This window comes from Danio aesculapii, chromosome 1 (assembly GCF_903798145.1).
Source record: "Danio aesculapii chromosome 1, fDanAes4.1, whole genome shotgun sequence".
Taxonomy (NCBI): domain Eukaryota; kingdom Metazoa; phylum Chordata; class Actinopteri; order Cypriniformes; family Danionidae; genus Danio; species Danio aesculapii.
The window spans coordinates 16,042,437-16,097,100 of NC_079435.1; the positions used below are offsets into that span (position 1 = coordinate 16,042,437).

Below are 54,664 nucleotides of genomic sequence, written 5' to 3' on the forward strand. Positions count from 1 at the left end.
CTATTCCTTCCGATCAAGCGGTATTACAAATAAAAGGAAGGGTGTGAAGGAAAAAAAAAGAGAGAGCAAACAGGAGCGATTGCTACACAAAGCATCCTGTGACATTTTAAATCTGCACACACGGAAGTCATCTAAATGTATGATCAAAGATAATCTTGGCTTTATTTGAGGAGTTTTTAATCTGTTATAGAATGGAGAATAGTGCTGTGCTTTCTGGATTGACTCAGTCAACAAGGGTCCATACAGACAAGAGTTCCGCCTAACGCTAATGTAACGCTTCCGTGTAGTGTGGCGTGTTTTTTCTCAGTAGATTAAACTAAATCATTGAGGAAACGAGGAAACAGCCTTATACGGCTGAGCTGTAACACAAAAAAAGCATCTTGTCATTTGAATATAATCAGAGATTTTGAAAACATGCTTCAGAATGGACAGGAATCAAGCCTTTTTAGCTCATATAGAGTCTCTGGCTGAGGTTGGGTCATGGAAACAAGCACACGCTCAATCTCAAGTGTCTTTATAAGCCTCAGACAGGAACAGGATGTGACATGTGTACGCAAACCACAAATCTGAGAGGGCAGAGCAGGAGGGGAAGGGTGGGAGAGACAAGAGGGAGGATTATGAGAAAAGACAGACAGACAGAGGGGCTCAGGAGTATGGCTGTGGTACCCCAAAACCTGCCCTATAGAGCGGTCTACCTGGGGGTGACTGGGTTGATGACGCTTGGGGGCCTGTGGGGTAGTTGTACACTCCGTATTGCGGGTATGGAGCGGGATACTGGGCGGGCGTGGGACCAAACTGCCCAAACGGTGGGGCAGGAAACTGGGCCTGGGTGGGATATGGGCATGCTGGGGGACCAAACGCAGGCCTTGGAGCTGAGAAGCCTGTCGCCTGAGGGAATGGGGCACCCTGGCTGGGGTAGGGCTGAAACGCTGTGCTGGGGTTAGTGCTGCCTGCTGTGGAGGCTGATGGAGGAGCGACGGGATAGGGGGAATAAGGGAGAGCAGAACTGGAGGAGTTGGAGGGTGCATTGATTTTGGAGCTCTGCTGCTGCTGGGGCTGCTGTTGTTGCCACGGCGATGATGATGCAGCATCCTGATTGGCACAGGGCTGTGATGCCATTGTAGCATCCCCGATCCCTTTGCTTTTTTGGCTGAGAATTTCTTGCAGCTTTTCGATGCGCACTCGTCTCGTGTGAGCGAGGGAGCGGAGGGACAGGAAGCGTTCGAGGAAAGAGTCCAGCGATATTGAACCTTCCAGAAACTCATCCGCTAAAACCTGAGAGAAAGACATTGAGTTGTTTTTAAATCTTCACACTTTGGGGACAATACAAGATCAAACCTTTATAAAATTATGCAATGAAAAATGTTAGCTCGAAACTACAATTCAAAACAAATGTAGCATTCAATGCTTTTGATTTTACACTTTTAGTTTTTTCAAATGTATTTTAAGTTTTACAAATGTTGCAAAACATTCTTAATGTTATCAAAGAAGTTTTTCAAGATCTCTGTTCAAAGAGTCATTAGAAGGATTACGATTTTCTTAGTAGACTGGAGTAATGACTGATGGTTGATGGATTTGCCAGTAAAGTTAAAACATCACTCGAATTATTCGCCTTAATCTGAATAAGAGAATAATAAGATTAAAGTGTTTACATGAGTTTTGAATGTTCCTTTCATAATCCCATTTTAAGTGTTATAGCACATAATTCGATTAATGTCATTGCGTCCCCACGCTATCCACATTTCCTGTGGCATTTCATGTAATTTTGGGTGTTTCATTTTTAATTTGTCAACATTAACTACAGTTTGGCACTTTCACTTTCATTCAGGAACATTTCATGCATGCCCCCCGTGACAAACATTATTGGTTGCGAGTATGAACTGCTGGAGAAGTGTAGTTTTTAATGGAATTTAATACCGCACGCCTTATGGGGAGAAAAACCTCCACATTTCATGATACAGGTGTCTATGGTCCTTCACTGACACTGATTCTCCGATAGATGCAGAGAATAGTGTCAAACAGCCGTGTGCGTATAGACTATCCTGTCGCAAAATGCGGCGAAAATCCTATACAAAGATAATAGTTTGATTAAGGTGTTTACTGGTTTGTACTGCACTTCAATAATGCGACTAAATCGGCATACTCCACGTCTTAATTCGATTTCTGTTTAGTTTGATCATGACTGTATTCGGAAAATGACTATAGTTTTTTTTTTTTTAAATCGCTGTTTACATGGTAAACTCTTAATCAGAGTATTGTCTTAATCATATTAAATCAGATTATCGGTGTCCATGTAGATGGACTCAATCTAATATTAGCATTATTATTATTAGCAGAGCACTAAAAAGTTTGACAAGATAAACCCCCCTCGGTTTACTGTTCTTGTGTCCACAGAATGTAATTTTTCCTGTAATTTAGTAGACTCTTTATTCCACATGATAAATACTAGTCAGTCAGCAATTGGAACAGTTAAAAAAAGATTAAGTGCAGTTGAATTGAGTAGCCTAACATACTTTAACATTCATCCCTGAAAAAAATAGCATACATCGCTAAAAAGAGTTTATCACTTTCTTTTCCTTCGGCTTGGTCCCTGCTTTTTAATAGTTTTAATTAATTATAAATTATATTTTTATACATTTGTAATATCATCTAAACTTACGAAAATTTCAGGCATTACATTTCAGGTGCTAGGCTATAGCACCGAATAAATGAAGACATAAGGACAGATGACTTGCAGAGGATAATAACAAATGTGCTTCCTGGCTTTTTTATAAGGTACATAGAGCACATGTGGTCGTGAGGCAAATGTGAGAGCGGAACAAGTGCACAGCCAGTCACACATTCAAAGCCATTTTATAATCTGGCATATCGTCAGTGGCTTTGTCATACGCGCACAATATAGGACTACAAAATATCATTACAGGTCTAGGTCTACAATTACATCCCTGAATGACGTCCGGAATGAAGCAGTTACTGCTCCTTCTTCTGTACAATGAAGGCGCAAAGAATCAGGTCGTCTGCTTGATGACGATGAACCTCACTGAGACCCCCCAACCCCCTCACAAAAAAAAATTCAGATTTACTGAAATTACAGGGGCCGCTCCATTAAGCTCGGAAAAAAATGGAAATCTGTATTTATATGGAAGAATCACATCCCTAAAAATAATCTGTTTTTTATTTCTTTGATTACATTTTAGTTTTAGCGCATTACAAATGTATACCCTTTTTAAAATGGAATTAAATACTAAGCTGCTGATAAAATGATGCATTTTATTAGTAAAACTCTTGTAATGTTTCCAAACTTTATAATTGTACTTCATAAAAAATATAGGCTTTGAGTACATTAAAATGTGTGTTAACCATCTGAATGTACAAGAATTACTCATTACTCAAGTAATGACAATTATAAAGATCGAATAAATGAAAACCCAAAGATCACCAAAAGAGAGAGAATGTTCAAGTAAATTATAAAAGGGATGGTGACCCACCTCTGACTCTGCCTCTGTGCTGGCGCCCTCTGCCTGCAGACGTGACAACAGCCCCTCCGGAGACACCTGTCCCATGATGTTGTCTGCGCAGAGGGAAAGAGAGAGACAGAAGTGAGACAGAGTCGATGCATGAATAGGTCTGTAAGAAACTGAGGAATGAGAACAGTTCTGCAAACAAACAAGTTGGCCAGAAATGTGTCGTAATTTTAAACAAAAGGAAAAAGCTTTAACTAAAGGACTAAGGAAGTAGAATGGGGCTACAGTGAAGAAACAAGCCAGACACATAGCAATCCTGTGATGTCATGTCACAAGGGGAGGAGAAACAGTGGCAGAACAAAACAAGCTCTTAGAACAGCTCTAGACCACAGACTTGAGCACAGATAGAAGATTTTCTGGCCGAACAACATGCTCCGTTCAGAAATCCAGTTAAAATTCTTTTCAAAGCTTCATTCTTTCAGAGTATGTGAAACTACAGTGACATTTGCCAATGCACATTAACTATAGAGTGAACAGAAGCTGAAAGAGCTGTCATTTTAATTTCATGTAATCGCCATTGAAATGAAATATTTCGAAGATTTAGTTTTACTTTACTATTGTAAACATCATTTAACGCCGACACCAAAATTTTGCATTTCGTCTTCGACAGAAAAACAAAACCGAAGATAATAAAATAAAATAAAATGATTACAATTACATTCATATTATAAGAAAACACTGAAAATGCTGGTGGGTATACACCACGTTACACACTTTGTTAGCCTTTTCAATCTAATAAATTACTAAATCAAGTATTTTTGAAGCTTTAGTGTTGAATATAGCCTTATTGAATATATTCCTGTTTTAATTAGGAAAACTGAAAGTAGATCATTACTATCAGAAATCATTTCAGCTCAGAACAAAACTACTCGCTTCTTGTTTTCCAGAAAAGCTGCGCTGACAATAATGAATCTCTTTTCACATCTGTTTCCCCATAATGCATTCCTACATTTTTTTTTCACAATAAGCATGTCCCTTACCTCTCAGGACACAGTGCTGTTTGTATTTCTCCCTCACTGCCTCCAGTTCAGTGTATTTCTCCACCAGCCGCGCTCTGTCATTTTCAATACGGGGCTTCATGTCTAGGTTTTGCTCAGCAAGACTGCGGTTTGCAGCCAGAGCCATCTCTCTCTCCAGTTGAATGTTCTGGATCTAAAAGAAAAATATTGACAAAGTCTTATGACCAAAGATACAACTCTACAGCCATTTCTACTGCATTTAATGCAACAGCAAATGAGGTTGTGAGAGATAACCACACTGCATTAACAATGACAAGCAACTTTTAAAACTGTTTAATGGAATTTTTGTATAAAGTGGTCCCTCACTATAACGCGGGTCACTTTTCACACCTTTGCTTATTTTTTATGTGCAATTTGACATCCTTTTTTTCTACAGCGCATTGTGTCTGCATCCTGATTAGCTGTAAAGCATTGTCAATAAATCTCCTCCATGCCATGTCTCCTGTACAATACAGAATGAGTTCAGCTTGCCAAATGTACATAAATCTTCAATCGCTAGCAGTGTGACTCTGAAGTGCAAGTTTTCTCCCCACATTGTTGACGAAACGTTCTGCACCATCAAAGGCACCTGCAGTAGCACCCAAAAGGCAGAAGAAGATGCTAACCATCGCACAAAAAGTTGAACTTCTGGACATGTTAAATGTAGGTAGAAGTTATGCGGCTTTAGGGCGCCATCACGAAATAAATGAAGATCAAATGGTTTTGATACTGGACTTATTTTTCTTCGAGGGTTTAAACTTTGAGATTGTTTAAACAAGAGAGAAAAGTGTGAAATGTTAAAGCCTATCTAAGGAAAAAGTATATAAAGTGGTTGGCGCAATAGCCTAGTGGTTAGCGCGCTGATATATGGTGCAGTAGCATTTCAGGGCGTCCCAAGTTCGAATCCCGGCTCAAGGACATTTCCCGCACCTACCCTCTTTCTCTCTCTCCCACTTTGATTCCTGACTCATTACTGTCCTATCCACTTACAGCCTTAAAACATTTAGAATTAAAAAATAAAGCTGACTACTTCGCAGATTCCGCTCATTGTGGGGTTTTTTTTAGAACTTAACTCCCGCAAATAACGAGGGACCAATATTTTTTACTTTTTTTCATCTGAACACTAGTATGTTGTTAAACAACAGAACAATAAACACTGAGCTTCTCATTCATGCTAAATATTAAACTCATGGTTGCACTGTAAGCCATAAACAGGAAGACTACAATCAGCATCATCAAACTCTATATACACTAATCTGGATTCATTTGAAATAGCATTTTTTGCCTAAAATGCTTCCTGTCCACGCTATTGTTTTCTTTTGTTTTCCAAAATCCACACTGAAATGACTGAAATAGTCCCTGTATTGTGCATGCTTTAAGATGTTAGATGCTTTGAGCTTTTGGCTCTTTAAATCATCACGTCAATAATTCCGGAAAAGGCACCAAGTTTTTTCAATGGACCAACAGTGTTGTCTTGGAGTTGTTGCTGCAAGTAAAGCAGGAGTAAGATTCAGCAGCCTTTGACTACATTTGATATACATTTGTACATTTATATAAGACAAATAACATTTTTATTTATTCTTATTTTTATTTATTCATTGTTCTGTAATTTTTTCAGTATAAAATTATTATTATTATTCACTTATTTTGAAGTCCAAAGGGAATATGGACTATAGTTAGGTTTTTTTATTATTTTGTGCTATATTATTTGGTTGAACAGCAATAAAAAACACTTTAAATAAAAGGAGTTTTTATGTGATAAACTAGTAGTCTTTTGAAATTAATGAATGCATAATAATCGTAATAACCATGAAACCATGATTATTCCTCAGACTATAAACATACAACCTAAATCTATAATCGTTGCATCCCTATACTGAAAATGAGTCATTGTTTTCGAAAGCCTTCAATTTCACAGTCCACACTACAACGGCAAAAATGCCATCTTAAGTGCAGACAAAAGGCCAAAACAGAGAGAAAATGTGAGTTTTTAAAGAAAACCATATTAATGGGGAAATCGCCTTAGGTTTACACTGTTTTTTGTGAGCAGAGCTTAGCAATCTTAACAAGTCAGTTCTTTTTTCATCAGAACACTAGTATGTTGTTAAACAACAGAACAATAAACACTGAGCTTCTCATTCATGTTAAATATTAAACTCATGGTTGCACTGTAAGCCATAAACAGGAAGACTACAATCAGCATCAACAAACTCTATATACACTAATCTATACTCTATATACACTATATACTCATACTAGTGTTCTTAACAAGTCAGAATTCTCCTGAAAAACACCTAACCATGGACACTTGAGTGCAGTGTTTTTTTAGCATCTCTAAATCTGCCAAAATGACATATTATGATGATTGTTATGTAATAGTGTGGCTAAACCACATCTCCACAGAAAATCAACATCTACTTTTACATCACTGCAGAATCCAAACGATAAAGAGTAAATGTTTTAAAACAAAGTCACAATTGCTGTGTGAGATTATTTCATAAGGACTTGTTATCAAAGACCTTTTCAATCTAAATCACAGCAGCGTTCATTTATGAACAAAGTTTCCTGTTTCACAGAAGGAGGACCGTGATTTGGGTAAGGAATTAGATGACTGTGCCTATATATGTCAAAGCTATTCCCTTTAAAGGATCAGTTCACCCAAAAATGTTTTTAGCTGAAATCCGAGAGCTCCCTCATCCTCCAAAATGAACCAAAAACACTGTCAAAACATTCCATGTGATTTCAGTGGTTCTACAAATATCTCAGGGGAGTTGTAAGTAATTAATAACATTTTATTTTCAGGTGAACTAATCCCTTAAGCAGTTACACATCACTGTGATGATGATCCTACCTCATCAGACTCCAGTGCCATAGACTCCACCCGCTCCAAGTTGTCCAGCAAATCCTGCAACTCGGACTGGCTGAGGTCTTGAAGCTTCTCCATTGATTTGCTAGGACAGCTAATAAGCCACAACAATGTTTACATATTTGTACTAACATTTACAGCTCATCATAAAGCTAGCCTGCGATTGGCATCTCTTACTGAGTTCCACCACAAGTTAATACAGGTTTGAATAAGAGTAGGTCATTACAGATTAAAATTTTTAGGTTAATACATGATTTCAGGTTGAAACTAGGCTAACAGTGTGTACTTAAGCATAATGTTTGATATCAAACCACAACTAGAAGACTGGTAAACATTTAAGCAATCTGCATCACTTACGCCAGTTTTGTCATTCAGACAGTGAATATGGCGAAAATATGCTAATGAAGTTAAGGTTAACCCTAACTGCCTGGACATCTCATGAAATGTCCAAATACTTACAAAGCACAAGCAAATCAAAGTCCTCTCCACACGGTGCTCATGGAAAAACATCAAACTTGACTGGAAGCGAGTGACGTGAAGATGTAGACGGAAGCGCGAGCGTCTTCAGCATTAAAACCCTCTTCCTGTTTGAAACATCTACGAGATAGAATCTCTACCAGGTCTCGGGTGTTACTTAACCCGGCGGAAAGTGGAAATAAATGTGAGAAATGATTCCCGGAGACAGGAATCTCCCCGCGGTTAGCTGGACGGCTAGCTTACTTAAAAGACAGCAGTTGGACAAGGCGGTTTGCCATTCAAAATAAAACGTCGCCAGGCGAAATGATAACTCAGAAAGGCATACTTATATGTGTCTGTAAAAGCAGCATCGATGTCAATTCGAGCAAAACAATCCAAATGAAGGTTAATTGACGGAGTATATTCCTATTCTTAAGGGAAAGTTTCACTTCTGGTTGACAGATAACACGGCCATCTTTGATGAAACCATTGTAGGTTTGATTGGGGGAGTTAGATGTATTTCAAGTGACTTTCAAATACAATTTACATTTATTGTTTAGTATATGACATTAGCTTTAGATTATGGAATACATTTATTTGTAAAAAACTTAATGATACAGAAAATTTAAAGCTGTTGTACGTTTTTATTGAATAGAACAACATCCTCCCCTATTTTTGCTAATACATGGTATGCTCTTACGTTCAGCTGACTGAAAGGGAAACCCCGATGTGACGGGAATATTCCATATGTGACATGGCAATAGGGTTGGTCCTAATATTTCACCACACGGACAAGGATGTAGTTTTATTCAAAAGTTTAATACTGTAGAAAAATGTTTGAACATTGGTTTTATACATCAATGACACGAACGAAACGAACATAATACAAAACAAAGGTTGCATATTTACAGGCCGTTTTCATCACCATTATAATAGTTTTTTAATATCACATACATTTCTCTTTTTTGTTTCATTACTAATTGTATCCAAAATGGTATAAATGTTCATCAATGCAGGTTTTATATATGACAACACAGTTTTTACTAAAGGTGAGACACTGCAAAGCACCTGTCAAAAATTTTTCTGCAGCGTTTTTTTTTTTCAGTCCTTCGGAAAGTAAATTTTATTTCTTTTATCACATTTTAGAAAATTGTGTCATAGTGTTAAATTACAAATCATAGTTTTAAAAGCTCAAAATTTGTTTAATTAGCTTCACAAGACATAAATACAATAAACATTACAGCTTTAGTTTTATTACTGAGGTATACGTTCATACATAATTTACCTGATTGTATTATATTATGAAATTATGTTATAAAAAAGATTTCCAAAATCCTTAACAATTTTTTTTTAATGGGCTTCATCCAATATTAAAGGTTTTATGCTAAAATAAATGCAAATTTCCTGATTTGCCTGCTCAAACAACATTTAAAGGTGCAGTATGTAAGTGTGACACCTAGTAGTATTGCACGCCTGGTTCAAAACACACGCAAGCGCAAGTTGCCAGATTGCAGACACCAACAGGAGCTGATTTCAGTCGTGTTCTAAATAAAAGCAACGGCACAGCATAGATGGAATATTTTCCATATTAAAATTAGTTTTTGTCCTAACTAACACCTGAAATTTACATTTTAGAAATGGTTTGTATTTCTCACAGGCAGGGCTGGAGCAAGCTGAACTGCCGCTCTAGGCAAAGGACGATCATGCCGCCCTCAACTCGAAAGTGAAAATGAAAGTGACCCGTTAGCAAATTGAGGCGGTCCGGGGGGTTGTATCGCGGATGAAATTGAAGACAGGGGGTGGGGTTGTGGTGGAGGGGGTCGCGGATGTAACTGAGGACGCGGGTGGTGAGGGAGGTGTCCGCCCTCTCTATTCTGCCGCCCTAGGCGGTCGCCTAGGTCGCCTCTATGGACGCGCCAGCCCTGCTAACAGGTGAACAACAGAAAACTGACGATGCTTGTCATGTGCTTTTTTCAGTGTTAAACACTAATAATGTGAGTTTGAATGCCATTTTACATGATATTTAGTGCCATACTACTGAAAGCAGCAGCAGATAGTTCACCTCTAATCTGGAAAATAAAATGAACCGTTTAAAAATAAATTTAGAGCTGTGACTCATGTCAGTGATTCAGCATCTACATTTAATAATGTTAAAGAGGTTTAATATGTATTAATTAGATTGTAAACGTTACCATTCTCTATAGAGTGCAGTAAGTGCACTATTCTGTGCTTCTAAATGGCTGTATTTAAATTTCTGTCGTGTTTCGTCTGGTGCAAACTGCCAAATTGCTGATCACTGCAAATCTCCTTACGCAGTGTGTAGCTATGACAACAACGTGTTGTTTTACGTTCGTCATATTTCTATTATTTGCTAATTAATAACCACCTCATGTGAAACTCTGAATCTGCGTCTCATTTCAGAGGCTGTTACTGTCCACTAGAGGTCGAATTTCGATCGCGGACATACACTTTGAGAGCCTCGCTGACTAAATGAATGAAATACGCTGTTTTCCACAAAGACAGCCCGGGGTGCTGAAATATAATTGGCTAAACTGGTATAGGGCGAGTTAAATGACCAAAACAAAGACAGACATTCTCATTTTTACATTTTCAAAGCAGAATATCTGATTTAGCATTGTTTTGCAGATAAACAAAAATGTTCACTAAGCATGTTTCTTAAATATCTGCAAACATATTAAGGGGTTCTTATGCTTTAGAAGAGTTCAAATTTTACATACAGCACCTTTAAGAAAACATGTGATACAAAAATCTTAATGTAATCAATCAGTTGGAAAAGTATGGTGATGAACATTACTTTTTTACTCTATTCAACTGTAGTGTCTTGCCTTTAAAAGCAATTAAACTTTGATTTATAGTGAGTAAAGTATTTACAGTGTATAACAGGTTACTCTCTATAGTTTCACAAACACTTTAAAATCTATATTTTGTTCAAGAAAATATTGTGAATTCACATTTTAAGACAATCAAACAGAAGCACAATACTATTTTTATAGACCATTTTGAGGGATGTATACAATAACAATGGTCTCAACGTATTTCTTGTTGCACATTTTTAATTTCTATAGCTCCCGAGAATCCAAAAAGAGCCACATATTGATAATGATAGCTTTTTTAACATTAAATTTTGATTGAATTGCCTCATGTTACAGTTATGAAATAGTTTGGCAAAAAGCTGGAAATGTTCAGGGTCCAATGATATTACCACAATGAAATGGTCTGTAGTAAATCCTCATAGAAGTTTCTAAAAAATATTGTCGCTAAAATGACCAAAGATAATGTTATAGTGTATTAAAAGTTATGTCAGTAACCTCTCAATCCTTTAAATGCGGAGAATGATAGAAAACTAAGAGCAACCACAGCTGCAATATCGTAAAGCAATAGCTGTCTGGCAACTGCTTTGTAAAAGCCCTGTCAAAAAAAGAGGAGATTGAATGAGTTCATCAGAATATGATGTTTGAAAAAAAAAGTGCTTTGTAAAGAGTTTTATAGTTAAAATTTGAATAGAAAATGATTATTAGTGATGGAAAAGCAAAAAAATCTTTTACATAAATGTACATAGAGAAAACAATTTAAAAAAGTAACATTCTTAACATTTAAAATACATTGTATTAGATAATTTTAGAGGACCAGAGGTCTTCAATTTTCATACAGACAGAAAATAGAGACTAGTTAATAGAAGTTTTGACAAAATATCTCAGAATTAATCAAAATCAACAAGAATCAATAGTTTTAAAGGGCACCTGTCATGAAAATTAACTTTTGTAAGCTGTTTGTACAGTCATATTGAAGTGATATAAACCCAACAAATCTCTTCAACTTTAAATTTCCTGACATTAAAATAGGATCCAAATCCCGGTGATTTTGAGGCACACCGCAACGGGATGTAGGAGTGCAGTTTCCCCGCCCATTGAATTGATTGACAGGCACCATGTTTCTGTATTATTGTGTCCAATAATGTCCACAGAACATTTTTTTGCAAATAAATTGGGATTAAAATATTTGTTCCAACTCTCTTGTTCAAAACGTTTTTAAAATAGAGCATGTTTGTAAGAAAGACAATAAAATTGATGTGTAATTCTTAACCCCTATAATCAACCTGGCCGCAAGGTGTCAGTAAACACTAATGTGTACTGCAAACGGCATTTGTGTGAGACTCATCATTTCAGAAAGACTTGAATAGACTCTATCACAAATACATGAAATAATTTACTTGGTATTTCAGCTTCATCTGAGTCTGTCTCTGTCACTGACTGCTGTTTATCTGACGTAATGCATGACTTTTGATAGTTTTAAAACTGGGCTTAAAATTTGCCTTAAACAAAATCAAATATGCCACCACTGATTTGATTTCATTTTATTGACAATGATGTATTGTAAGTGTAAAATGTATAATTTTTACAATTTAATTTATTACAACATTTATGCCCAGGGACTACAGATGTAAATTAGTTTTATAGCTAACTCTGGCACAACATGTCATGTTTGTCCCTGTATAAATAAATTAAATAAATAAAAATAAAATAAATAAAATGAGAAGCAGATTTAGGAATGGTGAGCGGGGAGAAGCAGCTCATTTGCATTTAAAGCTACAGCCTACAAAAACAGCTACGCTGCACTCAGACACCAAAACTTGGCATATTCTGGAGGCTTTAATAAATTATCTGATGGGTATTTTGAGTTGAAACTTTACAGACACATTCTGGAGACACCAAAGGACTATCTTAAATCTTGTAAAAAGGGTAAAATAGGTGCCCTTTAAAAACAATATAATCATTTAAAAACAATTTGCACTTACTTGAAAGAGTCTTTCTGCACACGGTTGATTGGGTGAACAAGGAGGGAGGTTCAGAGAGGTACTGGTAGCATAAATGTACAGAAAAAGACCAATCAGTGTCGCCACCAGTCCAGCAAGACCAGAGATCAGAGTGTTCTTCAGCTTGAAGGGAGCAAAAACACACCAATGTCAGGACAATGTTTAACAATACACATCCAATAAGAAGCTCTGAAGCAGCTGCCTTTACCAGGTCTCTCCTAGGAGTTCTTTCAGATGCCAAACCAAATGATCCGGCAATTATAGTCTATATAGAGGAGAAAAATCAGAAGGGTAAAGTCTGTCAGAAGAAAATGTGCAATTGTGCAACATTTTATCACTAGTGCAATACACTTAAAGGTCACCAGGATGCCTCTGTCACTATTTCCTACAATTATTAGGGCACAATCTATCATTTCAGGACCATCATGTCAATGTGTGCATCCGCAATAGTCCCATCACAGGATGTGCAGTGTCCACAGTTCTGAACACATGTGAATTGTTGATTAAATGATAATATAATAACAATTTAAGCATATTAAAAGTACTTAGACATATGATGTGATAACGTTGGTATCTTTAATGTAGATTGACTGCACTGTATTTACACAGTGAAGACTATACCATGCAGAGGCTTGGCGGACATTTTAAAAGTGGAGGGGACAGCTGTATGAGATGGTCTGTCTCTAAAAGTGAGGGGGATTGCTTCATCACTCTGTCTCCTCTCCACCAATCAGCTGGTGTGTGGTGCATAATATAACTGCTGTCGTGTCGTGGGTGCTGCACACAATGTGTAAAGCACTTTGAGTGTCCTGAAAAGCACTATATAAATGTAAGGAATTATTATTATTTTAGATTTTATTCTTCAGTTTCTTTACCTGAATACTGTTAGACTTTAGAAAGAAAGTATTGCTTATTTTGATTTGCATATTTGTTCTCTTTTATTTTAGTTCTGTTAATTATATTTTATGCAGATGGCTACAAAACCACCCAATTATTATTTTTCAAATTGCAATATAGGGTCAAGAGTTGAAAACAAACAGAAATTTTTACATGTTTCTATCTTTTTTGTTTACTAAGGCTATAATCACGGTGGCCAAGAGAGCTTAACGTGTTGCAATTTAAGAAAACACATTCAATACAAATTGAGAAGAGATCTTCATCCGTTTTGACAGCATACATGATGCAAATCCTCACAACGCAAACACGTAAAAACAAAAACACTGCATTTTCTCACAACGCAAACAATTTACAAAAACGTGCTGCATTTTCTCACAACACTTGCAAAAAGAATGGAACTGTGCAATGGAAATGTTTCAAAGGAAGCCTAAAACGTGACAGACGCCACTGTGCCGTGACTATTGCTCAGTGAAGTTGTAGGTGATCTTTGAAAGGTGAGTTTTTTGTTTGTTTATTTTAACATTCTGATTCCTTTGTCTTTTGTATTTTATTAGCCTAAATAAGCAAAACTTAAATAGCCAGGTTTGTCACATTTTTGGGTCTCATTGAAACATTTCTGTTGTGTTCCATGCTATTTGCAAGTGTTGTGAGAAAATGCAGTGCGTTTTCATAATTTGTTTGCTTTATGAGAAAATTCAGCGCAGTTTTAAATGCGTTTACGTTGTGAGGGTTTTCAACATGTGTGCTGTCAAACGGATGAAGATCTTTTCTTAATTTGCTGGTGTTTTTATAATTGCATGTGTTTTCTTTAACTGCAACATGTTAAGCTCTCTTGATCACCGTATGTAATATGTATATATGTAAAATGTAAACTGTTTAATTGTTTAACAGTTAAAATGTTTAACTGTTTTTAATTGTATTATACTTAAACAATTAAATGTTAACTGTAAAAAAAATTATTTATGGTGGTAAAGCACTCTTACTCCAATCTTCTGTCACGTGACCCTTCAAAATTCATTCTTATGTTGATTTAATTTTTCATTTTTGATTAAAAGGTAAATACATTTTTTTATGACTATTAAAAGAAAATCATATTTTGGTGCAGTGGGTAGTGCTGTCTCCTCACAGCAAGAAGGTCGCTGGTTCGAGCCCCAGCTGGGTCAGTTGGCATTTCTGTGTGGAGTTTGCATGTTCTCCCCGTGTTGGCGTGAGTTTTCTCTGGGTGCTTGGGTTTCCCCCACAGTCCAAAGACATGGGCTATAGGTGAATTGGGTAAGCTAAATTTTCTATTCACCTTATTCTTCACGTACGAGCGGGCGCAGCCATTTGAATCATTTTGGCTCGAGACTTCCGGTTTCATTCGGTTCCATTTATTTTTAGACGTTAAAAACACCTCGTTTTGCTGCTTGGTGTTGCAAACTGATATTTTCTTACAATATTATTCTACTTTGTCTGTATTGTTATGCAAACACTTGTTTGTTGAGCAAGTAGTTTGACCATTTTCTGCCGTTTATTATTCCTAGTCATTTCTCCCATAGGCGGCTGAATCGGAAGTTCTAAAACAATCGCAAAAACGCACACACTTCCGCATTGAAGAATAAGATCAATATTGTATGTGTGTAAGTCCTGGTCCTCCAGGTTAGGGGTTGGGCTAACGACCTACATCTTAAAAAATTACGAAACACCAATATGGTGCAGCTAAATATCAACTTCGATATAAACGGCCCAGGGAGTAAATAAGTAAGTTATTTTAAAAAGCAACAGCCAAAACAACTACAGTGTGTAAGTAGTAATGAAATAAACCTACCACAGAACCAACACAAATGGGGCACACGAACATATATTTCATGTCAAGGCTGACGGTGTGAGTTAATAAAGTCAGGAGCAGCTGGAACAGACCTAGTAGTATTGCCATAACCTAGAAAAATGCACACATTAAACAACAGCAACATTAAGCAAAACATCTCTACACTATTAACAATTTCCTGTAGACTCCAGTTCACCAGTAACTTACTGTAAATCAATTACAGCAAAAATACTACATTTACATATACAATACCATTTATCTTGCTCTATATCATAGGTCTCAAACTCAATTCCTGGAGTTTGAGACCTATGCTCTAAATGTATTTACAGTATTGTATATCTTTACTGTAAAATATACATTTTCTCAGTGCAACTTTAAAATACAGTAAGGCACTGCATAACTGTCCTACAGTAAAATACAGTTCATATTACAGTTAAATACTGTATAATTTATTTATCTATTATCGTCTTCACTTACTGCCACCACTTCAGGGTCATGGAACCTAAACAAACGATGGCATTTGGGAGGATCCGTGTCAGCAGAATGAGCTTGTGTGCTGGACATTTTTAAGTCAGCAGAAAGGCAAGTGATGTCCTGAAAAACAGGAACATTTGAAAGTTCAGATCAGCAGTTATAATGGCTTCTTACAATCAGACATAATGGTGAGAGAGTCCGACTGAAACATGATCTGATCCCCCCGGATTGATGGAACGTTTTGCGGGAATACAGATGCTGGAGGAGAAAAACATCTTTGTGAGGAGAGGAAGTGGGCGGATATGTAACAGAGAAAATGTGGCTGGAGAGAAGAGTAGCGCAGCTTGAGACAATTCCGATTGCTCAACAGCACTGCGGAGGAAAAGGGTGAGGGTTATGAGAGAGAGAAAAAACCTTTGGTACGCATTCATCTCCTTAAGTAGGCTGGACTGGCCAGATGTCCAAAACAGACCTTATTTGTTAGAAACACAAAGACACATAACAACCACTGGAAACAACAACTGCCCGCTTCAAACGCGCGATTTTAAAGATAGTTCCCATCATAAAACTCACACTCGTCTATATAAACATAAATAATAACATAGATAGGGATTTATTAAACGTAACTTCCATTTAAAACAACACGCGACCGACTTACCTCGAAATGTTGTTCAGGAGAATCCTAGAAAGAAAGAGGCTTTACGAAGTGGTCGAAAAAACACTTTGAGGGAGAAAAGGGAGAAAAGGGGGCCGGACAGACCCCCATTTCTTCCCAATGTATGGGTGGGTCTAAAGTATTTTTCTAAGAAGGAAAGTCTGATAATTTTTTGTGAAATTATTGCTCGTTATTATCGAGTTTTCTAATCAGGAGAAGGCGCTAGCGCTGGTAGAACATTACGGACAGCTTGAATCTTCGTACGGAATCCTGGTAGACTGTTTTTTTTAGGTCAGACTGGTCCCATCCATGCAGAATTTCACTCTGGGTGTTACGTATTACAAACTCGACTTACTTGAAAACGAAAAATGGCATTGACGTTGTCGACTGACCTGTCCGTGAATACTGGTCCAACATACGTAGATGAAAAACTTGAGGACAAACAAAAAGCGTTACGGGAGAGCATCGAGAAGGGGGAGCCCAAAATATTTGGGGTGAGTGAACTTCGTGTTGTGACTTCAAGCAGATTCCCACAGAAAGTAACATGTTATTAAAGGGAAAAAAGAAAGTTGTTTTCTGGTGTCTTCAACAATAAAGTAGCCATGTTGTGTTAAAGAGTAGGTTATGTTAGATTGTGCAAATCAGAATATGTTTATCAAAGTCCAAAATCTCTTCAGGGAAAATATCGAAAACAAAAACAGAGGAAAGCTTTGAAAGTAGAAATTTCTTTAAATTTAATTCTCTATATCTTGATTTCTTGGTTTTGTCTGATGTACAATTTTAAATAACATGTTTGCCTTAATGTAAGTTATTTGTCATTATTTTACTATAGGCTACAATTCCATTAGAAAACAGATAATGATTGGATAATAGTGATCCAGTTCTTCTTTTCTTTTTTCTTTTCTTTTTTCTGTGTGTGTAATAAGGCTCTGTTGTAGTGGTTGTGATTTTCCCAGGATGCGATCCTGGATAAACATATATGTTGATCCTTGAACATCATTCCTGTTCAAAAAATATAATCCATACTCCTACCCTAAACCTAACCCTTACTAAATTATTTCCAAAACCAGAGAGGATTGATAGTTGGAGCACATAAATCTGTATGTTTAACATAAACTGTTAACTTATCCCTTAAATCTGATTGGCTGATTATAATGTTGGTCCAGCGTGTCCTATAGGGGAATCTTTAGGGGTAGGGATTAGGTATGGATTACATTTTTGAACAGGAATGTTTTAGGATAAACATATAGATGTTGGTGAAATCACACTATAACCTTGTTGTAAACCTTGTAAGTCTGGACTATATTAACATTAGACAAGTGACTCATTTTTTGGCATGTTAATTGCTGAATCTTTGGTCACGGTTTGACATTGCCCACTCAGTAGACCATTAATCTAGTTAAACATGATTCTCTATAGCAAGTTAGCTACGTGCTGTCACATACTCGTGTCATACATTTCCTTAGTAAGGTGTGCTACAAAAATTCACAAAAACTGTAATTCACAGTAATTTGAAGCACCCACAATAACAATAATTAGCATATGCGTTACCATATTATATTGTATTATTGAATACTGATATTTGTAGCACAGTTACATATTTCTCTTTTGTTTAAATGTGAAATTATAGAGGATTTTAGTTTCAAATGTAAAAAAATTATGATGTCATACAAACACAAGTACTTTGAAATTATAATTTTAAAACAGATTTAAACGTTTATGTCAACTCAACTTGTATTTACACAGCCTTTCTCTCTCTCTGTTTGCTTTTTTAGGTCTCTCAGATAGTAATAGGACTGCTGATCATCTCCTATGCTATACCTCTGCTCTTTGGCGAGGCCACGGTGATCCTTAACATTGGCGTACCATGGTGGAGTGGTATTATGGTAATGTTTCATTAGGACATAATGGTTATATAACAAATTAAGTTGACGGCAAAGCATTTAGGGTAATGTCCAGTATTCTCAATGTGCGAATTATACATTGACGAGCGGGAGGGTCAAATTTTCAGTAATGTTAGTTTGTGTTATACATGCTTCAGCGAATCAAATGTATGTATTTATTTAAATTACATTTAATTTATAAATAAAATATATTTAAGTTTTCAGTGTTTTGTGGGATAGGCTAATTAGTGTATTCTGACCTGATTAGCTATTTCGACTTACTTTAGGTCAAACTATACAGACTACGCATCTAATCTGACTTTACTTTTAGGCTTTATGTAGTAACAACCACCTATTTTATGAGAAATCAGTCTTGTGAAATACTACGGTGTCTATTGGTGCTCTAAATCTGCCATTTTTATGAACCTTTATAGGGGTGGTCAAATGGATCTCCATAATTTTATTTATTAACATTATTATTTAAAATACAGATCAGAGTGAACATTCAAAGGGACCCCTCATACATCTTGTTTGGACATCCTCCAGGGGAGATCAAGCCTTAATTAGGGGGGTCAATCCCCCCAAACCCCCATGCAATTCGCACCCTGAGTATTATATTTATATATATATATATATATATATATATATATATATATATATATATATATATATATATATATATATATATATATATACAAACAAATATCCCAGCAAGCATTTTCGTTTGTAAAAGATGTCTAATAGATGTCTCATTGACGTCTAAACAGTCGTCTTGGATAAAACAAGGCTAAATTTGGGCTGTCAGTGAAAATCTAATAGACATCTAAGAATAGCCCAAAAATAGACAAATCATCAAACAAACAGAAATGAATGACTACACATATAAAGTCTGTCTAATCCGTCTATTTGATGACTACTCTAGTTTTGGACTATTCTTAGAAGTCTATTAGATTTTCACTGACAGCCCAAGTTTAGCCTTTGTTTGCTGGGATACATCTGTCACTTAACTTCTATTTTCTTTTTCCCCAAACAGTCTGTCATTTCAGGAGCAGCCGCAATAACATTGGAGAAAAAGCCCACCTTGAAGACAGTGAGTTTGAACTTTGAAACATCGTTAGAGTGTTTTCCAGACACTAGCTGTCATGGATTGGTCAGGCTCTCACGACCCCCACTCACGAAGATCACCATCACCTGACTTCTAATGAGCACACAGCTGCATCACATTCACGAGCACCAGATAAAAGCACAGCACTCCAGTCGCTCATTGTCCGGGCTCGTCTCGACGAAAGCGGACAACTGAGCGACCACTCAGCGTAGTCATCCTCAGCTAAAACAAACGATTTACTTACCTGTTCTCTTTGTATTCCTCCTAGTCTTCCTGGTCCTCCCGAATCGTCCTGTCTTCCAGTCCTTCCAAGTCTGTGTCATCCTCTGTCAGCTGTATCTGGTGTGTGCTGTCCATCCTCGTGTATTCCTGTTACCCAGCCACGGAGGAAAAGACCCCAACATCATTCCTGATCCTCCTGGCTATCCTTCATGTGCTCCTTGTTGTCATTTAATAAACACCCTAACGTTTCCTTACCTCTGTCTCCTGTCCGCTTCATAACAGAAGCCCGGACCAATAACGACGACAGCACCGAGCACTTCCGCCTCCACAGTTTCTTCTTCGGCCCTTCCTTCCAGTCCCATGGCCCGACCAGCGCCCTACTCAGGCGGAGCGGGGGAGTGCAATGGTTTTCTGTTACAATGTTCCCTCATATTCGAAATGCAACCTTCTCTATATCCCACAGATAAGTCGAAGATCGCCTACATCGTATCTCTACTCTCTGGACCTGCACTTAAATGGGCTGAGACGATCTGGAACCAAGCCGGGCCGGTCATGAATTCCATCACTACCTTCACGGAGTATTTCAAAGAGGTGTTTGGACGTTCTGATGGGGAAGTAGCCGCTGGAGAGCAGCTGTATCATCTAAAGCAAGGTACTCTATCTACACAGGAATATGCTCTCCGGTTTCGCACTCTAGCAGCTGCAAGTGGATGGAATGAGAGATCGTTGTTGACCACGTACCGGCTCGGCTTGGAACCCACTCTCCGAATCCAACTGGCCACATTAGATGATACAATGGGTCTGGAGAGATTCATCCAACATTCTCTCCGATGTTCCGATCGTCTCCGTTCCTATCAACAGGACACCATCACCCCCCTCGTCTGCACTCCTCCAATCGCCTGAGTCAACAGCCTCTCCAGAACCAGAACCCATGATAATAGAGTCTGGAAGACTGACATCAGCGGAACGACAGAGGAGGCTGACCCGGGGTCTGTGTCTATACTGCGGTGTCAGTGGACACACCCGTATGGAGTGTCCCCTTCGTCCCATTCGGACTTCAGTGAGTGTATTCAGTACGAATATTGAACAATGTAAACCACTTACTACCACCGTACAAATAACTACTGCCTCTATTTCTCTCCTTGTCACAGCCCTCATCGACTCCGGGTCAGCAGGGAACTTCATCTCCCAATCCCTCTGTCGTCAACTCCACCTCCGTACTGAGGCGTCCTCGCATATATACCAGATACAACCGATAACCCAGTGCACTCGATCTTCGACCCGTATCCATCGACAATGCGAAGACATCCTTCTTCAAGTGGGGTTGTTACATCAAGAGAGGATTCAATTTCTGGTTCTGGAGGGTGCAAATATGGACATCATTCTAGGGCGCCCGTGGCTGGTGAAGCACGATCCCATCTTCTCTTGGGGCACAGGAGAGATAAAGAAATGGGGATCTGGATGTACACCTGCCTGTTTTCCAAATCTCCCTCTTCAAGGTCGGAACCCCCATTTCTTTGTTTGCAACATCGGTCGAGAGCCCTCCTGAGAAGCAGTCTATCCACATTCCTAAGGAGTACAGCTCCTTTCATGATGTCTTCTGCCCCAAGAGAGCTTCCCAGCTACCGCCGCATCGGCCATGGGACTGCGCGATCGACCTAGTTCCAGATGCCCAGTTGCCAAGAGGTAGGATCTACCCGCTCTCGCTTCCAGAGAATCAGGCAATGGAAGATTACATAAGGGAGGCTCTGAGTCAGGGGTACATACGTCACTCAAAATCACCAGCCGCCTCAAGCTTCTTCTTTGTGGCCAAGAAGGACGGAGGGCTGCGTCCATGCATCGACTACAGGGTCCTAAATAACGGTACAGTAAAATACCGATATCCCCTTCCTCTGGTACCAGCCGCTTTGGAACAGCTCCGAGAAGCTAAAGTCTTCACTAAATTGGACCTCCGCAGCGCGTATAATCTGATAAGAATACGTGAGGGGGACCAATGGAAGACAGCATTCGTGACCCCTACTGGCCACTATGAATATGAGGTCATGCCTTACGGTCTGGTTAACGCCCCCTCCGTATTCCAAAACTTCATTCATGAAGTCCTCCGGGAGTTTCTTCACCACTGTGTAATAGTGTACATAGATGACATCCTCATTTACTCCCGGAGTGAGGCCGAACATCGCCAACACGTTGCGGAGGTCCTACACACATTGAGAGAACATCACCTCTACCTCAAAGCGGAGAAATGCTCATTCCACCAGAAGTCGATTCATTTCTTGGGATACATCATTGACCAAACCGGTATACGTATGGATGGGAAGAAAATTGAGGCTGTTCTATCCTGGTCAGAACCCACTTCCATTAAGGAGCTCCAGAGGTTTCTTGGGTTTGCTAACTTTATAGACGGTTTATCAAGGACTACAGCAGGATTACATCACCTCTCACTAATCTCCTCAAGGGTAAACCCAAAGGACTGGAGTGGACCAAAGAAGCAGCCGCAGCCTTCCGCCTTCTTAAGAAGGAGTTCACAAGGGCCCCACTCCTGACTCATCCTGACCCAAATCTTCCTTTCGTGGTGGAAGTGGACGCATCCACCACCGGCGTCGGGGCAGTATTATCTCAACATCATGATACACCGCCCCGACTGCATCCCTGTGCCTATTTCTCTCGGAAGTTGAGCCCGGCGGAGCAGAATTACAGCATAGGAGACAGGGAGCTTCTAGCAATCAAGCTAGCCTTGGAGGAGTGGCGTCACTGGTTGGAGGGAGCCAAACATCCGTTCCAGGTGATCATAGATCACAAAAACCTCCAATACATCAAAGAGGCCAAGAGACTATGTCCACGTCAAGCCAGATGGTCACTTTTCTTCTCACGTTTTGATTTCTCCATTTCCTATCGTCCAGGACCCAAGAATCTAAGAGCAGACGCTCTCTCTCGTTTACACGAGCATCACGATCATGAAGAACTCCCAACGAAGATTCTTCCCGAACACATCTCCATTTGTCCGATCACCTGGAACGCTCCTCCAGTCGTTGCCACTCCGGAAGCCCCTGCTCCGCCGGGATGCCCTCCTCATCGGCAGTTCATACCACCTGAACACCGGGTAGATCTGATCCACTCCTTACATACCTCGCTAGGCACTGGACATCCAGGGATCAACAATACTCTCTCGCTAGTATCCCAACGATTCTGGTGGCCAAACATGGCAAGGGATGTGAGGCAATATGTTCAGGGCTGTAAGGACTGTGCCCAATCCAAGAGCCCACGTCATCTACCCGCTGGAAAGCTCCATCCCTTGCCGATTCCGAACCGTCCCTGGTCACACCTAGGAGTGGACTTTATCACTGACCTCCCTTCGTCAGAAGGTAATACCTGTATTCTAGTCATAGTAGATAGATTCTCAAAGTTTGTCAAACTAATCCCTCTGAAAGGTCTTCCCACAGCCTTTGAAACTGCCGACAATATCTTTAATCAAGTCTTCAGGTCATTTGGTATTCCAGAAGATATTGTGTCGGACAGAGGTCCACAGTTCATCTCACGTCTATGGAAAGCCTTCTTCAAGCTCCTAGGTGTGGCCGTCAGCCTCTCTTCTGGATATCATCCCCAAACCAACGGGCAGACAGAGAGGAAGATTCAGGAGGTGGGACGGTTCCTGAGGACCTTCTGCAGTGGTCACCAGAACTCCTGGAGCCAGTATTTGGGCTGGGCAGAATATGCCCAAAATTCACTGCGGCAACCCTCCACCGGACTCACGCCATTCCAGTGCGTCCTGGGCTTCCAACCACCGCTCTTTCCCTGGGATGGCGAACCATCTGATGTCCCGGCAGTGGATCACTGGTTCCGGGAGAGCGAGAGAGTCTGGGACGAGGCTCATCAACATCTGCAGAGGGCAGTCCGTCGAAGCAAGGTAACCGCCGATAGGAGAAGGTCTGAAGAACCCAGATACACACCCGGACAAAAGGTGTGGCTATCCACCCGGGACATACGCATGCGACTGCCCTCTCGCAAGTTAAGTCCCCGATTTGTTGGTCCCTTCACCATCGTGGAACAGGTTAACCCCGTCACCTACAAACTACAATTACCCTCTCACTACCGTATTCACCCTACATTCCACGTATCACTCCTGAAACCCTATCACGATCCTGTTCTTCCCTCCACAGAGCCTGACCACGAAGAGGAACCCCCTCCTCCACTGCTCCTAGAAGAAGGAGCCGTCTACGCAGTGAAGGAGATCTTGCGTTCCCGACGTCGTGGTGGCCAGTTGGAGTACCTGGTGGACTGGGAAGGGTACGGCCCCGAAGAAAGGACATGGGTTCCCAGAGCTGATATTCTCGATCCTAGTCTCATGGTGGAGTTTCATGAGAGCCACCCTGAGTTCCCAGCGCCTAGAGGCAGAGGGAGACCACCACGGCGTCGGAGGTGTCGGCCCTCAGGAGCGGGCCCTGGGGAGGGGGGTACTGTCATGGATTGGTCAGGCTCTCACGACCCCCACTCACGAAGATCACCATCACCTGACTTCTAATGAGCACACAGCTGCATCACATTCACGAGCACCAGATAAAAGCACAGCACTCCAGTCGCTCATTGTCCGGGCTCGTCTCGACGAAAGCGGACAACTGAGCGACCACTCAGCGTAGTCATCCTCAGCTAAAACAAACGATTTACTTACCTGTTCTCTTTGTATTCCTCCTAGTCTTCCTGGTCCTCCCGAATCGTCCTGTCTTCCAGTCCTTCCAAGTCTGTGTCATCCTCTGTCAGCTGTATCTGGTGTGTGCTGTCCATCCTCGTGTATTCCTGTTACCCAGCCACGGAGGAAAAGACCCCAACATCATTCCTGATCCTCCTGGCTATCCTTCATGTGCTCCTTGTTGTCATTTAATAAACACCCTAACGTTTCCTTACCTCTGTCTCCTGTCCGCTTCATAACACTAGCAGATACAGATTTCATTTATAATGTAATTCAGTCATGATCAATCAATTAATAATGACTCTAAATCACCTACAGGTATTGTTGAAGCCGTAATTAGCCGTCCTGTGAAATTTAAATGAGTTTTTAAATATTTCCAAGTCCTGTTTAATGGAGAGGTTTTTTCAACACATTTTTAGACAAATAATTTGAATAAGTAATTTCTTTTGTCGTTTCCCAGTGATGGGTTGCAGCTGGAAGGGCATCCACTGCATAAAACATATGCTGGATGAGTTGGCGGTTCATTCCGCTGTGGCAACCCCAGATTAATAAAGGGAGTAAGCCGAAAACAAAACGAATAAACATTTATTTTGTCTTTGCCATAGTAACAGTACATACTATTTTGCTATAGTTAATTGGCAAGGTACTAGTATTCAGACTGAAGTGCAATTAAAGCTTAACTAGGCTAATTACTGTCGGTTAATAACATTTGAACAGCAGTGATTTGTTCTGTAGCCGCTTGAAAATAATAATTTCCTAAAGGGACTAATAAAATTGACCTCTAAAATAAACAAATGCCTTTACTGCAGCTAAACTATCATACATAAGACATTTTCCTGAAGAAAATAGTATTATTGGAAATACCCTCCAATTTTCCTTGCTTATTTAAATATCACTCGGGAAATATTTGAAAAAGAACCAAAAAACTGATAATGATTTTGACTGTATGCGTTTCAAAAGACAAAAATGATTAAAGTTGCTCTTGTGTTTAGGTCTCTGTTTGTTTGGCAATTTCTGGAGCGGCCATAGTCATCTCAGTTATTGCACTCATCCTGTATTATGTTGACATGGCCGTCAATCTGGCGACTGAATGCCACAAAGGACCAGATGGCTTGTGTGACTATCGGTATTTTGCCACTGTATGTGTATTTATCTCTTATTTGAGCGTTCTATTATATTATAGTAGAGGTGTAAAGACAATTAAACAGAAATAGATGTTCATGTTTGGGTTCTTTTTCCTGAACAGCATTTCAACACGGGAGTGAAGGCAACCATCTCTGTGGTCAGTTTGGTTCAGACAGGTATATCCACAGCTTTTACAGTCATGCTGTATAACCAGAGGAGGTCCTTTACAGGTTATGTGGTAAGAGAAAAAATGTGTTGTTTTTAAAAAATACTTTATTATCATTATAGAAGGGCCGACACGGTGGCTCAGTGGTTAACACTGTCGCCTCACAGCAATAAGGTCACTGGTTTAAGCTCCGACTGGGTCAGTTGGCATTGCTGAGTGGAGTTTGCATGTTCTCCCTGTGTTTGTGTGGGTTTTCTCTGGATGCTTCGGTTTCCCCTAAAGCCCAAAGACATGTGCTATAGGTGAATTGAATAAACAAAATTGGCCGTAGTGTATGTGTGTGTATGGATGTCTCTCAGTACTGGGTGACAGCTGGAAGGGCATCCGCTATGTAAAACATATGCTGGATAAGTTGGCAGTTCATTCCACTGTGGCGACCCCTGACGAATAAAGGAACTTAGCCTAAGGAAAATGAATGAATGAATGAATGAATGAATCATTAGTAGATTTGTACTTTTATTGATGATGTATTTTCAGTTTGAAGAAAAAACTATGGATTTATTAGATTTGTTGTCATAATTTTTACATATCTGTGGCAAATTGAGCATAAAAATCTAAGTTAATTCCATTATGTCATTATTTTCAAGCATTTATGGTTTATTTTTACAAAATAAACCTTTAACAAGTACTGAAATGTGTTGCATTTTGTGGACATTTAGGATCTTGTTTAAACTATATCTCAGAAATGGTTCTCTGACATGTACTGTATACATTATTTTCTCTCTTTCAGATCGTGAACGAAAGACATCCTGGTTGATTCCCATTGTGTAACATTTTTGGATTTAAATCAGATGTCCTGACATCCACTTCATATATGTGGTTTTGCTTGTAACCAGTAGTAATGCTTGTATGTGTAAGAATGTAAAGCACTGATGTACTGTTAAATGTCATGTGAATAAATATAATGTGAATGGTTTGATTTTATAAAATATCAAAATAAACCTCTAAAGACCGTTTTTATTAAAGATATATTTCAAGTTTATATTTAGCCTTTTGTGGTTTTATTTTACCATTCTGATCATTTCAGTCCTAAAAGAAGAAAAAAAAAATATCACACCTTCGGTAAGCATAATGCGTCGGTCGGATGATGGCTTTGGCTCATCTTCTTTGTAAGCTGGAAAATTAATCATATCTACAGAAGCTTGGTGAAATAATATTAGTTAAAGTTAAATAAATACATTTACCTAAAAACTGTGACTATGAGATATTCATAACATGGCGTTACCCATAGCAACATAGGCAACGGGCCTCACAGAAGCAGTTTATTCGCTGATATACACCGAGATTTAAGGTTTGTTTCTAGGGACAGCGATGATACTTCGTTAGAAACCTGAACAGAAATTAAGAACCGTCATATGATATTATATAACGCTCTTTGCTTGTTTTGGGCGTGGCTTCTTACGGTTTGAATCAGATGCAATTTACAGATGTGCGATAAAAAGGGTGAAAGGTATAGAAAATCGGCTTAAAACACGGGTTAAAGTTTTAGGATCGTAAATACATGTTTCAGTGTTGGTTTTCAAAAAGGAATAGCTTATCAAGCCTTTACATACTGTTAATTATACGTTATAAATACAGTCTAACATAAAATGATTTAACTAATAGGCCTACTATTGAGAATTTTGAGTTAATAATATGTTTTCTTACTTTTACTCTGTCTAAATCTGTCTAATTTTAAAGGTCAGTAGCCTATACGGTTTATTTTAAATTGACACGCACCTATACTCACCGGCCACTTTATTGGGTACACCTTACTAGTACTACCAGGTTGGACCCCATTTGCTTTCAGAACTGCCTTAATCCTTCATGGCATAGATTCAACAAGGTACGGGAAATATTCCTCAGAGATTTTGGTCCATATTGACATGACAGCATCACGCAGTTGCTGCAGATTTGTCGGTTGCACGTCCATGATGACAATCTCCCGTTCCACCACATCCCAAAGGTGCTCTATTGGATTGGGAACTGGTGACTGTGGAGGCTGTTTAAGTACAGCGAACTCATTGTCATGTTCAACAAACCAGTCTGAGATGAGTCGCACTTTATGACGGTGCGTTATCCTGCTGGAAGTAGCCATCAGAAGATTGGTAAACTGTGGTCACAAAGGGATGGACATGGTCAGCAACAATACTCAGGTAGGCTGTGGCATTGACACAATGTTCAGTTAAAACCAGTGGGCCCAAAGTGTGCCAAGAAAAATTCCACCCACCATTACACCACCTCCACCAGCCTGAACCATCAATACAAGGCAGGATGGATCCATGCTTTCATGTTGTTGACACCAAATGCTGACCCAACCATCTGAATGTCGCAGCAGAGATCGAGACTCATCAGACCAGGCAACGTTTTGCCAATCTTTTGTTGTCCAATTTTGGTGAGCCTGTGTGAATTGTATTCTCAGCATCCTGTTCTTAGCTGACAGGAGTGGCACCCGCTGTGGTCTTCTGCTGCTGTAGCCCATCCATCTAAAGTTTTGACGTGTTGTGTGTTCAGAGATGCTCTTCTGCTTACCTCAGTTGTAACGAGTGATTATTTGAGTTAGTGTTGCCTTTCTATCAGCTCGAACCGGTCTGGTCATTCTCCTCTGATCTCTGGCATCAACAAGGCATTCTCTGGCACAGAACTGCCACTCACTGGATATTTTCTCTTTTTTAGACCATTCTCTGTAAACCCTAGAGATGGATGTGCATGAAAATCCCAGTAGATCAGCAGTTTCTGAAATACTCACATCAGATCGTCTGGCACCACCAACCATGCCACGTTCAAAGTCACTTAAATCCCCCTTCTTCCCCATTCTGGTGCTCGGTTTGAACTGCAGAAGATCGTCTTGACCATGTCTACATGCCTTAATGCATTGAGTTGCTGCCATGTGATTGGCTAATTAGAAATTTGCGTTAACGAGCAGTTGGACAGGTGTACCTAACGTGGCCGGCGTATGTATATTTAGGTGACAAACAACAAACACGTGTTGACTCTGTGCATATTATAGTTCCTTGAACTTGTAGATTTAATTTTAAATACAAATCACCTTCAGTTCTGTCTCTCTCATAGTTGTGTGATGCAGAGCCAAGAGGACATCTTTAATCCTCTCATCGTCAATGGAGTGGTGACCCGAGACAAAGACTTCCTACACAAACTCGGCAAAGTGCTGAAACTTGACTGGATAGTCGGCAAATCCTTCAAGGTATGAAGAGACTCTCTTACATGCAGCGTCAGGAACACAATAATTGCCATTTTAATTGCTTTGTAGGCCAAATGATTTATTCAAAACTTTAACTTTAATTATATGTCTCATCGTTATAGGTTTGAATTCTAACTAATGTAACGTAACTTACTCATTTTCATTGGGCTTGAGTTTCCCTTGCTATATTTCTCAGATGAGGAGATCGCTCATTAACAGAATCATCCCATCTTTTGCTTGCCTCGCTGTGAAAAACAATGATTTCATCTCACTAAGTGGACTTCTGGAGAAGGTTATTAAACTTATAGTTTCCTAAGTTAAACATATGTGTAGAATTCAAACCTATATATATATCACACAAAGGCATTTATTTATTGATTTATTTTTAAAACCTCTTAAGACGGAAGTCAGTCATCGCACCTACGATGACTCCACGGCCCTTCATACAGCCTGTGAGCTGGGGAACATAGACATGATCAAGTTCTTGTTATCAAAGGGGGCATCTCATCATCTGGACCACCGTGGAAACTGCCCATTATACATGGCCGTTAAGAACAGGTATGTCCAATACAATTTAAGATTAGTTGGTTTAGCTGGCATTTTTTGTCATGTATATGTCAATGACTGTTTCATCTATTGCCACATATATATAGACTACATACACTCACCGGCCACTTTATTAGGTACACCTGTCCAAATGCTCGTTAAAGCAAATTCCTAATCAGCCAATCGCATTGCACCAACTCAATGCATTTACGCATGTAAACATGGTCAAGACGAACTGCTGCAGTTTAAATCGATCATCAGAATTGGGAAGAAAGGGGATTTAAGTGACTTTGAATGTGGCATGGATGTTGGTGCCAGACAAGCAGGTCTGAGTATTTCAGAAACTGCTGATTTACTGGGATTTTTATGCACAACCATCTGTAGGGTATACAGAGAATGGTCTGAAAAAGAGAAAATATCCAGTGAGCAGCAGTTCTGTGGGTACAAATGCCTTGTTGATGTCAGAAGTCAGAGGAGAATGGCCAGACTGGTTCAAGCTGATAAAGGCAACAGTAACTCAAATAACCACTAGTTACAACTGAGGTATGCAGAAGAGCATCTCTGAGCACAACACGTCCAACACTGAGGCGGATGGGCTACAGCAGCAGAAGACCACACCAGGTGCCACTCCTGTCAGCCAAGAATAGTAAACTAAGGCTACAACTCACACAGGCTAACCAAAACTGGACAATAGAAGATTCTAAATTTAAAGTCTCAATTTCTGCTGCGACATTCAGAAGGTAGGGTCAGAATTTGGCATCAACATCCTGAAAGCATGTATCCATCCTGCCTTGTATCAATGGTTCAGGTTGGTGCTGGTGGTGTAATGGTGTGGGGGATAATTTCTCGGCACACTTTGAGCCTTTAGGACCAATTGAGCATCGTGTCAACGCCACAGCCTACCTGAGTATTGTTGCTGACCATGTCCACCCCTTTATGACCACAGTGTACCCATCTTCTGATGGCTACTTCCAGCAGAATAACGTGCCATGTCATAAAGCACTAATCATCTCAGACTGGTTTCTCGAACATGACAATGAGTTCACTGTCCTCAAATGGACTCCACAATTATCAGATCTTAATCCAATAGAGCACCTTTGGGATGTGGTGGAATGGGAGATTCGTATCATGGATGTGCAGCCGACAAATTTGTAGCAACTGTGTAATGCTGTCATGTCAATATAGAGCAAAATCTCTGAGGAATATTTCCAGTGCCTTGCTAAATCTATGCCATTCAACCATGAAGGCCGTTTTAAAGGCAAAAACGGTCCAACCCTGTACTAGTAAGGTATACCTAATAAAGTGGCCGGTGAGTGTATTTACCTTAAACAAATTGATGAAGGAATGACTTGTATTTATTGGCCAAAATCCAGAAAACAAGTTGGCAATTTATCATTTAGGTTTCTATTGTTCTGAGGTCAGGACCTCAATTAGTTCTGTGGTCATCACAACCTCGGTATATTTTCTTTTATTCTCTATAATAAATATCAGTAATTTCACTTTATGTTTGAAGATTTTACCTTTCTTAAAAATGTGATTGCTAGCATGGCTAAATGTGGCAATTTAAGGGAATTCAGACAATCTTCTTCATACAGATGATGCTTATTTACAGCCAAATACAATAGTTCACTCAAAAAAATGTATTCTGTCATCATTTATCCACTGTCTGTCTGACTTTCTTTCTGAAAAGAAGATATTTTGAAGAAAGCTAAAAAACGGTAACCATTGACATCCATAGTAGGAAAAACAAATGCTATGGAGTTCAATAGTTACTGTATAATAGTTTCTCTCTCTCTCTCTCTCTCTCTCTCTCTCTCTCTCTCTCTCTCTCTCTCTCTCTCTCTCTCTCTCTCTCTCTCTTTCTCACCCCCTCTGTAAACATTGTGCTAAAAATGAGTTGTATTCCCTGATAAAAAAAGGGAATGAGCAAAAGCAAAGTGAGTGACGACTGCTATTGAGCACAATGTCTTTCAAGCCTACATTAGAGGGTGGTAATGCATCATTTGTACATGTTCAGCTCTACATGTCAGTGTTGCCAGTTCATACATGTGCTTTTTTTAGGCATCATCATGCTGTCAGCCTCCTGCACTTTAATGGAGCCACTGTTACTAAACCCCCTGTGACAATCGCTATGGAAATGATCCAGTAATATCTCACACAGAGCATTTTACTTACAATGTATTATTATAAGTCCATGAGCCTATTTTTTGGTTTTACCTATCACTGAACAGAGCGATACAGATCAAAGACCACCGTCTTCTGCTTGCTTGGGCTATAGCAGGAGTCGACATGGACGCCCAAGACTATAACGGACGCACAGCAATGCATGAGGCGGTTTATTTGGGAGATGTGTTCATGATCAGAAAACTACTGGAATATGGAGCCACACCACTGGTATAATTGGAACATGGTCTTTTAGTGTTTCATGTGTGACTATGAATAAATGATTTAAGTACAATGATCATAAATAAACCATTTTCTCTCCCTTCTTTTTACATCCAATCCAGGTGAAAGATGTGTGGGGTCAGACAGCTGTGGATGATGCTCAAAATAAGGCAGCGATCATGGCTCTTTTTGAGCCTATTTTCACAGTTCATTGTCCCACCAAAGAGGCCTATTTGCTATATGAGCCTAAACTTTCAGTCAGATGCTAAAATATGTTTGTAATTGTGTCTCTCACACTGTTCTGTTGTATTGTATTTGTCTGAAATGGTGCCTTTTTATTTTAAAATGCTTTGTTTTCTAGAAAATACTAAACTATTTTGAATTCTAGTTGTGCAGTGGGAACATGGTAGCGCTGCACTATTATCTTAGAACTTTTTCTGAATCTCTGAGTGTGGTACATTGCATTGTGATTAATGTGTCACAAATCTGAGGCCTGATTTGCTAAATTAGACTCCAAGATAATTTTATTTTTAATTAGTTATAAACTTAATAGCACTGTTCCTTAATTGTAAGCAAATTAAATATATTATCTTTAAACCAACATGTACGCTTACCGGCCACTTTATTAGATACATTTTACTAGTACCAGTTTGTTGGCATAGATTACTGGAAGGTACTGGAAATATTCCTCAGAGATTTTAGTCCATATTGACATGATAGCATCACGCAGTTGCTGCAGATTTGTCAGCTGCACATCCATGATGACAATCTCCCGTTCCCTCACATCCCAAAAGTGCTTTATTGGATTGAGTTCTGGTGAGTGTGGAGGCCATTTGAGTACAGTGAACTCATTGTCATGTTCAAGAAACCAGTTTGAGATGACTCGCGCTTTATGATATGGTGCGTTATACTGCTGGCAGTAGCCATCAGAAGATGGGTACACTTATGCAAAGTCCCTTTAAGGCAAGTCTATTCACTCAGCAGCCATCTTTGAAATGTCTCTCGGGTATTATACGGTTGTTGGTAGATCGGATATGGATGCGGCTGGAAGTTAATGAGAAATATTTACATTATTTATTAAATTTCCCATTTACTGTATTTTATTAACGTCTACCCCCTCCCCAACCGTCACAGTAATGTAAAAACAGTAGTTGTACCGAGTATTATTTATGTTATCTGTTAAATTACCCAATAAATTGTATTTTTTTAACGCCTACCCCCAGCCCTAAACCCAACCATCACAGTACTGTAAACATTTTATTTATTGTTATGCAACCTAGACTTTACCATATTATACTTAGGCATTCTGTTTGAATGGGGAAACATCAAATTCTCCAAAACTGTTTGCCTAGCTTATGATCACATTACATATTTGGAACCACCAATAACATTAAACAACAACTGTCTCTTATGTTTCATTTCTAAACGTTCGAATCAAACGAAATTAGCATATTTTCAGGTTGCCCAAATGCGCATGCACACTTGAAAGGAATGAGATCACGACACCAACCTCGTTTATGGACGTTCTACATATTTTTATCCTCTGGATAATTACAGTTTTTCAAATTTATACGATATTTCGTGTGTATTCTATAGTCTTGAACTGTGGTCATAAAGGAATGGACATGGTCAGCAACAATTGGTTCTAATGGGTAACACCATTATGCCACCTCTACCAGCCTGAACTGTTGATACAGAGAGAGCAGGATGGATCCATGCTTTCATGTAGTTGGCGCCAGATTCTGACTCTACCATCCGAATGCTGAAGCAAAAATCAAGACTCGTCAGACCAGGCAACGTTATTCGATTGTTCTTTTGTCCAATTTTGGTGAGCCTGAGCGAATTGTAGCCTCAGTTTCCTGTTCTTAGCTGAGAGCAGTGGCACCCAGTGTGGTCTTCTGCTGCTGTAGCCTATCCGTCTCAAGGTTCAACGTGTTGTGTATTCAGAGATGATCTTCTGCATACCTCAGTTGTAGCGAGTGGTTATTTGAGTTACTATTGCCTTTCTATCAGCTCAAACCAGTCTGGCCATTCTCCTCTGACCTCTGGCATCAACAAGGCATTTGCGCCCACAGAACTGCCACTCACTGGATATTTTCTGTTTATCAGACCATTCTCTGTAAACCCTAGATCTGGTTGTGCGTAAAAATCCCAGTAGATCAGCAGTTTCTGAAATACTCAGACCAGCCCCTTTCTTCCCCATTCTGATAATCGGTTCGAACTGCAGCTGATCGTCCTGACCATGTCTACATGCCTAAATGTGTTGAGTTGCTGCCATGTGATTGGCTGATTAGAAATTTGCATTATCCAGCAGTTGAACAGGCGTACCTAATAAAGTGACCGCCGAGTGTATACTATATACACATATACAACATATGTAAAGATCTTAGTGATGATAATTTTGGAATGCACCACTTTTTTTGGCCTCCTGGAGGCTCTTGGCTTTTGCAAGGACACATTCCAATTGTTACAATAAACAACACTTGCAAACACGGAATAAACACAGACAATATCTTACCCTCCAAGATTGCTAACTTATCACTAGAAGAGAACAAGACATTCACACAGAGCAAAACTGAAATGGATTTAGAGTAAACCAAAAAGCAAACATCATACTGTGGAAATGAAATCAACTGGCTAAAAACAACTGCATGTTGTTCTCTGGAAGTCAGACTTTAATGAATAAACACTGTTACTGCATTCCTGACCTGGCCGTGTCAGATAAATACAGACATCAGTCACAACAAAACAGAGGAGGGGATTACAAATCCACATAACCACTGTAAATTTTGAAACAGAACCACCACATTTGTACTAGTGTGAATGTGGTTTAGAAAATAATGTTATTCATGTGGATTCACTCAAAGTGAGAAAGTTACACCACTCAGTTAGCGAACATATGCGCAGACTAACTCTTTTGGTATTTAAAAAAGGTTGTTTTTTTGGTGTGTTTAAACAAAAAGGCCATGAATAGTCTTTCGCAATTCTCATATGGAATCGCTTTATGAGATTTTCCCTCCTGTCCTGTTAAACCGCACTCTCCATAGTCATCAGCAGGCGGCAGAATTGCTCTTTACAGGAAGAGGAGAGGAAGCAGGCGTTGCTCAGGGAAAAGAAATGGATCACTAAACGACGAGTTTATTTGAGTTTAAGTAAACAGCGAGTTTTTTGCGAATGGTACAGCTGCCATCCTTTGTAGGATACTTTATATAAAATATAACGTCTTAAGAGCAGTTTTCTAATCCCCAAGCGAAGGAGCCTGAATGCAGCGTTTACACTCCTTCCATGTTGTCCGTGCTGTTATTTTGGATTAGTTAGTTTAACTCACGAACACGGGTTTAACTTCTCTACCGACGATTTAAGCCAAGTAAACGTTTAAAATGGTACAATGTTTATATTTGACCACACTTCTACTTTCAGTATCACTGCAGTTTATACCGTTGTGTCAGTCGGTCGAATGGGAAAAGCACTCTGGTCCCCTTCAAAATGCGCGGTCCATCATCACCAGTTTGTCCGAGGAAGCCCACGGTTTCCTGGTCTCTGCAATTGGTGAAAAAAGGGTCGACCTGTCTCTCAAGGTGAGCTAATTTTGTCGACAATTCGTTTATCTGTCTGTCGGTCTTTTATTTAAAAATTTTAACTGGGTCTGTCTGATATCTGAAATGAAACTTTGTCTATCTGATACAATGAGATATTATGTAGCCTTGATCTGATCTATGTGTTGATCTGATACAAAACACAAAGTCTGACATAAGTTTGTTATGAGGGGGAAAAAACTTGTTTTATTTTGCTTATGCAGTAGAATTCAAACAATTCTACACTTTTTACCTAATTAGTTACTAATTACAATAGTATTTTAATTACTTTGTCTTAAAAGTAACTGAATTACTCGGTAAGTAATTTAATAACTTGAGTAAATACTGCTTAAAATCCATATTAATTGTAAGGTGTAGACCTACACGTTTGGTGCCCAAACTTTTTCTTATGAAGGCCTAAAAACTAAACTTGTTTGAGGCTAGTGGGCTGAAGGTAAATATAGGTGCATTAGGTAATTTCCTGATTTATTTGATTATATTTAAAAATGACTGGAAAACATACCTTTATATTAACTAACACAGCATACATTACATTTTATTATGAACTTATCACAGTAAAAACAACCTCATTTACAACAGAATTAGTTTTTGTCTTGACTTGCTCACTGATGTCTTCTGCATAGTACTCTATCTGCCGAGTAACGTTATTTACTGTACATTTAAAAAATCTGATTCATTTAATTGAAACATTTCATTTTAGTTAGATTTTTTTTTCTAACTCAGCAATAAAACAAACAAACAAACGTTACGTCAAATTAGAAATGATGATCTCCGTCTTCTCAGATGGGATGGCGGGCCAAATCAAAAGTTACAATGAGCCAACTTTGGCTCGCAGGCCCTATTTCCAGCATCTCTGGTGTTTACAAAGAAATGAAACCCTTTTACTTCTTTACAGGGTTCATGCGGTCATGGAAAACCTACCAAAGAAAAACCCACAACGTTTTGGATAATTCATGGAAAACAGATATCTGTATACTTGAATATATGTTATTTACTTCCTTTCTGCCCTTGGCCAATCACATACTCTCACATTATTAGTGCGGCGTAAGCATCATCTAAATCAGTTTTACATAGATATAAATTAAACTAAATAGATTTCTGCGTGTTTTACGATATGCTGTAATAAATTTAAACATGCACTGGTTTTTTTTACCGCGCATGTGTAGACATTGCATGAAACATTAGTTCTTAAAAATTTACTTGAAAGTCTTGGAAAAATCATGGAAAAGTCATGGAATTTTAGTAGTAAAAATGTGTATTAACCCTGGCTTTAAATTCAAGTCAAACCAGACCTTTTAGATTTTTTTAATACACTTAAAAGTGCTAAACACTATATGTATTAAAACAATAAATGTTTCAAAATAATACATTAATATCTTTCTCAATTTATGGTAAAGCATGTGCAATTGTCAGGCAAATCTAAGCTTTAGTTTGCTTTTCTGAATGATCTTAATTTCTCACTCAATTTATTTTTCTTAAGCATATGCAATCATCGTGTAAAATGTAACCTTTAGAATTATTCTGCAAAATATATTTGTATAACATGAATACACTTACTCTGCTTCTCTGACTTGATTCATCTAGAACGGTTAAATTTATTGACAGTATTTAAGGCAAGTATATTATAAAGTAACTGTAATTAAATTACCTTAAAATGAAAAGGAATCCTGGGGTGGCTCAGTGGCTGCAATGTCGCCTTACAGCAAGAAGGTCACTGGTTCGAGTCCCGGATGGGTCAGTTGGTGTTTCTGTGTGGAGTTTGCATATTCTCTCCGTGTTGGCATGGGTTTCCTCCGGTTTCCCCCACAGTCCAAAGACATGCAGTATAGATAAATTGAATAAACTAAATCGCCTGTAGTGTATGAGTGCGTGTTAATGAGTGTGGATGGGTGTTTCCCAGTACTGGGTTGCAGCCGGAAGGGTATCCGCTGCATAAAACATGAAATAGTTGTCAGTTCATTCCGCTGTGGCGACCTTTGAAATAAAGACTAAGGAAAATGAAAAGTAATCCCTTACTTCACTTTTTCAGCGTAATTTAATTACAGTAACTCATCACTTCATAACTAATTACATCCAACACTGCAATTCTAAGTTACTGAAGTGTTTTTTAAGGGCTATTTTATGTGTTTTATATTACTATGGGATGCTTTTCACCATAAATTACTTGTGCATGTTAACAATATTTATTTTATTGGATTCAGTTTCTCCAAAGCGGTGTGAAATGGCTGTCAGATGCAGTGGCATCAGCTCTTAACGTGGCCATCCGGTATATTACGGAAATCTTGGAATCGGCAGGAATTGATGGTAAATTCATTTCTCACACAAATTCAGACGTAAATTCTTTACTTTATATTTTAAACTAACTTCACTTAAAGCAAGTGCTCACATGTATGTTTCTTAATATGTTCATCTAGCCAAATTACCTTTCCAAAAAGTGACTCCGGAGGGGGTGATTTTTGTGGCTCAGTGGGCCATTCTGGCTGTTTTGGCCTACTGGATCTTGTCCTTCATCCTGCGTTTGGTTGTGGGAGCTGTGAGGCAGGTGCTGTGGCTGCTCAAGCTCTCCTTTGCTGTTGGCACGTTTGGATTGATTCTCAGCGACACTGGAGCCTCAGCAGAAACCACAGCGCTGAGATTAGCAGGCCTGGCGTGTGTCTGTGTCCTGCTGGGAATAGGTACAACATCCGCAAAGCCAGACGCACACCTGGAGAACAAAGTCAAGATGCTGGAGAGGAGATTAAAAGAGATGGAGAAAAGCAAAATGGAGTGAGATGATGGAAAGCAGATCTGAAATAACACAATTACAAATCCGGGATGTTAAACTTGAAAATAGAAGCACGATTTTGTTGTCAAAACTTTGTTCAATATTTGTTTGTTAAAAGATCAGTCGATTTGCAAAGTTGACTTAACTTTTAAAATTGAGCTAATCCATTTAACTTGGAACTGTTAAATTGACTTTATTTTTATAATTATGCACACAGTTCATTTACTTAATCATTTTAAGGAAACAGGTTTACTCATTTTTTCTAGGTAAAGTCAACTGATTGTGTTTAACAGTGTAGGATTCGTGTCGGATCCCATAGCATAACTGTTTATGGCATTTATCACATTGCATTGTAAACCAAAATACTAAATCAAATGTACAAGCATTTGTGATTCAGGGAAATGTATTTAACAAGTTCATTATAATAAAATTGTTGACAAAACCCTTGTCTGATAAGTGATGTCTGTGACATGAATCCTTAAAGGGCACCTATGATGAGAATCATCTATTGGAAGCTGTTTGGACAGAACAGTGTGTAGGTAAAGTGTGTCCACTGTCATACTGGAGTGATAGAATCACAGTAAGTTTCTTTTTTTTTAAATTTCATGACATTAAAATAGGATCCAGAGACCCACCGCAACATGACGTAGGAGAGCGGTTTCTCCGTCCACTGAATTGACAGATGCGTATTAACATGTCTCTGTAGTAACGCATATAATCATTAACAAGACAGGAGGAGCACAAAGCAACTGGGATTAAAAGATCTGTTCAGCTCTCTGTGATCATCTGCACCTCTAGAACGAGTTTTACAAGTTTAAAGTGATTTAAATCAGTGCATGTTTGTAATAAATACAGTAAAATCGATGTAATTCATCACCTCAGCTGCATCTCAGTACAATTACAAAAGAATATGCTTCAATCCCGGTCTGTGGATGTTAAATCAGGTTTATTTTGTAGATTAACATAACGTATATCCATACAGTGGTGTATATTAATGTGTATCCTGTCACATTTGCTGTTCAAAAACAGTGTGTGTGTACGCACTTATAATGACATTTGTGTGTGACTCATCAGTGCAAAAAGGCTTGAATTAACTCCACAACAAATATATCAAATAACAGTTGGGAAAGTTCTTACTGTATTAAAGGAGATCTGCTTCATCCTTGTCTGTCACTGTGCTGCTTATTTGTGAAATGGAGCAGGTGAAGGCGACACCCATCAGAGAGATCTCTATGGCTGTTTCTCAATATGCGTTCTCGCGTCCTTGTGTAAAGTCCTCATCATCCGGCAAAGTTCAGTTCCAGAACTCAAGACCGCAAGAACAGAGGACAAGTGAAAGTTCCCAGATGTGTTCTTGGTATCGAGGATGCACAGATGCAGACTTGAGCACCAAACTCGCTCTAGAGATCCTAAATGTCATTGCGGCTAAATAAAGGAGGTGGGAAGCGCAGCATTTCATATAGATTATTAAAGTTCAGAGACAAAACGTATTCATCTCAGGAGTTTCTCTAAATGAAACGGTAAAAGTAAAAATTAACATGAAAATATTAATACACATTAAGGGTGTTTATACGCTGAAATTCCTACTCAAATGGGTTTTATTTGTATTGTGCAAAGTAAATTTTGTAAGGTTTTTGTGCATGTTATATATATTGAAAAGGGAAAAAAACAACAAATTGTATGAATGCTGTAATGTTTAAATTTTCTGTTAAAACCGGTCACGTGACCATCATGAAGAACGCAGCATCTCATTTCTCACAGGGCGCGTTCTCTGTTCTCGTGGTCTCCCGAGTTGATTCTTCCAAGGTGACCTGGCAAGGCTGGTCTTCTAAAGAACGCAAATCCGTTCTCTGCATTTTTGGAATTAAGAAACAGCCTATGGCTCTGACACGCACGGTGGGCAACCGTACAAAAGGTACAATGTCCTAACAGCTGAAATTTACCAGATTTAAAAAGATATACAAACACATTCTGGAAACACAAAAGACTTTTCTTAAATCTTAAAAAGGGGAAAAATCACAAACAACATTTGGTGTTTGCATATCATATCAATCAATCATTTGAACAAACTCCAGCATCTCCACCATTTTGTTATTATTTTTAATCGTGACTACTGAATCTGCAGCATTAAAAAATACATTTGCACAGTTGGTTTACAAAATGCTTGAGGTGTTCGAGTTAAGTTCAGTTAATTTGACATTAACATTTATAATGACAGTCAAGATGACAATCAGCATATTACAGTTCAAGTTGTTTAACCAAATTACATTCGGTTTGTTCATATAGTGCAGCATGTAACGAGGAGTATTACAACACAAGTTGGCACTAGAGAAAAACAAAAGACAAATCAAAATACAGAGAACATGATGACCACAATAAAAACATCAGGCAATACAGCACTGCACTGTACAGTAGGCTGAAACAAAAAGCATTTCTTTCATTCAGAACAGTAGTAGACCCTTTGTGATATGCAGATTAGCTTCAAGTAAGGCATCGATGTTGTCAAATACAAGTTAATGTCACTATAGCGATTATACACATTGTCATTGTTTAAGTTTAAATATTGAGTCGTTTGCAGCATTTTTAAATTTATTCCAGCAAAATGTAATAAAATGCTTAAATGCAGCTACGGTCATGCTATTTGTGGTAGCTAAGAAAATTCCCTGAAACAGTACATTTTATTTACTTTCATGCATTAACAATTACACTCACCAGCCACTTTATATGGTACACCTTACTACTACCGGGTTGGACCTCCTTTTGCCTTTAGAACTGCCTTAATCCTTAGATTCAACAAGGTACTGGAAATATTCTTCAGAGATTTTGCTCTATATTGACATGATAGCATCACACAGTTGCTGCAGATTTGTCGGCTGCACATCCATGATGCGAATCTCCCATTCCACCACATTCCAAAGGTGCTCTACTGGATTGAGATCTGCTGACTGTGTAGGCCATTTGAGTACAGTGAACTCATTGTCATGTTCAAGAAACCAGTCTGAGATGATTCATGCTTTATGACATGGTGCGTTATCCTGCTGGAAGTAGCCATCAGAAGATGAGTACACTGTGGCCATAAAGGGATGGACATGGCCAGCAACAATACTCAGGTTGGCTGTGGCGTTGACACAATGCTTAATTGGTACTAATGGGCTCAAAGTGTGCCAAGAAAATATCCCCCACACCATTACACCACCACCAGCAGCCTGAACTGTTGATACAAGGTAGGATGGATCCATGCTTTCATGTTGTTGACACCAAATTCTGACACTACCATCCAAATGTCGCAGCAGAAATCGAGACTCATCAGACCAGGCAACGTATTTCCAATCTTCTATTGTCCAATCAATTTTGGTAAGCCAGTGCGAATTGTAGCCTCAGTGTCCTGTTCTTGGCTGACAGGAGTGGCACCTGATGTGGTCTTCTGCTGCTGTAGCCCATCTGCCTCAAGGTTCAACATGTGCATTCAGAGATGCTCTTCATCAGACCTCGGTTGTAATTAGTGGTTATTTGAGTTACTGTTGCATTTCTATCAGCTCGAACCAGTCTGACCATTCTCCTCTGACCTCTGGCATCAACAAGGCATTTGTGCCCACAGAATTGCTGCTCACTGGATATTTTCTCTTTATCAGACCATTCTCTGTAAACTCTAGAGGTGGTTGTGCGTGGAAATCCCAGTAGATCAGCAGTTTCTGAAATACCCAGACCAGCCCGTCTAGCACCAACAACCATGCCACGTTCAAAGTCACTTAAATAGTCACCTTTCTTCCCAATTCTGATGCTCGATTTAAACTGCAGCAGATCCTCTTGACCATGTCTACATGCCTAAATGTGTTGCCTAAATTTGCAGTTGGACAGGTGTACCTAATAAAGTAGGCAGTGAGTGTATGTCTGTCCTATGTGTTAACATAATTGCTGAAGATACATGTATGTATACAAGAAGGGTTAATATGCAATATATACATCCTAATGAGCATGAATAAATATGGAGTTACCTGTTTTTGCAAATGAACTCTTCATTTATTTAAAGAGGAAAACTGTCTTTATGATATATAACAATTAGTTTCCTTTACTATTTTAACAGTAAGTAAATACAACGATAAATACTTGTTTTGTTTGCCTCTCAAGAAACAAGAGGTAATTCAATAATATACAGTGGTGTTAAGAGAACTAAAAAACGACATGCACAAAAACAGCAACATCCTAAATTACAGTCTTAATATTATTAAGACTTTTATATTTATTTTTATTACACATAGTTCTACACAAAAGTCCCTTTAACCCCTTAATAGGTCCCTCTGATAAAGGGTTAGGACTGACCCATGGAGAAATTTAAAAAATAGCAGCTCAGTGTTACCTTAAAGGGATAGTTAAGTCCTAAAATAATAAGGGGAAATGCTGATATTTGTCATGTTTTATCAAACGTGCATGCATTTTGTTAGTCTGTTAATAGCAGAAGAACTAATTTTAAAGAATATTGTTAACCAGACAGTACTGTGATCTCCACTGTATGGAGAAAAACACATTTCCCAAATATCTTCTTTTATTTTCTACAGACTTTATTTTATTATTCGATTTGTGGATGTCCCTATTGAAGATTGATCTTTTCTGTTTGTCTATGGATATTGCTTTGTTGTCCACTATACTCACACCTGTCAGCTATGAGTGTCACTGGAAGCCCATTCACAACTTCTTGTAGTATGTGATCATAATATAAAGACGTTTCACCTGCAAATATGGAGGTAGGAGGTTGTAATGATGATCTTTCCATCTTTGGTATTATATAACTTCTGCTTTCCTACTATTAAAATAAGCCAAAAGAGAGTGACAATAAAATGTTTTGTTTTCTGCTTCCCTTACGAGTATAATCCAGCATTTTGTAGGAACTACAGGAAGTTGCTGCCTGTAGACTTTCCTTTGTTGATGTCAAACTGGACTCCAGAGTCGCTATTGCTGAGCATATTCACTGAAAGATTGTCCAGAGGAGACCTGTGAGCCTTTTAAAAAAGACGGGTAAACTTGTGAGATACAGAAAGTCTGGTGCAGGATGAAAATATTTATTCAATTTAACAACGATTACACTATTACTAATGGATCCTAAATGGAACATTAGTATTGGAGACTGTACTGCAACGTTTCACATCAAAAATGATATGATGATTTAGGAAACTGTGACAATAAGGATAGGTGTTACCTCAGGCTGGGGTGTAAGCAGGGGCGCAGTTTGAGGCGCATCATTCGTAGTCATCCCTGCGGATTCAGGCCCAAGTGAAGAATAGTTCTGAGGACACACACGGCATCACATTAGAAATATATACACTAACATGCACATCAGGAGTTCATAAACTACTTATCATATTTTATATTCTGTGGAGATTAAAAAAGTACAATTCATGAACACGACTCATTTTTCAGAAAGCTTTTCCTGAAATACTGTAATCATTGCTCGAAATTTGAAGGAATTTCATTTGCAAAATAACAAAAAACTATACTGAGTGATCAAAATTAGAGAAAAGCAATACTCTACACCTGTGTTTCTCAACCACGTTCCTCGAGGACCAGCAGCTCTGCACATTTTCCGTGTCTCAAACACATCTGAGTCAGATCTTCAGCTTATTAGCAGAGACTAAAAGACCTGTAATTGGTGTGACAGACAAAGAAGGCACCCAAAACATGTAGTGTTGGTGGTCCTCCAGGAACGTGGTTAAGAAACACTGCTCTACACTGTAAAAGAAGACATTAATTGTTACACCTAAATGAATTCGGTTTTTCCAATTTTATAAAATTTTTAAGTAAAAAATTAATTCTTCAAATGTTTTTTGTATGTTAAATAAAGAAAGATTATTAAAATTCAAACTAACATGTCTAAAATATACAGAAGTCAAAATTAAGTAAGAAGTGTTATTGCTTTAAATTAATGCAGCACATGCGGCCACAGGATTATCACTAGATCACTAGTGTCTCACACTGCTCTGCTGTGGTCGTGATCAGATCTTTTTCAGTCTCTTTCACAGTTTGGTGGAGTTCAGGTTTAGGTCAGGACACTGGGCTGTCATTTCATTATTTCAGTGTTATCAGCTTTAATAGAGCTTAGTTCGGGCCCAAAAAATTAAACCCGACCCTACTCGAGTACCTTGTGTCTGAGCCTGACCCGGTCTGACACATTAACTGTAATTATGAGCCAGATTTAAACCCCGACTATTTTTTAATACGTGGGCTGTTATAAAGAGACGTTCTCAACTACAATTCTGAGTTGTTTGAACTACAGAAATTAGTTTAGATTTATCTTAATGAATAATGCTACAAGGGCGAAGCATGTAAACTGCATTGTTTGTTTATTTAGAATGGATCATAACAAAAGAGGACATTGAAGGCACGCTATCATAATTTCTGCCAAGCCTGCTTCATGTGGAAGTCCCCGGCTGTGTCCGAAACCACCTACTACTCAGTAGGTACTGCATATGAATTTAAATGTACTACTTGACCGTTAGAAAAGTACGTTCTATACAGTATGAATGCGAGTAGTATGAATAGAACTCGGACGTACTACATCCACCATTTTGTCACGATCACGTGACCTACCCACATAAGTTGCGTCGCTTAATTCACTCCCATTCATGAATTTTCTTGTGGAGCATCATGGGATAGCGTAACGTTGAACATTGGATGCGCACTTCAGAATCTCGCCAGAAGTAGTAGGTCATCCGGGTACTTCTCGCATACTGATTTTCGAATACTATGAATTTGGACATACTACTTGACTCGCAAACATACATAGTATGGAAGTATGCGATTTCGGATGCAGCCCCCATTTTTTGATATCACCTCTTTCATGCCGCATGCACGAGCAGAGCGTGAGCAGCATATGTTTTTTTTTTCAGCGTCCATGTTAACAGATTAGAGCTTTATTACTGCACACAGAAGCAGCACGTCAGTGTGGAGCAGTAGCAGTGCCACTATCATTTTGGCGTTGGGTTTATTTTGCCGCTGCTCACGCTTAAATAAAGTGACAGTGCATTGATTATGATCTAAAACACATTGAATGACAGTAAAAAGTAGCAATTTTACCCAATAAATGCATCGATTTTTCTGCACTGTTTGTCCACGCATTGCGAATTGTGCAACTCTGTAGACCCACATGTGTTGCTTAGGCCGACTTTGCTAAAGTATTTGTATAATATTACTAATTATGGCATAGCAAGTAATGACAAAAAAAAACACACTCACAAATGCTTGATCATGGGCTGGCCCAACGATGGTGGCAGAAAATACTGGCCCGACCTGGCCTGCGAGTCAGGTTAAGTCTGGCCTTGAGCAGAAAATCTAAACTCTAAGCTTTAATGCACTACTTAACGTGTTCTGCTGTAAAACAGGGCTCATTCTCATTTACTCCTATTAGGATTACTTAACAAGGGACTAAAACATCCAAATAAAAATGTAGAAAGGTGTACGTTTTTGTCTAATTTTGATCAAGTCACTAAATAGTAGTACAAAGCAAAATAACAATTGCAGAATTTCGCAAAGAATCTGAATGTACCACAGCTGCAGACGGGTTGTATTGGGAGGCAGGTTCAGTATAAGTGGGTCCAGCATAAGTGGGTCCAGCTTGAGGTGGATAGACCGGGTTTTGAGGCACATTCCCAGGATTAAAGCCCTTAAATGATGGAGAAATGCAGAAATGATAGTAATACTCTTTACAGTGATTATGACCAAACATGTTTTAAAGGCTTCTGAAGCAATCTACTTAAAAGCTAAGCGGTTTTCTTCAAAATAGGAATGATTCAGAATTTTGAAGGGATAATTCTGGATTTTTTCTGCCTGAAGTTATAGAAAATAAATAGTACTAATATACAATACAATATTAAAGAATATAGTATACCACGTGTAATAATGCATTAAGAGTTGTTTTCACCTTTTACGTATTCGCTTGCCGTCTTAATAGTAAAAATAAACCAATAAAATGAGAAGGAAAAGAGTTTGGATGTACCTCATTTGGATATGGGTTGTACTGGGAGGCAGGGTCATTCCACTGGGGAGGATGAGTGGGTCCAGATTGAGGTGGATAGGCAGGGTTTTGAGGCACATTCCCAGGATTATAGCCCTAAAATGATGGAGAAATGCAGAAATGATTAGTAATACTCTTCACAGTGATAATGACCAAACACATTGTAAAAGACTTTTGTAAGAATCTAATCAAAGTGGTTGTCTATATAATAGGAATAATTAAAGATTTTAGAGGAAAGACAGAAAGTTGCTGCCTGAAGATTTAGTAAATATATACTAAAATATAATATATGGTAGAATATAGTGTGTAATAGTATGCCAATAGTATTATTACTCCTTTCAGGGCCAATAATGTGTTGTTTTTACCTTTTACATATTTGCTTGCTGTCTAAATATTAAAAATAAACACATAAAATGAAAAGCAAAAGTGTTTGGATGTACCTCTTGTGGATATGGGTGGTATGGTGGAGCAGGTTGATTCCAATTAGAAGGATGACCCGGGGAAAATCCGGGTTCAGGTAGAGCAGGATAGAGAGGGTTTTGAGGCATACCTCCAGGATTAATGCTCTTAAAAGAAACGAGATCAAAATGCATCCTTTTTTACTTGTATTTAGTGAGGAAAGAGGTACATCTGAAATTCTATCCTGACTATACTAGTCACCAGCAAGACCTACATCAAACTGTAAACCAACAACAACAGCGTGATAAGCATGGGACTCACACTAGCCTCAAGGTGGTTTTTTAATAACCAGTACGTGTACTCTACCGCTGCGGTGGCTGAGAGAGCTTAAATACTCTGCAAGTTACTGTAAGAAAACATGCAAAATGAAAAGCACTAACAAATTGTAAAACCGGATTCATTAATTTGATGGCACATGCAAATTCTCACAATGCAAATGCAGATAATTGCTGCAAATAGCGCAGACCACAACACAAGAGTTTAATTGGAACCCAATAACGATGAGCCCGGCTGCTTCTGGTTTAGAGTTAGCTGTGTTGTCCTTGACCTGAGAGTTGAGTTTTTTGTTTATTTTAATTTCCTGGTTATATGATTATGTGGTTATATTATGATATAGATTATTAGAGCTAAACATAAACAACAACTCACCTCTCAAATCTCCAACAACACAGCTGACTCTAAACAGAAAGCAGCCATGTTTGGCACTTTTTGTATTTGTTTTCCCTATTATGGAAGTCAATGGTTACAGGTTAAGCTTTTTTCCAAATATCTTCTTTTGTGTTAAACAGAAGAAAGAAACATTTATAGATTAGCAACCACTTGAGGGTAAGTACATTTTTATTTTTGTGTGAACTATCCCTCTTTAACTCTCTCAGCCATCATGCTTATCTACTTTTTACAATTTTTTTTTTCGGTTCAACATAATTCAGAGAGAGCCAAGCTGTACTGTAACATCAATGCAATTGGCAAACAGGATTATTAGGCTCACATATCCAATTATTTTATAATTAAACTATCAAAATGCTACCTAATACTACTATTTTAACTACCTCATCTGTCAACAAGATGCAACAGCTGTTAACTTAACTGCTGTTTTCTCACTTATGTTGTGTTCTTTTGTTATTTAAAAGAAAGCAGCACTTATTTAGACCATTAAAAGCATGGCTGCGTCCGAAATCACATACTCCCATAATATATAGTATGCTAAAAACAGTATGCCAGCAGAGTAGTATGTCCAAATTCATAGAATTACAACAGTATACGAGAAGTACCCAGATGGCCTACTACTTTCGGTGAGATTCTGAAGTGCGCATCTGGTGGACACTGCGCTATGCCATGATGCACCACGAGAGAATTCAGGAATATGAGGGAAGCGACGCAATTGACGCAGGTATCATGACAAAATGGCGAATGTAGTATGTCCGAGTTCCATTCATGCTACTGACATTCATACTGTATATAATGTACTTTTCTTACGGTTGAGTAGTACATTCAAGTGCAGTACCTACTGAGTAGTAGGCAATTTCGGATGCAGCCCATGGTCATTGTCAGGATGTTTGTTATCAGTATATCACACCAATTAGAATGGTCCAAGAAAGAACATTTATGTTTATTTTACCAGGTCAGAGCCTTCAGGACTTACTGGATCAATCGCAGTGCAAGGTATAGACACTGGATCAGAATTAGGGGAGTTGGCGCTGTGAGTGTATGATTTGGAGGTCTGGCACCTTTTGCACATTCTTCTTCTGCAGCAATAGCAGATTCCACCAGGAACACCTATCAGCAGAATGGCTAATAGACCCATATTAGGAGTAAATGGATGATGATCTATAGTGAGATTTAAAGAGATGAGACAAGAAAAAACATCAAGAGATGGTCAATACTGATTCATACAACACAAATCTCGAAAATAATCCAGATAATTAAAGGTGGTTTCAGCACTGGCTCAGTTGCAGCACTAGTTGTAACACTTGTGTAGTTCACTAGAGTAAAGCCATTTAGCGAGGTAGCCCAGGCACGCATAGTCTAGTTCACGAGAGTTAAGCCATTCAGTGAGGTAGCCCAGGCACATATAGTCTAGTTCACTAGAGTTAAGCCATTCAGCGAGGTAGCCCAGGCACATATAGTCTAGTTCCCTAGAATTAAGCCATTTGGCGAGGTAGCCCAGGCACATATAGTCTAGTTCACGAGAGTTAAGCCATTCAGTGAGGTAGCCCAGGCACATATAGTCTAGTTCACTAGAGTTAAGCCATTCAGCGAGGTAGCCCAGGCACATATAGTCTAGTTCCCTAGAATTAAGCCATTTGGCGAGGTAGCCCAGGCACATATAGTCTAGTTCACTAGAATTAAGCCATTTAGCGAGGTAGCCCAGACACACATAGTCAAGTTCACTAGAGTTGCACCATTCGGTGAGGTAGCCCAGGCACATATAGTCTAGTTCACTAGAGTTAAGCCATTCAGTGAGGTAGCCCAGGCACATATAGTCTAGTTCACTAGAATTAAGCCATTTGGCGAGGTAGCCCAGGCACATATAGTCTAGTTCACGAGAGTTAAGCCATTCGGTGAGGTAGCCCAGGCACATATAGTCTAGTTGCACTAGAATTAAGCCATTAAGTGAGGTAGCCCAGGCACATATAGTCTAGTTCACTAGTGTTAAGCCATTTGGCGAGGTAGCCTAGGCACATATAAACTAGTTCACTAGAGTCAAGCCATTTAGCCAGGTAGCCCAGGCACATATAGTTTAGTTCACTAGAATTAAGCCATTTAGCGAGGTAGCCCAGGCACACATAGTCTAGTTCACTAGAGTTGCAGCCATTCGGTGAGGTAGCCCAGGCACATATAGTCTAGTTCACTAGTGTTAAGCCATTTGGCGAGGTAGCTCAGGCACATATAGACTAGTTCACTAGAGTTAAGCCATTTAGCCAGGTCGCCAGGCACATATAGTTTAGTTCACTAGAATTAAACCATTTAGCGAGGTAGCCCAGACACACATAGTCTAGTTCACTAGAGTTGCGCCATTCGGCGAGGTAGCCCAGGCACATATAGTCTAGTTCACTAGAGTTAAGCCATTTAGCCAGGTAGCCCAGGCACATATAGTTTAGTTCACTAGAGTTAAGCCATTTGGTGAGGTAGCCCAGGCACATATAGACTAGTTCACTAGAGTTAAGCCATTTAGCCAGGTCGCCAGGCACATATAGTTTAGTTCACTAGAATTAAACCATTTAGCGAGGTAGCCCAGGCACATATAGTCTAGTTCACTAGAGTTAAGCCATTCGATGAAGTAGTGCATGTGCACATAGATAGTAAAACATGCAGTCCTACAATGGCAAAAAAGAAAAGAAAAAGACACGTTTCGCCAATAGATCAGCTTGTTCTGGGGAAGTGTTTACTTCTATTACAGTTAATTTGTGTGGAAAAATGCACGTTGCTAATTGCTAATTTGTTAACACACAACACAGCTTCAGTTTTCATTGGTTTGCCCTGTTTGGTGGGTTTCATTTATGTTGTGTTTGCAGAAGCAGCTTGTTATGTTTTCAGACAGACATTAACTTGTCTGTGATTATACTGGCAGTAGCAAATCTCAGCACTTGCTCTGCACCAATAATCAAAGCAGCAGCAGCAGAGCAAATCTATGCGGCCGAGACCAAACACATTAACATTGCTATAATGTATGCTTGTAAATAACTCAAATATTTTAAGATTTGTTTTTCTTACCAACTAGTATCATTGTATTGTTTGAGACCAGTCTGTCTTTCTTATCGGTGAGCTCGTATCTACCCAAGTCTGATATGTTGACGTTGACAATCTCAATCGATTCCATGTACACTTTTAGCCGGTTATAGTAGTCGCGGTAGTTTTTGCCTACAGGAACTCCATTCTCCACCAGGGTGATGCTTGAATCGTTGTCGTAAAAGCGAAGCGTGACATTAGACAATCTGAGTCCTCCCAGTGGTATTTTCAGAGTTTCTCCAGCAATACGCTCAATGGTTTCGTTGTTGGCTGTAAGAGAGGAAATGACAGTAAAAACATGAAGGAAGAGTAAGAATATGTGGACAGTCATTAGAGATTTTAATTATTTAAATTGCTACTTACTCTTGACCCTCACTGTATAACTGGTGATGGTTGAGCCAAAGTTATTGCGCAGGATATAGGTCCCCTCATCGTCAAACGTAACATGTTGGATTTTGAATTTCCAGCCATTATTGGCAGAGGTCACGTGTCCTTTTTTGGCTTTATTGTGCCAACCTAATAATCTGTGTTCCCAGATGATATAATGTTCACTCTCATCAGCAGAAGCAAACTCCAGTTTATCTGTCCTTTCTGGAAGCTCCAGGGTCAGCTGATTGCCATGGACTATATGTTTCGGATAGGCAGACATTGCAGAGAATGACACTAAAGGGAGAAATAGTGGTGGTTTGTAAGATGAGTAGAGATACATTACAAGTTACAGCAATTAGAACCATGTAAAAAATCTACTTGTTTTGTTATTTGTCTTTCTTATTTGTCATTATGTCCAATGATTCAACTGTCAACTTCTATATCCTTCTTTAAGAATTTTCATTAATGTCAATTATCTGTTCACTGAAATGCTGGGTTAAGCATGTGTTGGCTGAATTTGTGTATGTGTGTAGTGCAGTTTTTGTTCAAATGCAGGTCAAAGGCATCAGTCCCACCCATTGATGTAATAACACAGTGATTATATTTCAGAGAGAACACGCCTCATTTGCAGCTGTTTCAATAGGCTTCCATACAAAAGCCGTTCACCAAAAGCCAATCTATCAACACTCAAGAACAAGCTGACTGTGTGTCTGCAACACTAGCTGTATGTATGAATATATCTATATCTGCATTAAGGTCAGCAGTTGATTTTGCATAACTAACACAATAAAACAAGACTGGAGCTTTTTACTGACATTTTTCCAAATATCTCTCTTTGTGTTGCTCAGAACATAGAAATGTATATAGGTTTCAAACAGCCTGGGGTTGAGTAAATCATGGCAGAATTTTTATTTTTGCCTAATATAGTCTGGCCAGTATTAACCCTCGTGTCGTGTTCACATCCCGCCCCTTAATTTAGTGTTCCTGGTCAAAATTGATCGGTCTGTTTTAACTGCTCTTAGATTAGCACAAAAAACATTTTTCACCACCAAATTTTTATTCAACATTCTGTAGCTGTGAACAATGTCTTAAAGTAGTGTTTACATTAATTTACAGAATTAGACATAAAATAACTGCAGTGAAAATACAAACAGGCACTGAAAACGTATTACAAAATCAAAATACTGCATAAATCAAAATGATTTGTTTTGTTACTAATAAGTAGCTCGATAAAATAACTATCACAGGGTCTGACCAAAGAAATTGAAATTTTAATCCATCTGAATAATTTATCAATCAGCAAAGCACAAACAAAACGCTATCCTTTCCTGTGTATTGAGTGCTCGAATTTTCATCCAGTCCTTCAATTGGACTATATTAGTGTACTAATAGGATTAGTGACTGAGGGTATAGACGGTGAGTATGGACACAGAACTTGCACTAGTTATACTTTGGTCATTTTTGAGCGAGATGCTAATGGTGTAATCCAATAAAATAATTAATGCTAAGCTAAGCTAAAAATGCTCCTGCTACACCCTGAGATAGGCTGAAAGAAAGAAAGAAAGAAAGAAAAAGGATCACACATAGATGGGTTTACATAACAGACACCTGTCTAGTCTGTGTGAAGATATGACACATTGTTTCATCATGAAGTTGATTCACGTTGGAGGATCCAACATCTCACGGCAATTCATAACTTATGGTTTAGTGGCTAATTCATAATTCTTACGATCTCATTCATACAATTTAGTACAATGTGCTTATCCCCAATGACGGTTGGGTTTAGGGGTGGGGTTTGGGGCCACGCCTCCTTTTAAAAATCGTACATTTTCGTACAACTGAACTTGTACGAATAAGCCACTAAACTGACAAAACGTAAGATAGTTATGCTTCCTTATGAGATCAGGCTGCAGGATTGGCACACAACCGCGGAAAAGAGATGTGTACCTGCAAAAGACTTTGTTCAGTCTGAAATAAGTGAATGAGTATTAAGTTGTAAATCGGTCAGATTTGACCCAAACACGACAGGAAGGTTAATTAGCCAGTTAGCTGCCATTGGGCTGCTTTTAACCCAGTGGTTTTTAAGGTGTAGGAAGCAAATGTTTTTACCTGCACAAAAAGCAGCAGCAAGGAAGGGCCAAACACTCTGCATCTGTTTGAAAAAACAAAACAAAACATTTCACTATGCAGCCATGTGAAAGCAGTTAGGACATCCTATTGAACTCCATGTTTTTCTGCAGCAGGACATCATAAAAAATGATCTTAGTAGGCCTTACAATTTGAAAAATAAAACCTCAGATGAACAACATGACATATTGCACCATGACATTTTATTTAACAAAAATAGAGCCAACATGGAAAGGTCTTGGCTAACTGACAAACTAAGGACACCCGTACTGTTAACATGATTATTTAAAGAATAGTTCACCCAAAAAAACAAAATTACCTCCTTATTTGTTTATATTAAGTTTCTTTCTTCTGTTGAACATAAAATAAGATGTTTTTTTAATGCTCGTTGCTGGGACCCATTCACTTCCAGTGTAGGAAACAAAATTCTATGGACGTCAATGGGTACCAGCAACCAGCATTTTTCAAAACATACCAAATAGGTATTCAACAATTAAAAGGTGAGCATAAATAATGGCATAATTTCTATTTTAGGATGAAGTATCCCTTTAAGAGGGTAAGTATCACTCAGGCACTGCTAAACAAATGTCTTTGATTAACTGATCAATCAAGTCATTAAGCTCACAGGAGTAATACAGCTATTTACAAACAATCAGAAGTCCATCAGTCCACAGTTAGGAAGTTTATTCACAAGTGGAAGACATTCAAAACAAGACACCAATATTCCCAGGACTGCAAATTCACCCCAAATCAGACTGTGTAAAGTTTAGAGAGATGGCAGAAAACAGGCCTCATTTAACATGTGAAGTAGGGCTGCACGATATTAAAAAATCTAACATTGCTATATTTTTTTATTCTGCGATTATATATTGACATGAACACAATTTAACTAGATTAATTGCAAAACTATTTGCAAAAATTGATTGGGGCAATCCTATAAAGGTGTGCATATGCATAAAATAAAAGAAATAATCTATAAGCATAGATAAAACGAAATAAACAGTGTTTTATTGTTTTCTAAGGAGTTGAACTGGATTCAGGTATACACTAATTGAATAACCAAATGTAGAAGATAATACTGCATAGTCTTTCTTTTATAAACAATTAAATAAAATTAATCATTTGTTAATTGGTCAAAGTTACAAACGGTACAGTTTCTTAAGCCCGAATGCTTTTAAAACTCTCAAACAGTCACAGGCCTTAAAAAACACATGCAAAATGATCCATTATAATCCAGACTCAACATTGCATATACTCACGGTGTAGCTATTCTGAATGATCACATTGCATTATTAATGCTGAAAAGATATATTGTGCAGACCTAATGTAAAATAACAAAGTTCATGACAGCATTAGAAAAAGACAGGACAAGTATGGCATATCTTGAAAAAATAACTTGCTAAAAATAAACCCCCAAAAAACATGGCAGCACATTTGCAAGGTATGCAAAGCTGCGTCTTCTGAACAAAGCATACGACAGGTTTCAGCAAGTCAAATTTCAGACTTTTTAAGACCCTTTTAGGACCATTATGAATGAAATTTTAGACTTATACAAGACTAAACACTAATGATTATTTCCAATGGCTCGGTTGGGCCAATTGCTTGCCACAAAAAAACCAAAAAACAATGTAATTACATTTTTAGCGACATACTTTAACGTGTCAAAACAAAAAACTAGTTGTATACACTATTTTCAACATACTATTACTTTCTTTTTTTAATGACAAGTTTAACAATGTTAAGAGTA

At 38.7% G+C, this 54,664-nt stretch overlaps 5 protein-coding genes across 5 annotated transcripts in view; 2 read left to right on the top strand and 3 right to left on the bottom strand.

The window, feature by feature from the left end:
- Window positions 1-498: 498 nt before the first annotated feature.
- vps37c (VPS37C subunit of ESCRT-I) lies at window positions 499-8,382 on the bottom strand. The gene is made up of 5 exons (XM_056456710.1): window positions 7,848-8,382; window positions 7,374-7,482; window positions 4,505-4,676; window positions 3,489-3,571; window positions 499-1,275 (listed from the first exon to the last, which is right to left on the bottom strand). The coding sequence occupies exons 2-5, from the start codon at window positions 7,464-7,466 to the stop codon at window positions 646-648; spliced, it is 978 nt and encodes a 325-aa protein (XP_056312685.1). The 5' UTR covers window positions 7,467-7,482; window positions 7,848-8,382; the 3' UTR covers window positions 499-645.
- A 930-nt stretch (window positions 8,383-9,312) lies between these two features.
- On the bottom strand, window positions 9,313-16,626 carry si:dkey-9i23.16 (uncharacterized protein LOC571915 homolog). The gene is made up of 6 exons (XM_056456712.1): window positions 16,515-16,626; window positions 15,860-15,976; window positions 15,383-15,493; window positions 12,887-12,943; window positions 12,661-12,801; window positions 9,313-11,273 (listed from the first exon to the last, which is right to left on the bottom strand). The coding sequence occupies exons 2-6, from the start codon at window positions 15,944-15,946 to the stop codon at window positions 11,166-11,168; spliced, it is 504 nt and encodes a 167-aa protein (XP_056312687.1). The 5' UTR covers window positions 15,947-15,976; window positions 16,515-16,626; the 3' UTR covers window positions 9,313-11,165.
- A 56-nt stretch (window positions 16,627-16,682) lies between these two features.
- Window positions 16,683-26,738, top strand: tmem176 (transmembrane protein 176). The gene is made up of 6 exons (XM_056456711.1): window positions 16,683-17,005; window positions 18,287-18,397; window positions 19,428-19,484; window positions 25,398-25,544; window positions 25,652-25,768; window positions 26,487-26,738. The coding sequence occupies exons 1-6, from the start codon at window positions 16,880-16,882 to the stop codon at window positions 26,511-26,513; spliced, it is 585 nt and encodes a 194-aa protein (XP_056312686.1). The 5' UTR covers window positions 16,683-16,879; the 3' UTR covers window positions 26,514-26,738.
- Window positions 26,739-34,929: 8,191 nt separating this feature from the next.
- Window positions 34,930-38,684, top strand: tmem109 (transmembrane protein 109). The gene is made up of 3 exons (XM_056469226.1): window positions 34,930-35,446; window positions 37,666-37,768; window positions 37,879-38,684. The coding sequence occupies exons 1-3, from the start codon at window positions 35,249-35,251 to the stop codon at window positions 38,232-38,234; spliced, it is 657 nt and encodes a 218-aa protein (XP_056325201.1). The 5' UTR covers window positions 34,930-35,248; the 3' UTR covers window positions 38,235-38,684.
- Window positions 38,685-40,307: 1,623 nt separating this feature from the next.
- wu:fc21g02 (uncharacterized) overlaps window positions 40,308-54,664 on the bottom strand; it is an 18,375-nt gene continuing 4,018 nt past the window's right edge. Inside the window, exons 2-10 of the mRNA XM_056456713.1 lie at window positions 52,900-52,942; window positions 50,785-51,084; window positions 50,407-50,691; window positions 48,335-48,519; window positions 46,674-46,799; window positions 46,216-46,329; window positions 45,766-45,882; window positions 43,423-43,509; window positions 40,308-43,225 (exon numbers count right to left, since the gene is read on the bottom strand). Of these exons, the coding sequence (XP_056312688.1) occupies window positions 43,115-43,225; window positions 43,423-43,509; window positions 45,766-45,882; window positions 46,216-46,329; window positions 46,674-46,799; window positions 48,335-48,519; window positions 50,407-50,691; window positions 50,785-51,084; window positions 52,900-52,942 (1,368 nt within the window). The 3' untranslated portion in view covers window positions 40,308-43,114. The remainder of the gene's footprint in view (window positions 43,226-43,422; window positions 43,510-45,765; window positions 45,883-46,215; window positions 46,330-46,673; window positions 46,800-48,334; window positions 48,520-50,406; window positions 50,692-50,784; window positions 51,085-52,899; window positions 52,943-54,664) is intronic.

What these genes read in the sequence shown, in the direction of transcription:
- tmem176 (XM_056456711.1), top strand. Translation starts at nt 16,880, where the DNA reads ATGGCATTGACGTTGTCGACTGACCTGTCCGTGAATACTGGTCCAACA. An exon ending in AAAAGCCCACCTTGAAGACA is followed by an intron (nt 19,485 to 25,397) that starts GTGAGTTTGAAC and finishes TCTTGTGTTTAG; the next exon opens with GTCTCTGTTTGTTTGGCAAT. An exon ending in ACTATCGGTATTTTGCCACT is followed by an intron (nt 25,545 to 25,651) that starts GTATGTGTATTT and finishes TTTCCTGAACAG; the next exon opens with CATTTCAACACGGGAGTGAA.
- vps37c (XM_056456710.1), bottom strand. Translation starts at nt 7,466, where the DNA reads ATGGAGAAGCTTCAAGACCTCAGCCAGTCCGAGTTGCAGGATTTGCTG. An exon ending in TGGCACTGGAGTCTGATGAG is followed by an intron (nt 4,677 to 7,373) that starts GTAGGATCATCA and finishes TTTTTCTTTTAG; the next exon opens with ATCCAGAACATTCAACTGGA. An exon ending in ACAGCACTGTGTCCTGAGAG is followed by an intron (nt 3,572 to 4,504) that starts GTAAGGGACATG and finishes CCCTCTGCGCAG; the next exon opens with ACAACATCATGGGACAGGTG.
- si:dkey-9i23.16 (XM_056456712.1), bottom strand. Translation starts at nt 15,946, where the DNA reads ATGTCCAGCACACAAGCTCATTCTGCTGACACGGATCCTCCCAAATGC. An exon ending in CCATTTGTGTTGGTTCTGTG is followed by an intron (nt 12,944 to 15,382) that starts GTAGGTTTATTT and finishes TCCTCTATATAG; the next exon opens with ACTATAATTGCCGGATCATT. An exon ending in GAACTCCTAGGAGAGACCTG is followed by an intron (nt 12,802 to 12,886) that starts GTAAAGGCAGCT and finishes GCTCCCTTCAAG; the next exon opens with CTGAAGAACACTCTGATCTC.
- tmem109 (XM_056469226.1), top strand. Translation starts at nt 35,249, where the DNA reads ATGGTACAATGTTTATATTTGACCACACTTCTACTTTCAGTATCACTG. An exon ending in GGGTCGACCTGTCTCTCAAG is followed by an intron (nt 35,447 to 37,665) that starts GTGAGCTAATTT and finishes TATTGGATTCAG; the next exon opens with TTTCTCCAAAGCGGTGTGAA. An exon ending in GGAATCGGCAGGAATTGATG is followed by an intron (nt 37,769 to 37,878) that starts GTAAATTCATTT and finishes ATGTTCATCTAG; the next exon opens with CCAAATTACCTTTCCAAAAA.